The sequence below is a fragment of the Ruditapes philippinarum genome, unplaced genomic scaffold, assembly GCF_026571515.1.
Source record: "Ruditapes philippinarum isolate M1 unplaced genomic scaffold, ASM2657151v2 ctg4114_1_1_1_1, whole genome shotgun sequence".
In the NCBI taxonomy this organism is placed as follows: domain Eukaryota; kingdom Metazoa; phylum Mollusca; class Bivalvia; order Venerida; family Veneridae; genus Ruditapes; species Ruditapes philippinarum.
The window spans coordinates 1-71,702 of record NW_026863690.1 but is presented as its reverse complement, the minus strand read 5'-3'; the positions used below and the strand labels follow the sequence as shown (position 1 = coordinate 71,702).

Here is a 71,702-nt window from a genome sequence, read left to right as displayed (position 1 = left end):
TAGAGATGAACAATGACAATTTAGGTTGCATCGATTTGATCAAATTTTTATCTTGAAAGCCTTGTCAAGTGTGTTACGTGTACACTGGGGTTTGCAAGCACTTCTTTTATGTTTCTCATAATAGGGACTACCTGCACATGTCTAACAACGGTACCCAACTTTAGATTTTTAATATATTACTTGAAAATAATGATAATCATTATGATAATAGTAAAAAAGTTTAAAGGAGCAAAATAGTGAGACCAGACTTTCTTTTGTCCTACATTAAAATATACATTCATGTATATACAGTTACAAACAAAACATTTATATAAACAAAACAATACTCCATGTATACAACATAGACACGTATAGTTATTAAAATGCTTGAAGAAAAAGAATATAAACAATTAATGTATAAATTGTAAATTTTATGAGACAGGCTATAACTTTGTTGTTCAAGAATGAATTAACTTCATATTAAAACACAACATTATGTAGGTCAGGACCGTAATGTTTAATTTACGAACTCAAATTGACTCATGTATGGCATTGATCTTGATGGTAAAATGATTTATTTTTCACTGAAAATTGCTTCAATCAGGTGTTATTTGGTAAATAGTCAATGGATTATTTTCATAATTGGACAAACAAACTGTTTGACAAGACATTTTGAAAGGTTGACCTGACCTTGACCTTGAGCTTAAATGACCATGACTGTCAATGTCAAATTATTGAATTTTGGTTTAGTTTTCATAATTTTGTTATTTATCTACGGTTTGATGTATAAGGGGACAAAACAACACTTGTGACTAAAAAGAAATGTTGAATTATTTAGATATGACCTTGGCCTTAAGACATGATCGTCAATGTTTGAATTTGGATTTACTTTCCCATTTATTCATGGAAAGTATTCATACTCGGACAAAACAACAAGTGAGACTAGACAAACCTATTAAAAATGAAAAACCAGAAAAAGGAAAGAAATTCTTTTTTTTTTTGAAATATTTGTTCAAACGTTTATTTGTTTGCTTTTAGAAAATAGTAAAAAAACAAATAGTAGACCGTTGATACAGCTCTTGTTTTTGTTAGCTCACCTGAGCATATGCTCAGGGTGAGCTATTAGGATCACTCTTCGTCCGTCGTCCGTCGTTAATAAAAGCACTGGGGTCAAAATTGGCCCGACCCCAGGGGGCATTGATTTTCCCTATATGAATATAGTAAAAACTTAAAAAATCTTCTTTTAAAGAACTCAAAGAGCTTGAGTTAAGATCTTTAGCATGAAACATGTTCTAATGGGTGTCTACCAAGTTTTGTTCAAATAAAAGCCCTTGGGTTAAAATTCGTCCTTCCGGGGGCGGAAGCTGAGAGGAGTAGATCGTTGTTTTTCATTATATGTGTGTAGTAAAAACTTAAAATCGTGAAACATCTTCTAATGGGTGTCTTCCAAGTTTGTTCAAATAAAAGCCCTGGGGTTTAAACTGGCCCTGCTCCGGATGCCTTTATACAGGTGAGCGACCTCAGGGCCATTATGGCCCTCTTGTTTTCTACTAGCACGCAAATCAAGTGTGGTTTCTTCTTCCCTTGAGGAAGGAAAGTGTACATTTATAGCCAAAATGTATCAGGGAAGGAAATAATATTTTAAGGCTTAATTTTAGAATTTCTCAAGGTCGAGTGGATCTTAGATCTGTTTTTATCATAAAACATGTTTGTGTAATAATGATGTAACTTGCTGTCGTTTAATGGATAACATAATTCCGACTGATATTAATTTCCAATGATCGTCATTAATCTTCTGCTAGCATAATTGTGTCTGCTTTTATTCCTTGTCCTAAAGATTTTGATTCACCTGACAACAGGATTAAGAAATTAATTAGTTAAACTATTAAGTTATACTATTATGAAAATTAAGAAATAAATCTTTTATTAGAAGTTCCAAGTCTTTTCTTTTTTCTGGCATTCCCCACCATGGGTATTGTGCAAAACGGATGGTGGTTTACAGCTTAATCTTGAAGAAAGAATTATATCATAAACACTATTGCACACTTAAAGTAATTAGTGTGGGAACGATGCATATTGTCTAGAAGCTAGAAATTTCATGCATATTGAAATGTTTAGTTTGCATGTAAGTTGAAATCTTTATTATAAGAATCGTCAAATTGTTCGTGTATCTGTTGAATTTTGGTGACTGTCATTATGTCTTTCCTTTAGAGATATGGTTTCTCAGGAAAGGCTAGTAGGTAATGGCCAGTATTAAAAGTGATTTGCTCCGGAGGTTATAAAGAAGCCTGTTAATGGGATTGTTTTATTGTATTTATTTGTGCTACAGTTATAAATTTGCTTTACAGCTGTTTTAATGTATTTTAATTAGTCGCCGGTAGAAACCGGCGACTATATTTGTAATAGTTTAATATTATACCTATGGTAGGAGAAGGCATTAATTTCTGTAAATAAAAGCATAACAATTACTGAACATTTAAAGACTACAATTGTTTTTAGTAATCTCAAAAATTCAAACATACAATAATGTTGCTAAATGAAATGAAATATTCAAATACTGACATCGTAAAAAGCAACATTACAATATTTATAAAATGAATTAATGACGTATCCCTATGGACCAGTCATTAAATTTAGGGATGCTTTTACTTTTTTTAAAGTGTCAAGCGTTGCTATTTTATGATAAATGAAACACACGATTTATCAACTTATGTTTCATAAAGTTAAAAGATATAATAAAAATCAATTTATGAAAACTACACACAGAATTTGTCCGCGATTCGAACTTGCGCCTTCTACATGTAGGTTACAACTTCGTCATACTAACCACTAGGCCATCGAGCAGTATTAATTTTTATAATTATACATGTAATTATACTTACAATAAAATCGTTAACATTAATCATAATAAGTTATGTAAGCAAACGAAACAGCTCCCGAAAATGATTGAGTCTCGGGTAAATATTGCCAAACAATACTTGCTTATTTAATAATGATAACAGTTTCTTGACAAAATTATAAGCAAGTTTGATTCAAATATGATGTTTTATAATAACATAGATAAATTTTTTGCATAAAACTCTCATCAAGGAAGATATAATTGTGGCAAGTAAATGAAAACGTGTTTATGAATAAACATTACTCAACTTATTGTTCCTCTTTTCTTTATACTCGAACCATTTAACTGATATTTTCTTTTATTTATGATAATACAATTATATTTCTATCCGGCGACTTGATGCTTTAGCATCAAAATCTCTACTTGTGTTTACATGGTAGACTTATTAGATGATTTATACGCTTAAGATTTTTGCCTGAGACACACAGTTTCACACGAAAGACTCATTCTTGCAAGCTGATACTGACCTGTCTTGCTGGTTATGCTACTAATGAGGTATTAAGGACGCCTCTTACAATATTTGTATGTTTTTGATACTTGTATTTGTTAAAAGTTTTATTTGTGATTCATGGCCATGGGTTTGGAGTAGGTTGTGCGTGATGGTGAATTTGAACACTTTTATGTTTATTTTGCTAACATATGGATAGATAAAATTATTTTCATTGTATTTGTTTATGAATCAAACTGTCATATTTGTACTGAATGAATTTGATCTCTGGTAAACATAATATTATTCTTTCAATAACTCAAATTACTCTAGTGCTTTCAAATATATATATTTTTTAATTTGAACTACAAATAATTTAATTATAGGGTTGAATGAAGTTGACATTTGTAAATCTTTTTTGATAAGTTGATTTTAGTTCATGATTTACGTACGTAGGCCATTAACATCTTTCTATTGGTTGTCTGTATCTTTTGCGATAGACATTTTAGTCTTTTCCTCCACTGAATTTTAGTCCATTCTGTATTTGATTGACACATAGATCATACTTCTTATTTATAGACATTTTATTTCACAGAATTGTTCAACATTTGCTGAGAATATTTTATTTTACAGTCAGGGGTGTAACTTAAAGCAGTTATCATTTTTATAACTGAATTAAGTTACATATCTAAGATCTACAGGTTGCTTCCCTTTGTCTATCTCGATAATTGGTTATCTCTTTTAGATTATTCTAAAAATAGGTTACAAGGGCACAAAATCACGCTTCATTTGATTGATCTTATGTCCTAATAAGCTCCCTTTAATTTTGAAAAGAAGTTCAGAGAACAAAGCTAGGGTTCTTAATACATGTAATAATATTTGATGTCACAAACATATTAGGGGCGGCAGGGCATGCCCCTTCAGAAAATTTTGAAATACTGCACTGCATTTCTTGAATTTGAGCGCTGGCTGTACAGATCAGCATGTACTGTGCAATTGATGAAATAGCTGTAATGATTAAAGCCTGGATTAATTCATTGTTATATTCTGCTCAGGGTATATTCGTGTCAAAACTGCTAGCACATTTGACACCTCCCTAGGACCAGATTAATGTTCGATTCTGATTATAAAGAACTCAAACTTCCTATTATGTATTGGATTCCTAAATTACATAAAAAACCTTACAAAGCCAGATTTATTGCTAACTCTACATCTTGCACTACAAGTAAACTTTCTATTTTATTGACGTCTTGTTTGACTGCCATTAAAACACATGTAATTAGATATTGTGATAAAGTCTATGAAAACACTGGCAAACATTTCTTTTGGTCAATTAAAAATTCTGGTGAAATATTGGATAAATTCAAAATTAATAACTTTCAAGCTTCAACTGTCAGTACATACGATTTTTCTACACTTTATACAACTTTGCCACATAAATTAATCAATGATAAACTAATTTCCCTAATTCAGAAAACTTTTGCACGGGAAAAAGTTACCTTTCTAGCATGTAATTCTAACAAAGCTTTTTTTACTAACGGTATTGTTAAACATTATACTATGTGGACCTGTGACGAAGTTTGTAGAGCACTCTCTTTTCTTTTAGACAACATTTATGTCAGGTTTGGTAATACCCTATTTAAACAGATCATAGGAATTCCTATGGGAACTAATTGTGCACCCCTGGTCGCCGATTTGTTTTTGTACTGCTATGAAAGAGACTTCATGTTGAGTCTCTCTGAAGAGAAACAACAAGATGTTATAGTCGCATTTAATAATACTTCCAGATACCTAGATGATATTTTTAATTTAGATAATCCTTATTTTGATCAAATGGTGTCTGACATTTATCCGCATGAACTACAACTTAATAAAACGAACTCTTAAAATTTGAGTACATCATTTTTGGATCTTCATATTACTATCAATAACAATTCTATTCACACGAAAATTTATGATAAAAGAGATGACTTTGACTTTTGTATAGTTAATTATCCACATTTGGATGGAGACGTACCCCATGCAACATCCTACGGGGTTTATGTTTCTCAGTTAATTAGATTCGCTAGAGCTTGTAACAACGTAAAGGATTTCAACGAGCGGAATATTTTTATTACCAGCAAGCTTCTAAAACAAGGCTACCGCTATCATAAATTACGGAAATATTTTACTAAATTTTACAATCGTAACTTTGATTTAATTTCTAAATTCAATAGTGATTTAAAAACTCTTCTGCGACAAGGGATTAGCCAGCCTGGTTTTTATGGCGATGTGGTTTACAAACTTCGTAAGATTTTGGGTCATGGTAATTTTTCTGCTGTTTTTACTAAAATCATTAAACGTTTTATTAAAAGAGGTTATGACCCTACTATTTTAAGACATACTGCATGTTTAGTGTTCAACCCTTTACAGTTGGACACTACGCTTTCCTCTTTTGATTGCATCTGACGGACCAAGTGGGAGACTCTATGATGGATAGTTCGTAAAGCCCTTTGGGACTGAATTGTCTTAATGTTCGTCTTCTGCCTTGCTTCGTCGGGCCCTTGTAGGTGATTTTCTTGTTGCTCTGTCTTCCTTTAGGACATTGAGTACTTTTGTTATGGTCATTGGGTTTTACTTTTATATGTTTCTACATGATCATTTTAGTGTTTTACTTATTTAACCTTTTGTAACCATGACAACTGTTAGAATTTCACTTGGCGGGGATTCATTTTATTTACACTGTCTCGTTTATAGGAACATGGTGGGGCTAAGAGCGAGGTTTGGTGCACCATTAACCGGTTTAAACTCCCAGCAGTCATTATTATGCTGCTGACCGTTCCAAGGCGGCGCCCCACTGTGTTCCTCAGATGTATGTCTATGTTGTTTCATACTGTTTTGGTGACACTTTTGCTTGTGTCCCTTGTTTTGTTTTCTCGTCTACGGTAAGTATCTTCCCCATTGCCTCTAGTTTTTATTTCTTTGATTAACCCCCCCCCCCCTTCCCCCGGTCTCCTGTCCCCTTCCCCTTTGTGGGCCTATTATTATTTTCTTTGAATTCCTAATCAGTTACAAATTATTTATCATTTGATGATTAACGTGTCGTTGCCCTGTCCTTTTTATGTTTGGGGTCCACCTGGGCTCCTTGCCGTTGGTTCTTGTTGCTGGGTCATATGGGGGTTGCGTTCATTGACCGCTGCCTTCCCTTGTTGATCTTGTTTTTCATATTTTCAAATAACTGCTGTTTGGACATTAGTTAATGAACGAAACATGCCGATTTGATGTAAATCACCAGATGAAAGACGCCTTGCAGAATCTTAGGTCAATTTCAGGTCATTCATGTTTTATTTTGTCGGGGCAGAAAGCTGTGTACTGATAAGCCCCTAGAACAAGTTTAAGGAGAAATTATTTCACAATAATCATATATTAATAGTTAAAGTAAGCAGAAGTTATTAGCAAAATACATCTATCATGTTATTTATATTTGTGAATTATTTTGTCGTTGGTGTTGCGTGTGGTTAATTTGTTGTTCCAGTTTATTTAGTTCCGCCCATTGTTTTCTCGTTTAGGGCACACGTTTTTTATCACTTGGGGGCCATACGCCGCTTTTCATGGAATGGCACGGAAGTGTCACATTGAAGGATCCATGATAACCGCCGTATGAACACATCTGCGGATGTTTCTAAATTCAAAAATTTACTACTTCATGTTTAAATGTTGAATTCTGCTTAAGCCGGTGCTAGGGGGCGTGGACGGTAACTTGCACTTTCCAGTACCGTCCATGAACAGGCTCAATCAAACCGAGCAGCCTGCAACATTTTCAATTTTGCCGTGTTGATCTATCTTTAGGGATTCTGTATTTATCTATTTTATGATCACATCCGTGTTATTTGTGCCGCGTGGCGGCTGTAAAATGTCTCTGCGTACATTTAATCAATGATGTTATATTTCCGATCCTTGAAGATCGTTCAGCACGACATTATTGTTGTGCTTGTGGTATTTTTAGTTTCAACTTTTCGGCATTTTCTAGTTGGGTGGTTCCAATATTCCTACTTGAATATTGTTGAAACACCCTAAGGATATATTGCCTGCTTTTTAAATTTGTCTTTTGACGTTTTATCTGTGATACGCAGGCTTCATATCCGCTGATCCCCTTTCAAAATTCCATTTTATTAAGTTCCGCCCATTGTTTTCTCGTTTAGGGCACACGCATTTTCTTACTTGGGGACCATATGCCGCTTTTCATGGAATGGCACTAAGTGTCACATTGAAGGTTCCATGCAAACTGCCATATGAACACGTCTGCGGATGTTTCTAAATTCAAAATTGTATCAATTCATTTTTAATGTTGAATCATGCTTTAGCCGGTGCTAGGGGGCGTGGACGGTAGTTTGCACTTTACAGTATCGTCCATGAACAGGCTCTATCAAACCGAGCCTGCAACATTTTCAATTATGTTGTGTTGGACTTTCTTTAGAGATTCTTGCTTTCTCTATTTTATCGCCATATCAGCGTTGTTTGTGCCGTGTGGAGGCTGTTAAAAGTCGGCCGTACATTCAATCAGAGATGTTATATTTCCGATCCTTAAAGATCGTTCAGCACGACATATTTGTTGTGATTATGGTGATTTAGTTATTTCTATTTGGCCTTTTTCTTGTTGGGTAATTCCAGTATTCCTCACTTGAATACTGTTGAATCACCAGTATATGTGGCCTGCGTTTTAAATTTGTCTTTTGACGTATTATCTGTGATATGCAGGCTTCATAACTTCTGATCCCCTTTCAAAATTCCATTTTATTTAGTACCGCCCATTGTTTTCTCGTTTAGGGCACACGCATTTTTTTACTTGGGGACCATATGCCGCTTTTCATGGAATGGCACTTAGTGTCACATTGACGGTTCCATGATAACCGCTATATGAACACGTCTGCGGATAATTCTTAATTCAAAATTGTACCAATTCATTTTAAATGTTGAATTCTGCTTAAGTAGGTGCTTGGGGACGTGGACGGTAGTTTGCAATTTACAGTATCGTCCATGAACAGGCTCAATCAAACCGAGCCTGCAACATTTTCAATTATGTGGTGTTGGACTTTCTTTAGATATTCTTGCTTTCTCTATTTAATTGTTGTTTTTTTTTAATTTCCCGCGGTATATCTTTTCACATGTTATGATAAAATAAAGTAGAATTTGATCATTCTTGTTCCATTTCATCATTATCTAGCAATAAATGCAGCAAAAGAATTTAATTCATAATATCAAAGTCAAGCATTGGACATATAAAAAAGCACTATTGAACAAGACAAACGATGTCTGAAGTTTGTCCGCGAAAATTACGTCACATCTTGGTGCATCATTGGTAATATTACCATGGTTAAATTTTCAATTTTTCGTGGTGGTTAATTTGTTTATACAAATGGAATAACCGCGTGGTTACCTAACCACAATATATACCGCGGTCATTAACTTACCGAGGTATATTTTAAACATCGTTTATACAATTGGCTGCAGGTGTCAAGTGCTGTGTGGCAGCTGTTTAAAGTTGCCCCGTACTTCACTTCAGTGTTGTTATATTTTCTGGTCCTTCGGGATCATTGATGCCAGCACTATAAAGTGTTCAGAATTGAGTACCGCTCAAGCCGGTGCTAGGGGGCGTGAGGGATGTTGCACTTATTCATTATCCCTTATGTACAGACTCAATCAAACCGAGTCTGCAATTCTTATGTTATTTTGTTGTGATTAATGCTTCCGAGGGATCACTTTGTTTCCAGAATTTTGTTATATTTTTCTGGTCCTTCGGGATCATTGATGCCAGAACTATTGAGTGTTGAGAATTGAGTACCGCTCAAGCCATTGCTAGGGGACGTGAGGGATGTTGCACTTATTCATTGTCCCTCATGTACAGACTCAATCAAACCGAGTCTGCAATTCTCTTGTAATTTTGTTGTGATTGATGCTTCCGAGGGATCACTTTGTTTCCAGATTTTTGTACACTGGCGTTTGCTTGCCACTACTTTTGTGTTTCTCATAACATCTAAGTACGCTACCCAACCTTAGATTTTTATTATCTCATTTGAAAATAATAATAATTATTATGATAATAGTAAAAAAGTTTAAGGTTGGCCTACATTAAAATATACATTCATGTATATACAGCTACAAACAAAACATTTGTGGACATAAGGCATATCCAAATGTTTAGGGTATTATTGTTTTTATACAAATTTATTTTAGTTCCATCGGGTTGGAAGCTATAAGCTTATTGAAACACTCTCGAATCTGTTCCTGGAATCAACCAGTACTAAGCAATGAATGTAAAGTTTCTTGCTCAAGGAAACAACGGCTTGCCCCTGATAGTGTTTGAACCCACGCGGTCAGCAATCCTTAGATTACTAGTCCGACGCGTTAACCACTCGGCCACGCCGCCACCTTAGGGTATTATTGAATAGGTATATCGCTTATTTACACCATATGTATCTTCTACAATGCTATCCATCATGCGTACATCTAGAAAGGTGAAATACGCTATTAAAGTGACATTTGGTGCACCATTAACCGGTTTAAACTCCCCAGCAGTCATTATTATGTTGCTGACCGTTCCAAGACGGCGCCCCTCTGTGTTCCTCAGATGTATGTCTATGTTGTTTCTTACTTTTTTGGTGACACTTTTACTTGTGTCCCTTGTTGTTTTTTCGTCCACGGTAAGTCGGTAAGTATCTTCCCCATTGCCTCTAGTTTTTATTTCTTTGATTAACTCCCCCCTGTCTCCTGTCCCCTTCCCCTTTGTGGGCATATTATTCTTTTCTTTAAATTCCTAATCAGTTACAAATTATTTATCATTTAATGATTAACCTGTCTGTGCTCTGTCTTTGCCCTGTCCTGTTTTTGTTTGGGGTCCGCCTGGGCTCCTTGCCACTGGTTCTTGTTGCTGGGTCATATGGGGGTTGCGTTCATTGAACGCCGCCTTTCCTTGATGATCTTGTTTATCATATTTTATGCTCATATAAAGGAAAAAGTGAGTAAACATGTAAGAGTCAAAATAAATTTTCATTTTGTGATAATTTCTTTTGATTTAATAATTTACTTCGCATAAACAATACATAACCACCGGATTCAAACAAAATTTCAGTAAATATCATTCAGAATTTACCTGTAAAATATGAAAAACAAGATCAACAAGGAAAGGCGGCGTTCAATGAACGCAACCCCCATATGACCCAGCAACAAGAACCAACGGCAAGGAGCCCAGGCGGACCCCAAACATAAAAAGAACGTTCAATTTATAAAAAAGGGACAATTTTTCTATATTTAAGGCAGATATTAAATTGTATCATAAACATTTTCCAATATAATCTATTGGTCAAACATCATTTAAACAGTCAATATTTTGAAATATAGTCAATTCAGCGCCATTTGACAATGAAAATATGAGCACTGTGTCACTTTAATAAGTTAATAAAATATCTTTTTTTGGCATTTTGTACATATACCGGGCTCCAACTGTTGTCGGTTTGTTAACGGGAACAGGATATGCCCCGCTTTTAATGATATAATGTATAGGTATGTCATTTATCAACTCCGATATGTACTTTCTAGTATTCTATCACAATCATTAATGTGACAATACTCGTACAGGTAAAATGCGTCTTTAAAGGGCTAAATGCACTTGGCCGGACACGGGGCTCGAACGTTTGTTCACTGTTAACGACACATGGCATACCCCGCTCTTGAGGATAGATGTTGTCGGTACATCCTTAACATACATGCAAATGTATCGTATACATTTAATATGCCATGCTAAATTAAGACTAAAGTGACCGGTCCTTAGCTTATGGTAGAAACGGGGCTCGATGTTTTATCCCTCCCTTAGTGGTCATAATGCTTACTCAATTGTTCCTTTAATGGACATAAGGCTTACCCAATTGTTAAGGGTATCATTGAGTAGGTGTATCACTTAGTTAAACAACTATAAAGATTATCGTATGCTATTACCATCATGCGTGCACCTAGAAATGTTATGTGCGGTGTTAATAGGGCTAAGAATTTTGGACAGACACTTGGCTCCAAGTGTTGTCGCTCTGTTAACGGGAACAATGCATACCGTGCTTTTAATGATATGACAGTAAATGTATGTCCTTTATCTCAAAAAATGTATTCATTGTCTAGCTCGTTAGGATACAATTTTGTAGGTATCAGAGCTCCAGATAATTTTTTTGGCCAAGGGGTTTTTACCCCTCAAAATTTAGAGTGAGGGGTAAAATGCAAATTCTGAAAAACTTAAGGGGTAAAATCTGTCAAAAAAGCATTTTGCATATTTTATAAACAAATTAAACTTATTGTTGTGTTTGTTTGTTTGTTTATTTTCTTTTTTTAGAAAAACCTTTACAAATTAAATACTGATTTAATGTGAAACAATACAAAACATGCCATGTAAAGTCAGACTTCCAGAGTATACTGGAACTCAAGTTTAGGATACACAGCAAAATTATCAGGGCTTCCATTTTCAAAATTTGGAAGTCAAAGACTTCAAAATCTCTGATATTGGAAGTCACATTATATAGGTAAAGAAGGAAAGTATTGATTTTCGGAAGTCACAGGCCAAATGAAGGAGTAAATGACTCCCAAACTTCCACTAGTGGAAGCCCTCAAGTTATTTTATTTTCTAGGAGTCAATATTTTTCTTTCTTTATTTTTGTTGGCATGTACCTTATCATGTACTCCAGTTTGAACAATTATAGTTGAAATTAGAAACATAAACAAGATTTTTTTATATTTCCTTAAAAAAAGTATTGGTCTGAGAGAAAATTGTCCGTAACTGTAGACTGGGTACGAAAATATTAAGTACAAAACTGCAGGTGAAATTAACGTTATTTTGTTCTAACAACAAAAGTTAAAGAAATTAAAATATATTTTTGTTTATGTTGAGGCATAAGTATGACAATAGATGCCTAAACAAACTTAATACTGTGTTAACTCCTACGATGATTATCTGGCACAAATTTCATCAATAATTTCACAGGTTGATAGATCTACGGGAGTTACCTCCCTTCTGTATTTCCTGCTACTTTCGTTTTTAACATGCGTTGTTGACAACAGAATTTTTAGTTTTCAATGCAATAAAATGGAAATATGTTGTATTTTTATGCTCAAAACATTTTCTTTCTACATATCAAATGTTTACACTTCTAGATCTATTCTTTTACGCATAAATTTTGACATACGAGCGTATTTTCATTTTGTTGTGCGTAACTGTGACGCACGAATTTTGAAAGTGATGCGTATTTTAGATTTTCTATGCGTATTTTACGCTTATACGCACGCTATCTGGAGCTCTGGACCGTATTAACCTTACCTACGCCAGTATACTATCATTGTTTAGGGGTGGCAAGAAAAGCAAACTGCTCGGTAAATAAGCTACGAGCTTATGGCAGAAACAAGGCACGATTTTTTGTCCCTCCACGCTTTTTTATTACGGGAACAATGCATACCTTGCTTTTAATGATATGTTTGTATATTTATTTCCCTTATCTATTCGAATATGTTTTAACAAGTATCTTGATGAAAGGGCTTAATCAGATACTTTTGAATGTTAGATAGGTAGAATTCATAAAGATGTCTCTTTATACGAAGTTAAGTTATAATATGTTATTTTGTATTGGAATGAGTGACAGACACAAGTCCTAAACAGGAATATATTACTGAAGAACTCTCTTGGGTGTGGGCGAATTCAAATTCATGGGGCATGATTACTTGATTTGTACAAGTTCTCAAAAAAATAAAATAAAGATCAACAAGGCAAAGGCAACGTTCACAAGACGCGGCCCCCGACACATTAAAAAAACCTAGAGCGGACATAAAGTCTCGTAAATCCTGGTCAAAATTTACCGGGAGAGACCGGAAGCGACCGGACCGGAGAATAGTATAGCCCAGTAAATACATACACTAAATACCGGAAAGGATAAAATGACAGAAAAAAAGGAAAAAGAACTAGATGTACACTTATGTTAATTAACCAAACGAAAACTTACTACAGAGCGCTAAATCAAAAGACAGTGTAAATATGATTTATTGAAAAGAATTCATGAAAACAAACATTTTAATCATCATTTAAATTGATATCTTTGCGCTCAAAGCAATACTTTTTTAAAAATGGCTTGAAAATTGAAGGTTTTTTGACGCTATGTAAGATCAAATTTGAATGGCTAAATAATTTTGGATTCCAGCCCAGCCAAGCTTCGATTAAATTTTTGGATGGATTCGGAGTTTAAGGTTGTTTCTGAGTAAAATCCTAACGTTATACCGGCGACAGGGACAGATATTCAATATATATATCCTTTAATGGGCATAACACACACCCAAATGTTTAGTATATTATTAGGTAGATATATCACATTGCTCTAAAAATATGTTGAATTTAGTATACAATGTATATGCTATCACCATTATGCGCTAATTTTGTACGGACTCTTATTGGGAACGAGGCACATCCGTTTTAAAATGTGCGGTAAGAGAATTTCACAAATTTTTTAGATTATTATACATTTGTATTTTATTCCCCTTCGAAATCGTTCCAAAAGTAACACTATTTTGCATTCACAATTTAGATAAAAAATGTGTACATCGGATGCTTTACTCCTTTATAAATTATTACTGTTTCTAATTTATGGGTTTTATAGAAATTAAATGGCGGAGAAATCAGTATAAATATGCATGCATGAACGTTTCCTATACGATCAGTGTACAATTAAATGTTTTCTGTCTCGTAAAAGCATACTTTTTTTATACATTTTCCGTTACCCCTACCCCCTTTTTTAAAAACCTTTTTTTTAATTATATCAAGCGTTTGCCCACCCAAAAAAAAAGCATTTTTAATACCAAAAAGAATGATGTTACTAGCAATATATTTTTGATACGGGAAAAAAATGTAAGCGTTACGGGGGATTAATGGGGGGGTCGCTAAATTTTCGATTTTCGTCCGCCGTGTTATATTTTAAAAAATAATAACGGACCCAGTTTTGATAATAGATAAACGAATTTTTACTGGTAATATGTCATATTAAGTGTAAGCTAATTTCTATTGTCAAGATAAAAAATAGTATATTATTAACAAGATTCATGGTTTTATGTCAAATGCTTTAAGACAAATGACAACCATGTCAAATTCTAAAATTTCGCCTTCCCTTCATCGTCGGGAATATTCTAAATGTCCGAGAAGAATTGTTAGTTTCATTCTGAAACAAGGGAAAACAAATAATAAAATTCCTTTCTAAACCTTGAAACATGCGAAAAGAGCGTATATCCAATCTAAAGACAAGCTGGTTAGGTTAACTCGCCGTTACATGACTGGAATACTGTTGAGAAACGTTTACGGCGCTTATCCAAAGCTAAACAAAAAAAAAAGAAACACGGAAAATCACACCAATAAATTTGATACGTTAAGAATAAACATGTGCCAACCATAAAATATTTCCCTCAAAATCCCTCAGGTAATTGGCTAGTGTAACAAGCCAATCGAAGAACTGCAATAAAAAAAATGAAACATAGAAATGAGGGTTAGTGTGGCAGACTGCCAATCACGTAGGCTATTAGTGGTCTTCAAGTCGTTATAAAATGAATCTGGTCAATAATCCAGCCATTAAATGAACAGATGTGATGATAGGTTAAATTACTGTTACCTGCTCGATCATAATATGTTTGGTATCCAAATATCTAGAAATCTGAAATGAAACTGGCTTAAAAATGTTGTTATTATATCATCTTACAATCAATTTAAAGGACTTTTTGGCTATTCTATAAAAGAGGAAAGATATATAAGATGAGGAAGATTCAGGTTAACATAATACCTGATTACGATTCAATTTGATGGATGGTCGAAATCAGTTTCTATCTCATACAACTAAGAATAGACAATACAGTATTTGAGATCACAAACAACTTCAAATTTGCATTTACCAAATAAAATATGATGTTGACAATAAAATAATACAAATACATTTATTGAACTTCAGCTAAGCGTTTGAGTGATGTTTAGGTCCGGACTTACATTCACCTGAGAACCTCCATAATTATGAAACAATTTAAATGAGTGGTGCGCACGAGATGCTTTGTCGTGGCCTCGAGCACAGGTGCTCGTCCAGTCTTGGTACCCATATAAAAAATGAAGTTTAAAAAAAAATTGAAAAAAAAAAAAAAAAAAAAAATTGAAAAATTACTATTTTGGGTTGAGTGTAAGAAAAAAAAAAGATTTTTTTTCTTTTCCTATATACTATTACTACGAAAAGGTCACCTAGTCGCCGTAACGCTACGGAGCTTTACCAGGACACACTGTGGAACAATCACAATGTCTGTTCTGTAACAATAAAAGCTATTTTGCTACTCTTTACACATTGTGCATTTAGAAAATTGTTAACATTCTTATTGTACCTTACATACAATCTTAAATAACTTACATTTAAACTCGGACACTCCAATTTGTTAAAATTTTGCAAAACAGTGATTGTCGGCCATTTTGCCGAAATCGAAAGTACAAAACATACACCGTACTGTTTCGCTGTTCTGGTCCCCTACGACTACGTTCGCTGAACAATAGACAACAGTAACCAATAAATTGATTGTAACCGTTGTCTACTGTTCCTCGCATGTAGTCGTAGGAGAGCGGAACAGTACGATGTATGTTGTGTACTTTCGTTTTTGACAAAACGGCCGACCATCAACGGAATTTTGCAAGATTTTAATAAAATTGGTAAAAATAACGCTGAGAAAATACAAATTCGAGTGTAAGATAACTTGTTGCCGTTACTTGATGAAATGCAAAACAAATAACAACATCTTTAAACTGTTTGTTTATTTGTATACGATATAAAATTTAAATATTTTATTAACACTTCAAATAAACATCTGTCTTCTAACTTTGACACCGGAAAACAACGCTATGCAGTTACAAATTAGAGTGTAATATAACTTGTTTCCGCTACTTCATGCAATGGAACTGATTCCTCGTGTGTATCAACTATACACATTTTAACAAATACAATCAAATAAAGATCAATTCTCCCTCAAAAATGAATGACTCATATAATACCGAAGGGATATATTTGTTTGTGAAATAATAAATGAAGACAAATCTTGTTGTAAGAAAATAACTTGGTCACGTTATTTTGGCGATAAATGAAAACGATGAACGGTATTTTGGACACAGTCCTATGTTGAAATTGTTTAATAAACATTGGATTGTTGAAAACTAGTAAAACATAATATAATCACGAAAAACAAGTATCTTATTAGTACTTAAAATAAACATTCGTCTTCTTATTTTTTCAATTAGATTTTTGACACGGAAAATAACGCCGAGAAGTTATAAATTCGAGACAGTGTAATATAACTTGTTTTCGTTACTTAATGCAATGGAAATGATTCCTCGTGTGTATAAAACATATTTATTATAACAAATGCAATCAAATAAAAATATCATTAAGTCCCAATCAAACATTAATAATACCATATCATAGGGATGCCTTTATATATGTTTGTGAGATAATATACAAACTACAAAGACAAATCAAGTTGTAAGAAAATAACTCGGTCACGTCATTTTTGGCCAAACATGAAAACGATGAGCCGTATTTTGGACACTGACAAAATCCTTTATTTAAATATTTTAAAGAAACATTGGATTATTGAAGACTAGTAAAACCTATTACGTAAATATCTAATTAGCACTTAAAAATGAACATGTGTCTTCTTTATTTTGCATTAGATCTTTAACAGCAAAAATAACGTTGAGAAGTTACAAATTCGAGTATACGATTACTTGTTGCCGTTATTTAATAAAATGCAAAACATTAACAATTTATGTTTATTTGTATACGATATAACACTTTATATATAATTTATACTTTAAATGAACACTTTGTCTTTTAATTTTTACAATTAGATATTTGACAGCGGAAAATAACGCCGAGAAGTTACCAATATAACTTGTAATATAACTTGTTTTCGTTACATAGTGCAATTGAAATGATTCCTCGTGTGTATGAATTGCACTAATTATAAAAAATGCGATGAAATAAAAATGTTATCAAGTCCAAATCAAATATGAATGATATCAAACTGAAGGGAAGCCTTTCAATATATTTTTTGAGATAATATATGAAGACGAAAACAACTTGAACACGTTTTTTAGGCGAAAAATTGAAACGATGAGCGGTGTTTTTGACACTGACAAAATTCTGTGTTTAAATATTTTAATAAACATTGGATTTTTGAAGACTAGAAAAACATATCACGTTTGTATCTTATAAGTACTTTGAATGAACACTTGTCTTCCTTTTTTGCAATTAATGTTTGGCAGAGGAAAATAACACTGATAAGTTATAGAATTTGAGTTTAAGATACATTATTGCCGTTACGTAATACAATAGAAATGACTCGTCCTATGTATAAGAGACGCTCATTATAACAAAATGCAATCAAATAAAATATCATCAATTCTCCATCAAAAATGAATGATACAAAATGGAAGGGATGCCTTTGAATATTTTTGTGAGATAATAGATGAAGACAAATTTAGTTTTAAGAAAATAACATAGTCACGTTATTTTTGGTGAAAGAAAAATGAAACGATGAACGACACTATGGCCATTTCTATGTTAAAACATTCTAATTAACATCAGATATTTGTAGACTGGTATACATATCACATAAAGTTATTTTGTGAATACTTTTTCTATGAAAATGCTGAACTTCTTTTACCTAAAACTCGATTAATTGTCTTTTGCAGCGTATAATAACGTATTGCCGTTGTCGTCGATTATTTGCAGGACTTTTACTTTTGTTTTTCTTGTCGGTATGCTGCGTCTTTTATGTAGACCACGCAGCCCAAGTGTGATAATTTTAAAATGCAAATTATTACTTATCATTTATAAAATGTTTTTTTGTGTGTATACGATACAAAACTTTCAATATCTAATAAACACTTTAGATGCAAAAAGCATATGTCTCCTAATTTTTACAATTAGATCTTTAGAGGAAAATAACGCTGAGAAGTTACGCAATCGAGTGTTAGAGAACTTGTTTCCGCTACTTAATGAAATAGAAATGATTTTTCCTAATTATAACAAATTTGGTCACGACATGTTTCAGGAAAAATAGAATCTTTGAAAAGAAAGACAGTATTTTGGACACTGTTCAAATATTTTAATCATTTTTAGATATGTGTCGACTGGTATAACATATAAGGTTAAAATAACCATATACACTTCTTTCCATGAAGTACCTTTCTGAAAAGAACAACGCATTTAACGGTAAAAAATATAGTTAAAATATTTTTCATTTTTAATTTCAGGGCCATAGAAATATGATCAAAGACAATTTTTCGAACAAAAGTAACTAAGAAAATGTTTGTTTTGCTATTTTTTATTGTAGAACATTTTACCCAGTGACGTACGCTATGAATTTATTGGTATTTAAACAGTTTAAACTAGCAATGTAGAACAATGTTTGTAAGCACAAATATCCTAGTTTGAATTCTTTAAATAATTTATTTTCCCTTACAGTGTTGGCCCCTACACAAAGAAAATGATTTTGACACTCAAACATTAAATATACATTGATTTTAACAAAAGTTACAATGTACTAATATATTGGAATGCAGTCAGTAAGATAACCTGTTTCCGTTAATTTCTAGATGGCGTGACTCTTCATTGGCTTCACTCAGCCAGCCCGCATAGCTCAGTCGGTTAGAATGCGAGACTTGTAAACTCGAAATTGTGGGTTCGATTCCCGGGCTGGTCAACTAAAATTACTAATCAGTCTTTCGGATGAGGCTTTAAATCGAAGTCCCGTACATGACCCGTTACAATATTTTGCACCCTGTATAATTAAAGACATTCAAACAGTTTTCAAACAATTTTATCAACATTAGATATTTGTCGTATGATACGAGTATAATACATCGTGTAAAATGTTTGAGTACTCGTTCTGTAAATATTTGTTTCCTCAATAGAACAATTGCCTTTGCAGAGTATGATAACTTATACGCGTTAAACATAGAGGGCCAATATTACGTGCTGCCGTTGGCTGTCATTTGCTAATTTAGTACATGTAGTAGAGAAAAATCTTCACACACTGGACGGAGACGTGTCGCAAATGTGTTAATCTATCAATTTGGACGTTGATTTTTTTTAAAACTTTTTTATGCGTAAATTATGCCCGGGTGGTACAATGCCATAAATTTGAAGCTCTAATGGATTTAATAAATTTAGTTAATTGCATATACATTCGCAACTACATTAAAATATGGAGTAAATATTTATTCAAACATGTTATAATAAATAACATGCAGCGAGAGATTTTTTCCACGGACGCTGCTTTTACCTACGTTTAAATTACTTATGTTTGTGAGAAAAATAAATAGCATGATATTATTCATAACTTTATCAATCTAGAAATGTTGATGCCGTTATTGGTGAAACGGATACACTAGTCATTTACTGCCGTCTAGAAATAAAAGATAAAAATACTTCTAGAAAATAAGTTTTTAATACGGTTTTTAGACACATTACTTTGTTTTAAAATAAACTTTTAAAAAGTCATGTCTACAAACTTACACGAAAACAATGTATTTAACATTATATAAGCTGTATATGAAATTTTAATATTGATTTCAGTATCGTTTAACTCACTATAAACTCACAATTTATAGTTAAATTGCAGACAAGAATTTTATTATGTTTAGTAGTATGAATGGTAGATAATCGGGAATAAAGCCTGATAGGCAAGCAAGCGTTATTTTTCTTGCTTCCCCTACTTTCAGGAAATAACGCAAAAGAGTTAGAAATGATTTTGTACTTCAATTTTTCAAATGCCATGCGCACCGACTTAACAGCTTTGCGCACCAAGTCACAGACAGACATGTGGAAGCATATTGCTTATACTTTCATAAAAAAATTATCAGAACAATAGGAAAATTTTAAGATTCGCACAACAGCGATCTCAAAAATGGAAAAATTGGTCAATTTTGAGCTAAAAATAGCACATATTTCAAGGTAATTAGACCTTGACCTGATAATGAGATGCATTAACATGTTTATTTATCGGTACTCTACAAAATACGTATACTTACAGTCACTTTTCAATGTTAACGGAGAACATACACTAATAAAATAAACATTTACAAAGTTGATCCTGTTAGTAAACGGATAAAATTGTATAACGGCTATGGGTTATAAAAATGATAACATGTTTAAGTTACACCCCTGACTGTTTTATGGACAGGTGTATTCATCAGTAGTCTAACTACACAAACCTAGAGTAGCTTTCTAAATTTAATTATCGGGTTTTTTGAGTGTGTTTTTTTTTTCGTTGCATACGAACATATTCAAGTCTATAATATCCTGCTGTTACGAGTTTAAGGAGAAGGAAAAATTGCCTCAGATAGTCAAGAGGTTCAATTATAAACCATGTAAACTGTTGATTGACGAATTCGGAGATGAAGAGCAAGAATCTATACGAACGGAAGAGCATGTATTTATATGTGATACATGTGAAATATAGTATAACTCATTTTTTATAATTCTAAATAAAATTTCACTTCGTTTTTTTTAACATGATTTTCTATGATTTTATTTTTAGCATTCATAAGATTAAACTTTTATCCGTTACCATATCTTACCATGATTACCTTTAAAATTAAAAACATCGACACGTTTTTCTCGTATTCCCTTTCGTCAAAAATGTTTACCATATCTGAAAAAGTTCTAAAGACATTCTATATTCTCGCAGTGTGCACTCGTTGTTAAAACATCGCACATACACAACAAAGAATTCATCATTGATGACGATTTCAACGACGAAATATTCGTTTTAGAAACAAACACAAGCTTGCTGTTTTTAACAACCATTCTGAAAAAAGTATGGCCACCAGTAATCAAATTCCGGGCAATCGTTACTGCTGAAGGTATACATTAATATTATTGTATATAACAGTAAATGTTTCAATTTCATTTTAATTGAAATTAAACATGACAACCTTGCAGTTTTGATAACTTATAACACTTTTTGCAAGGTTTATTTTTTCATTTTTTATAATTTATTTTTTTTATCTTGTTTATACATTACAAAATTCTACAAGTCTTATGGCATATTTTTAAATCTAGAAATAAGGTGTAAAATGTGAGGCATGCTACCGATTTGGCCTTTTCAAGTACCATATTGCATTTCTAGAGTTAGCATAGATGCTTAAAAAAACGTCATTTCTACACCTTTTGTAAATTGTGTTTAGTATGTTAGATTTGCTACATCTTATTGAATGCGTTTTTTTGCAAAGCATGACTTCATTAAGCCGTTATGAACCCAGTTGAGCAAAAATGTGTTCTATAAATAATAATTAATTTTTGTTACGTCTTTTCGAACTATAATGTTTGTTTCCTATTTGTGTATCTACCAAATAAAATTTGGCGGGTTTGCCCGTTTTAAGTCATTTAGTCATAAATTGCTTATGTTAGATCTGATGAAAATTGTTGTTTTTCAAAATAATTTTACATATTGTACAAAAACGAAAACCTTACAAATATTACATGTTTACCGATTTTCTTGTGTTCAATCTATTAGTGACAATAACCTTTCTTAAAACTCGTTGCGCTCAAGATACAATTCTAACTAGTGTTATGTTCTATTATAATACATTTAATTATACACAGTTTATCATGCAAATGTAATAGTTCCAAAATGTTTTATTTTTTATATTGTCATAAGACTACATAGCATACATATTTCCTTTAGAAACCCCAGCCTGCCTTTCAATCGATTCTCTCAGACAATCTATAAGAACTAAAAGACGGATAGAAATTTGCAATGAGCCAACCATGATCCTTACGTCTCTTTCGGCTTTGAATCTTTGTCAACATTGTGAAGAAGTGTTCATAATTCGAGCCGGGGAACATCAAAGCATTGATTTAACCTTCATATATATTGAACCATTTTGTTCAGATGTAAAAGGTAAGTGTATATTCAAATCTTTAACAACTTCAGATAATTTTTTATTCTAGAAATAATAAACTCGAGCTTATATAATGTTATTGGACGGATTCCTTGTGGTATGTAGTGTAATGTAATGAATGATACTGTTTACTTTTAATAATAACCACCTGACAATCATACGTGCCGGATATGTTTTTGACTGGGCACTTTCATTATCCACCGCGTGCACGTAGATATGATTTCGCCGATTCAGCAGTGGAGAAATTTTATTCTTACTTTGGTTATTTCTTTTGTAACAAAATTACAATGTTTTCAGATTCTCTTATAATAGCTTTTCTGATGTTTAATATGTCACCGAGCTTTAAAGAATTGAAATACACGTTTAACTTAAGTTAGATAGTGCCATATTTGAATACTATATTAGTTTTTTTTTATCGTTTTTATAAACCTGATAAATTACATGAGCCAGTCTAATTTCTAAAGACGAGCCATATTTAGACAGGGAACCAAAGCTAAGGGCACAATTGATCGCAATGTCTTTAATTATCGTAAGGCATTTTCAATCGACTGTTGCCCACTCATATTTAAGAGTCATTGAAGATAGAACATCTACATTGCACAAACATATAAGTATCAAACTCAAATTTTATAAGTAAAAAGGGATTGGTTCAACGATTTTTAATTCCGTGTACAAACGTCTAATTATGCCTCAGTCGGAGGCATTTCTTGACACTATAGGTTAGGTGGATTTTGGTATTTTTATTGCGATTTCCACTGCGAAAAAAACATATGGATAAACGGAAGTGTACGGAATTCCGTATACAATAATCCGTTCAGTCGTAATATACGGGAACTTTGATGTGCGAAGTCCGTATTTTACTTCTATACGGAATTTTTATAACAAGTCCGTATATAGCTTAAATTCGAAATTCCGTATTCTTGCAAAAACGAATTCTGTATATATAAATAACGAATGAAGATTAACTCCTGAATTGCCTATTTCCTATAAGAGGAAAGAAAAGGCTAATCCAACACAAGTCAGACATTTGACGAAATAACATAAAAAAAGGAAAGTTTTACTAAATGTTCTATTTCACGGATGTATTAATACGTCAATTGCAAATTAATGGTCAGTGCACAAAGCATGTAAAACATCCATATATCTACATAGTCTGTAGCATGTAGACAAAAACCGAAACGTTATATTCAAATATATTTTTTTTTGATACAATGCAACGCGGTATTCTAGCACAATACCTCTCGATTTGCATTTTAGCCCATATTTGATCTGTTTTACACTCATGTATTTACAATTACAATTTCATCATATACAATGTTTTTAGTTGCTTTCATTGAACGCCGTCTTTTCTTGTTGATCTTGTTTGTCATATTTAAGTTAATTCTACTATAAATTTGGCTATACAGCGATGAATTAACATTTGCGGTTGACGATTGGAAAGTACATGTACTCTCTCCTGTTTTGCGTATACATTGAATCATGTTATTTGTTTTATATCTTTATAATATTTTAAATGATAAGCCAAATAAGAGACATTAATAAAGTTCAAATCGTGATATCTAAATGAATTAATGAAATTGAAATCGTGAATCTGTGAAGGTGAAATAGTGAAATCGTAAAAGTTAGAAATGTGAAATCACGAAGATGAAATCGGGAACTCGTGAGGTTGATATGGCCCAATACAAAAGTTATTTGTCGTTGTTTCGTCATTCGCAGATTAAAGAAATGCTGTCAAAGTTACTTAAATATCACTATAAACTGCAAGCTAAAACCTTTATTATATTGTTTTCCATTTAAGCCAACGCACACCTTATTTTTATTAGCATTCTTGCAAAATATTTTTGCCATTTTTGTAAAAATTTCTGAGTAATCTGTCCCGTGTAACAAAGCATCTGTTAATACATATTTGCAGATTATTCATTAAACCTCGCCATCACGGATGTTGATAATATGATCCAAATTAATTGTGATAATGAAGAGAATTACAAGAAATACAAATCAAAATGGACTGAGATTGGTATTCAAATGCAAAATAATAGGATCTCTTACGGATTTAGGATACATTATAAAATGTCGAACCATTCTCTTCAAAGATATTCTACATACTCGTACACTTTTGTGGGTGAGGATAATTATCTCAATAGAATATCAGGTATGTAAGATAAATTAAATATACATGCCTATAGATTGTTTGTTTATCTATACAAATCATGCTTATTTATCAGTTATTAACCGGAATCTTCTTACTTTTTTGACGACAGATAGATATGTACATGGCAAATATCTGATGTGAAGGAATTTCATTTTTTCGCTGTTGAAAGAATAGTTAAAATTTAAAATTGATCAAAATGATTAAAACATTTATTTAAAAACAATTCTACCCCACATGTCGTTCTAATAGTAATTTTTTCATATTTCTTTACAAAACGGTGTCATTCGTATAACAATGAAGAGAAAAAAACTGCTATTAAATATTGCATAAAAGTTCAATTAAATTATTGTTTAATTGAACATGATTTTTTTCTTCAAATTTAAGCTTGTTCAATGGTTTTCCGAAAATGCTACTCAGTATTCGATGGAGGGAAAACTTGGGATGGTGCAAACCATCATTGTCATAATGACAATGAACATCTTGTGACAATTGCATCAAGAAAAGAAATGAATTATGTCCAATACTTACTTCGAAGTTTAGCGTTTCGGACACGCTATTTTGAAATAAATAACGCTGATGATCCATATTGGAATGGAGCACATATTGGTAACTTTTTCACTTAGAACGTGCTGTTATCATGTTATTATCTATTTGTTTTCCTTTTCTACTCTAAGTGTGTGTACGGAACAATTGTGTGTATGCGCGCGTGTGTTTGCGCGTGAGTTATATTCAATTAAAATATCTTTTAAATATCTTGTATTTTATTTACAAATTTTGCAATGTTCTGGTGTATTGTTTTCAAAAGCATTATGTCAGCACAGGTGGACTGTGACATAAATGCTGTCTTAGTTTCATAACACATTTACTATTGTTGAAGTGAAAACTAAAAAAAATGGTTGAACTAAAAATTATATGTCTGTCTCAATTTAAAGCAACATCAATAGATGTTCTTTGTTAAATATAATTTGCAGGTTTTGTTGATCCTCACTGTCAGAACTTTGATCTCATGTATATGACTATATGATTACATCAAACAAATTTAAATGATGTTAGATATCTTGAAATATTTAAAGCCTCTACACGTTTTTATGGTACTAGGTGAATTACACAAAATACGAAAATGGTAGCCAATGGTATTATGACAAACGAAAATGATAAAATACTTGACTGTATTTTATTTATAAAATATAAAAATCATTGGAAAATACCATTCCAATAATGACTACTAATTAGCGGGCGGAAAAATAATACATCCCGCATTCTTATAGACTCGAAAATCAATAAAATCTTACCCTCTAATTATTTAAGCCTCTCATCTTACTTACCGTAAGGGTTCGCGGTCAAATTAATATAATATTACGCAAAGCATGGAACGCATACTCGAAATCAGGGGCTAATGAATCAACATGGTGTTTGTTTTTGGTGTCCATTCACAATAACCTTTCGATATTGAAGGAAAGTAACTTCATAAAAACGTTTCTTGGCTTTAAATCAAAGATATGGTATTTTCATATCTGTAAAAATACGGTTTTACCTTTTTTTAAGGTTTACGGCGTGTAGAGAACAGACAAATGAGAATGAATTTCATATGGATGAATAACAAAAACGTAACTTACAGCGCTTGGTAATATTTTGTCATAGTTAAAACAAGTTTTGAACCCAATACTTTTATGTCTCCAACTGTTTATACTCTGAACATTAGAAGTTAATTACTGGCAATTCGTGCGACTTCATTTATGTACTTGTTAGGTGAACACTGGTTGCATATATACATGGCAAACAAAATGTTAATTGTGTAATTTTGGTTTCGTGCCGTATTCTTAAGTTTTATCTTAAGTTAAAACATAAGTTGAAAAAACTGTTAGCTAAGATTTTTTTATCTTAAGTTGAGTCATATTCGGAAACTGACGTAAGTAAAACTATATATATACCTTATACTATATACTATATATTTAACTTAAATTTTTTAAGTCGCTTGGTAATGAAAGTGTTTTTTCCGTTACTAAAAATAGTAACGGAAGTGCTCTTCAATGTTTAAAATTAAAGCCGGTGTTTATACGCTGTCAAATCGAGATGAAAACATGTCAAAGTACCATATAAAAATTAAAGGTTCAGATAATGTGGAAGGGATGGCAACATGATTTATAAAATGAAAATCTATATCTTAGAAAACTATATTAAGTTTTATAGTCTAAAAAGGGGAAATGGATTCGTTATTTATGTTTCTTGTCATGGTCATGGCCTATGTATTGGCAGAAAACTAATAGCACATATAAATTGATTGAACTTGAGGGAGTAGGCTAGCCATTACATCACGTGAATCTTAATGGATAACAAATTAAATAATGGAGGGGGATGGGGTGCAGAAGAGGCCTCAGTGAAATGACTTGCAAAGATCATGGACTTAAATTTGTATAAATAAATGTATGAAGCCAACGGTTAAGGTAAAACTAGTAAATGCATAGACATTTGAACATAGGACAGACATATAGTTAAAATTCCATTATTTTCATTGAAATGTTGCAATAAAATTTATTTTAAAATAATACAAAAAGAAGGCAATTAAATAACATTTCACGATTTTTGGCTTGTGTGATTCTAAATCCTTTAGTTTGTAAACAAGTCATAAGTTTTTTATTTTGTTTTTTATTTATACAGAAAATATCATTCAAATGATCACAAATTCTAAACAATTTTTATTAATGGTTAAAAGATAGCAAAAAAAGTAAGATCGAGCTGTCAGAGGAGCAGTGCACTCCACTTTCTCAGTACTTATCTAGATAGTAAACCACATATTTTCTACAAAAATATATAATTTGAATAGAAGTCATATAGACCTTTACCCGTGACTTAGCAGGGTGTGCCCACATTTCATAACTGCGCAGTTTTTGACATTATAAATTTAATAGAAATATTAACAAAGGTCATTGTGACCCATCACCTTGACCTTTTGACCCAAAATCAGTACTTATCATGTTGATATCTTTTTTCTCCATACTACTGTCAGTCTGGATGACTACAACATCCGAGGTTTATGAATAGTGTGATATCATCTGAAAATAAAAAAATGTTAAAAAATTGTAGGTACAGTACATGAATAAAACAATGCCGTTTTAGTTTTAAGTTTTAACTCAAAATCATTCTGAATATCATTCAAACAAATAAATTGAGCATAATTATATTGTCACTTAGTGAGGTAAATATAAAATATAAAAAAATGTGTTTCATTGGTAATAAAATTATTCACACCATAACAAAAACCCCATTTTTAAATGGGAATTCGCATCACAAATGTGAAAATTCACCTTAACTAAATATGATATTACAGAAGGATATTGTTATGATTGGTTGAGTGTCAAACCATGAACAACACTGCACAACACAAATTTGTGTTCAATAACTTAGAACAGACAATATGATAATAATAATGGTGTCTATATTTGGCAATACTTTGAACTGCATGTATGAAATATTCATAGGTTTGAACTATCTACTTTAAGAAAATTGGGGCTTATTCGGTAAAAATTCATGCTAGAGTTATGGGCCTTTGATAGTGATCTCCAGTTATAATCCCGAATATTAAGTGAATACCTGCAGTAGTTTTAAGATTAGTGTAGCATGAAAAACTTAAACCAGGAATTTCTAGTTCATAAAGGGCTATAATTCTGGCAAAATTAATGCCAGAGTTATGAGCCTTGGATAATGACCACCAATTTAATTATGATCCAAAATGTGTATTAAGTTCCAATTGAATACCACAAGTAGTTTGTAATGTTGATGGTCCATGGAAAACTTAAACCAAACTGTTAAGCTGATGCTTCAGAGTCAGCAACTGTAAGCTTTCAATGTCTGATTTTTTAAAAACCTTTCATAAATAGACTATTGAGATTTGACATACATAGAAATAGTCATTGAGCTTTTTCATCCCATCATAATTCTATTTTTCTTTGAAATCCCTGTGTTAGATTGGGACGCCTTTTGAAAAATAACTGCTACTTTACAATGCAATAATTTAAACTGTATATCTTAATGGGATTGTTTATATAATTTATAAAAGCGACTTTGAACAAAATATTATGAAACACTTAGTCAAAGTGTATAAGTGTGCATATCATTTTCCTTTAAATTAAAAGAACCGTTTTGTTTAGGGTTTTTTCCTTATTACTCTCACTAATAAAATATAATCTAAATCTTTTAATATAGAAATTAAATTTGAATATTTTCTGTCTTTTTATCAAAAGGTAAAGTAACCTTACTAGTATTTGAACTAAAAATACTAAGGTCGTTCAACATTATTATTCATCTCGATAAAATTATTTTTTTGTTACTTGATAATAAAAAAGTAAATTTTGTAAGCTCAATATTTTGATGACAAGACACTCGGACAGATTTTACAAACTTGTTTTACATAGATGTCGGTGATCATTGTTTATAAAACGAACCATGGTGCACAATATGTTGGGCTATAGTGATTTATAAAAAAAAATCAACATGTTTCGTGAATGTAGGTGTATAATACTATATAACCTTGCTGTTGGATTAACCTTTTATCCCTTTGTTATCAAGAAGTTAAGTGGTCAAATCCCGAAGAGTGCCTGAGTAGTTTGGTAAAGAATTGCCCCACTTTTGTGACGATTCGTCCCAGCTTATATTTCAATTTTCATCAACATGTTTTAATTCATTTTGATAGAAAAAACAGGGTTTGGGTATTTTCTGCATTAATTTAGCATACTTTTTATAGATTACATTTTATTTAGAGATAGAATGGAAAAATATCAGTTTGATAGAACTTACAATTACTAATATCATTTTTATATTTATTTTACTTTCAGAGTTAAAATTAATGAATTAAATAATTGTTATTGATAAATGATAATTGTTTAATTTACACATAATTATTCGCTTCTTAAAGCAGATTGATTGTTATACATGGTTGTTAATTGTACTTTCTTGTATTTTTATGCTAACATACACCTTTTAGAACGAAAATAATTAAGAACATGGTGCACTGATGATTATTGAAGTGAGGCGAATCGTTATCAGTTGTAATATTGATAACTTAACAATTAAAATGATCAATTTCTGTTCTTAGAGTTAGATACAAGGCAGTGGCTAGTCGTATTGACCCGTACTGCTAGCCAAATGTTCTAGCCGCATGTGAGCCACTAACGACTAGCCTATACCCACTGTTTAGGCTACTCGTACATTTTTATAAAATAATAACCTAAAAGTAAAACTATAATGAATACGCAAATTTGTGTTTCTAAAAGAAGATTTTATTAAATAACGTGCAAACTTTATCAATTACTGGGGGTAATATTACTTTTAAGCCTTCAATGATTGGAAATTGTTTTTTTTTCTGAAAATCAAGGACGTTAATAACTAAAGTCAGAATAAAAATATGAAAAAGAATAAACTTTAACATTATTTTATATCATTTGTATGGAAAATATCTATAATAGATTTTTAATAAAATGTAATACAAATTTCATCTGAAACACTTTTACCAGGCATTGAAAATGACAAGCTGGTTGTCACCTCAACATTACAATATGCAGCGCACCTGTTTTTTACGTCTGCACATGAATGCTACTGTATAAATGACATTAAATTCTTCAGATCCACCGGTAGTTAGATCATAACAAAGTATTTTTATAATAAAATAATATTTTACAGAATTTCCATTGGCTAACAAAAACTCTTCAATTAAAAGTGAATTTATTTTTGATAGATTTATCCGATATCTTGTCATAATATAAATGGCCGAACATCATCGGTAATAGTATTAAGAAAAATAAGTGTTCATTCATTGCAAAAAATGTAATAAGACCTGCAAATTACAGACTTCATCATTGCATTTATCTGCTATTGAACAATACAGTACGGCTAGCCACAACAGTGAGTATAGGCTAAACGTATGTGACTCTTGTACAGCTAGAACATTTGACACGCTGTACGGGCCCGTATGGATACCCATCTGCTTGATACAAAGAACATTTCATTTCACAAATTAACGGTTATCATTTAATCTTTTCATTTCTAAATTTTGATAACCTAAAGCACGTTTAAAATGATTGATCTAAAGGGGTCAAACCGTCGCTAATCTGAAGCGAATCATCACTGAAGTCGGGCAAAACGTTATGGGGCGAATCATCAGTGGAGCAAATCATTATCAATTCAGTATTTTTTAGGTTTTCAATAAACACAAAGGAAACAAAGGAACATTCTCAATTTGTATATGTACATTGTTCAATTAAAATAGGCCCCTGGGCATTGCAATTATTAGCTAAGAAATAATGTCATTTAAGTGATTCTCGAGAAAACAAGTGACATTCCAAATGAACACTCATACGCGTTTAGCAGTTATGTTTTTCTTTAAGAACAACACAAAAACCTACATTTGCATTTTCCTATGCACAAATGTTTTGTTTACAAGTACTTACCAGCAAGAAACTGACGGTTTTTCTCCGGTTTGTGAATGACTGTCTCCTTTGTGCCTTCAATTCTTGCCGATTTAACTTCCTTGTTTTTACTCACATATATCGTGTGTATAAATTTCTTTGAACGAAATCATTATTGCTGTAATAATTGGCGTTGATTACCTCAATGAAATATCTTATGGCAGTTAAAAACACAAGTTTTCAATTGAATCGACGATTTACCGTCCGCAATGTTTTAAGATAATCTACGGCCAAGTTGAGAAATTTCTTAACTTTAGGATAGGGTAGTAGCTGACTTAAATTTAAGACAAATGTTGTCAATCTTAAGACAAAACTTAAGATAAAAATAGTTGTGAATACCACTTAAGTAAATTGCAGATTTTTATCTTAAATCTAAGAAAATTTCTCAAAATATAAGAAAAATCTTATATTTAAGTCAAACAAAAACTTAAGATAGGTTGTGAATACGGCCCCTGATGTTTATAGTTTTAAGAAACTATCTCTTCAACATCGGTTGACTTCGGCCAATGTCAAAGACAGAGAACAATGTAACTTATTTCAAGTGCTAAGCAGTATAAAGTAATATTAAATTTGTAATCAATGAATTATCATAATAAAAATAATTTGGTTGGTTTCAAGATGAAGCAGGTGGTGCAATGTTACCTAAACCTAGTAATGTAGAGAATAAAAAATTGGTAATTGAAAGCTGAGTTCTGTTTTCCTTGTCATTTATGGGCAATAATTTTATCACAATTTATAAAACCTTCACCTCATATATTATATACTTTTAGATAAAACCATAAGATGATGAAAAAACGCATGCTTGAATCTTAAATGGTATATTTCGCCAGTAAAAGACTACACATTAAATTCTTAATGCGAACTTTTTTATACAAACATTTTAAGATCGCAACCTTATTTATTTCAGTATAATATGTATAATATGTATGATTATTTGTAATGATATGGTTAACTGCTATGAAGCAATAAAATGACAGGAAAAAAAGTGAACCTTCATTTGGAGATTGTGCACGTACCTCATTCATGTACTTTAACACCGAAGAGCTTTGGGAGACTGAAGATTGTTATAAACAATTTGTCATGTTTTTCATCTGTGAAAGACCGTTTTCATCGAACTACAGAAATGACAGTATGTGGCATATATTTCTTTCAATTATTCCATTTATTCATCTGTAGGGATTAAAAAAATAACTGTATTATAAAATTGTATTAGTTAAAGCGAAAACTATGCCTATACGTCATTGTTGTAATGTTTGCAAATACGTGTGTCCGTCTTGCAAGATTTTAATAGCAATATGATTGATTTGTCTAGTTAGAAAACTCAACTAGAATTCATAGACAAATTAAAATCATATTTTGTATTGAATATAAAATCTATTTGTGAATCAATATGCTTTCTAGGAAATTTCATGAAGAAAGATGTGTGTAATAATTATGAAGACAAAGACCTGAAGACATTACCATACTCTGGTAGAAATTGTCAGAATTGGTTTAATCTATCTGACAATGCTAAACGTGATTTTGATACCAGCTTTTCCGCCTTAAGGGACACTTTGTGTAGAGATCCCTCTGAACAAGATATTCCATGGTGCTATGTCGGTAACTCTGAGAAATTAATGCGGGAGCCGTGCTTTTTGCAATGCAAGTTATATTCATATACTTAATATAATGTTTCAATCATGTTTCAAATAAATGCAGTTTATATAGCAATAGTTGACTAATAGGTTAGTAGCCGTCCGGTTAGCTGAATAAGTAAAGTGTTGGACTGTGAATCGGGCGACCCGGGTTCGATTTTCGGACGGCGCAGGTAACTTTCGTTGTGATTGATCATGAAATCCTTTCTACGGTCATTCGCACTATATTTCTGCTCTAGTATGTACATAAGTTTCAGTTCCTTGCAAAAATGAAGGCAACTAGTACTGGTAAACTGATTGACAGCCTACCCAGGAACGATGCGGTGGTGAATTCAAAGTGGCTTACTGCCGTGATCCGGAGTGTCAAACTACCAACACACACAAATAGGTGATATGACACACTGGATAGTTTATCTGTTGGTTATAGTTGTATATAGGGGCGTCCGTGGCCGAGTGGTTAAGGTCGTTGACTTCAAACCACTTGCCCCTCACGGCTGTGGGTTCGAATCCCGAAAGGGACATAGGATTCTTTCATGTGAGGAAGCTATCCAGCTTACGGAACGTCGGTGGTTCTACTCAGGTGCCCGTTCGTGCCTGAAATAATGCACGGAAGGACACCTGAGGTCTTCCTCCACCAGTAAAAGCTGGAATGTCGCGATATGACCTATTCTGTGTCGATGTGACGTAAAACCCAAAACAAACAAACAAATAGTTGTAAATACTATAACTTACCAATATGAATGCAGGAATAGACATCTGGATTACATTATTGCTCAAGCCTTTGGTGTAAGTTGCAATTATCCTGTTATAATTACTGTAAATACAATTTAAACTGTCATGCCCTATGTTATATGTGTGCAACATCAATTTTACCAATTTTACACTACACAGTACACGTATTGAATTGATGTTATATAAAATCTATGTCAAGTCAAACAGCAACATCATTTCTGTTTATTTTTATATAATTATTCAAAACGATTGATATGCATAAATCAGTTTAAATGATTTTAATTTTCATTTACACGTCAGTTGAAAGTAACCTCCCTATGCCTAAAATGAAGGTGCCCGAGATGAAGTGCGTCGTTGGCTCTTCAATACCGAAAATGAATTGGTGTGATAGGACATTTGACTGCTTAGACTTTACGGATGAATTGTCATGTCAGAACAAAATTAAAGGTTTGCATTTGTTTTCATTATATTACTCATGATATTGTTGTTCTTAAGTTAAGTTTCCATGGCGTGTATGAGAATTTTTGACAAGAAAGAAAACTTCAACAAAGTCTTATTAAAAACCTAATTGTATTAAATGCTAAATATGAGATCCATATCACTTTTATATAATACGTCAACGCTTTGGTTTTAATTTAAAAGTTATGTATATCGTCTCCCAATAAATCGTGCGCTACTTGTACTTCAGTGCATGTTTTGAGACTGACCATCGTGTTTATTTGCCGCTTCTTTAAAAAACCAAAGTCCCAAACTTTTACTTTGCCATCCGCATCTCAGACGATTTAAAGTTGATGCGACGATGCTTGTCTTAAAAAAGAAAGTGTTTTTTCTAATCAGATGAGTGGCTAGATGCAGTGTCCTGATGGAATGTCATGGCCTTTTTTCCTTGGGAAACACACTTGGAAACATCTGTCTTCCTTTCTCAAAAAGGCCTTTGTTATCACTTTGTTGAAATATTACTCAGAATTCACCTTTATTCCTTTATCGATATTTCGAATCTCCGTTTTGCTCTAGAGGACACACCAGTCTATACCATGAAGCAGTGGCCAGAACATTGTGTTTGACAAACTGCAGTGAGTCCCTTACCTAATTAAGCATAAATTTCTTTGTCAATAACTATCGTCTAAATAATAGGTAGCTTCACCTGAAGTGATAATTTTCATTATAACTGTAAGCATTTGGAGTAATAGAAAAAGCTTATAATATATTGCCTTGCGCTTATTAACTAGGTTTACAACGAAAACCGGGTAGTTGTAATGCCGAAGTCAGCGGACGGGCGTCAACTTTGGTTTTCGCTCAATAACTTGAGCTTGCTTTGACCTTTTGACGCCAAAAGTGGTGTGTATGTAGATTAAAGCAAGATACAGCTTTGAAATGCTACCCAGGTATCTGTGGCTAAGCTCAAGGTAACTATTGCTAAAAATAGAAATTTAGTTTCCATCAATAAATTGAGTTTGCTTAAGCTTATTGAAATCAAACTTGGTGTATAGGTGGCTTTTATCAAGTGGCAACTTACGATTGCTACACAGATGTCTGTGATTAAGATCAAGGTCACTGTTACTAAAAGAAGAAAATCAGTTTCTGCTCAATTAACTAGTTTGCTTATATCTATTGAGACCAAACTCGGTGTATCGGTAGTTTCTATCAAGACGCAGCTTGGAATTTTAACTCAGGTGTCTGTGACCAAGGTCAAGGTCACTGTTGTTAAAAATAGAAATTCAGTTTTCGCTCAATAACGTTAGTAAGCTTCGGCCAATTGATACCAAACTTTGTGTATGGGTAGATTATAACACGTCAAAGCTTGGTATCGCTACCCAGGTGCCTGTGATAAATTTCAAGGTCACTGTGACTTAAAAAGAAGTTCATTTTCCGCTCAATAACTTTAGTTTGCTTAGGCATTTTTATACCAATCTTGGTGTATGGTTAGCTTATAAAAAGATGCAGCTTGGGATTGCTATCCAGGTATGTGTGATCAAGGTCAAGGTCACTGTTGCTAAAACTATAAATTCTGTTTCCGCTCAATAACTTTAGTTTACTCAGGCATTATGCCACCAAACCTGTTTTTGGGCAGCTTATATCAAGAGACAGCTTAGGATTGCTACCAAGATATCTGTTATCAAGGTCAATGTCGCTGTTGCTAAAAATAGAAATTTAGTTTCCGCTCAATAACTTTAGTTTGCTTAGGCATTTTGACACCTTACCTGGTGTATCCGGGGTAGCATATATCAAAAGGAAGCTTGGGATTGCTACCAAGGTGTTTGTGATCAAGGTCAAGGTCACTGTGTCAAAAATAGAAATTTAGGTTTCCTCTAAAAAACTTTAGTTTACGCAGGCCTTATGCCACTAAACCTTATGTATGCGCAGCTTATATCAAGAGGCAGCTTAGGATTGCTACCCAGATATATGTGATCAAGGTCACTGTTGCTAAAAATAGAAATTTAGTTTCCGCTCAATAACTTGAGTTTGCTTAGGCCTTTTGACACCTAACATGGTGTATCTGGGGTAGCATTTATCAAGAGGCAGCTCGGAATTGCTACTTAGGTGTGTGTGATCAAGGTCAAAGACACTGTTTCTAAAAATAGAAATTAAGTTTTCGCTCAATAACTTTAGTTTGCTAAGGTCTATTAACACCAAACTTGGAGTATAGGTAGCTTATATCAAGAGACAGTCTGGGATTGCTACCCAGATGTGTTTGATCAAAGTCACTTTTGCTTATGTTATTAATTAAGTTTCAACTCAATTAACTTAAGTTTGCTTTGACCTATTTACACAAAACTAAGAATGTGGAATCAACTAAGAATCAAGTTGATCAAGACACTACTTGGGCGAGCGGGCGTCAACTGTTGCTAAAACGAGAAATTATGTCTTAAAATAATAAGTTGAGTTTGCTAGGACATATCGACACCAAATTAAGTATGTGGGTAGCTTATATCAAGAGGCAACATGAGATTGCTACCCAGGTTTCTGCGAGCTACTTCACGGTCACTGTTGCTTAAAAATAAAATTTTGTTTCCACGTAATAACTATAGTTTGCTGTGACCTATTGACACCAAACATGATGTTTGGGCATCTTATATTAAGATGCAGCTTGGGATTGCTACTAAGATATATTTGAGCAAGGTAAAGGTTACTTGTTTACAATAGAATTTTCAGCTTCTACTCAATAACTTCAGTACGCTTTGACCTTTGATACTTAACTTAGCATTGGTGTAGCTTACATGAAAATGCAGCCTGGCATTGATACTCAGGTATCTGTTATATTTTTATTTTGAACAAGGGAAACCACTTTATTGTGTTTGTTCAAAAACAACATCATTTTCTCTTCACTGCCATATTTCAATCCTTATTCCTGTCACATCAATACTTGGTGGTTGAAAACCTGATTTTGTCGCATTTTAATTGGATAAGCTGATGTACTTGACACTTCTTTCATAATTTTGCTTTCAGAATTTTTTCAGATAATGTTGTATTTAGTTCCCTTCAACACTTAAATTTTGAAACCATTTTCTTTCAATAGGCTAGTTCACTTTGGCAATCAATCTTTCGTATGCCGTCAGTTGTAGTTGTCTGAATATACTCTCTGTTTATCGACGACAGTTTGGTAGCAAATAAATCTTATAGAGCCCAGAGAAATGCTTTTTTATGACACAACAACTAGAACAATAATTTGTATGAAGATAAATAAGCTAAAAAGAGGTTAAATATACATTTTCAAACTCGATTATAAGCACGTTTACACATGGGCAAAATTGGACCAGCACTATCTTTTTTCGTTTACAATTTATTTATTTTTCGTTTGCAATATATTTAAAACATTTAACATTACATTTTATTGTTTGATATATGAAGCACTAGTGATAAACATTGTTTACCTTATTTTTTAAACAGATATTTGCATGCAACATCGGATTAATTGCGACAACTCAAAATATAGCATGATTGTAAAATTCGCCCCACCACGGCGTCAAGGGATTTCCTTAATATTTATATCTAAACACACATATATATATATACAAACATCGGCTCTCATCCCGCTCAAGCTAGAGCTTAGATATTTTGTTCGAAACAATTTCTGTAGACCAAGTGTGCTCACTCCATATAGCGTTTTGGTAACATTTGACCATGCGTCAGAAGATTCATTTTTTTTCAATAAAAATTGCATATGTCATGTAGAGAAAACTTGATAATCTTCACCTCTGAACCCGAAAATACTTGTTCTTAGATGTTTGGTATGAAATATCGTCAAATGGATCTGTATAAACTTGTTGAAACTTTGGCCCTTGAGTATATATTTTTCTCTGCTTGAAGGTAATGATTTTCGCTATTTTTAAAGATAAAAACTTGATTTACGTTGCTTTCATAGAAGAAACTGACCTTTCTGAAGAAACATTATCAACATAACCGTTGATTTTCTACGGCAATTATTGACTTCTGTAGTAACAAGATTATTTCTATCACAACCATTGAATTTTAGATAAGCATTGACTACCCATTGCAGCCAGGGAGTTTGGCAGTGACTGTTCACTTTTCTAAGTTAACAAACAACTTGTGACCTTCCTTTGCATCTAGCGACGTAACTGACTTACAAATAACTTCCGTAGCTACAATTGTCATTTCAAATTCAGTACCAACAATTGCTTTTTAACAATCAGTTTTCATACATTACATGTATTATAGAGCCGAAAAAGTCAGGTGAGTGATATTTGGGGTATCATGAATCGGAAATTGATTTTCATGATTTTTTGTTTAAAGATCACAATCTCACGATTATTGGCAAACCAATGATGCAATCTCATTTACCTAAACGACTAATTCGCGAGGCATATTTCACCTGTGAACATAGCAAAGAGTGGATATCTACATTCGCTAAATGTGATAACGTCATAGATTGTCTCGATGCTTCAGACGAAGTCCATTGTTCTCACGATAAAATTGGTATTTTGTCTTCTGAATTTACACTTTTCCATTATATTTCCCATTTACATTCTGAATTTTGCAAACGAATAATTTGTTTATGCCATGTTACTTTTACGCACATACTTGAAATAAAGGAATACTAGTAATTATGTTTTGAAACAAATAATCGGTAGGTGTTTTGTCGTTAAGCGGTTGTGTTGAACGCTATCTATTAAACAGAGTTAACGATTTAATTTCTTTCGACATAAACTTTGAATTGTTTGAATTTGTTTGACTTTAGGGAGCTTCTTACTTTTCAGTATTTAAGCAGTGACTTGGTGTTTATTTATTTATTTACACTACATCTGCTTTGTAAGGAATATGAAATGATTATGAAGTTAAACATGTCCGCTTTTCAAGAGAAGAGCAATGCTATCATAGGATGACATGTTTATTCGTACATTTATTTATTCTTATTATGAATTATGATGTACTATAACTTTATTTTTAATTTATACTATATATTTATTAGGATGTGATGACAACGAATTCTCTTGTGATGGCGGACATTGTATAAAATTAAGTCACGTGTGCGATTTTATATCCGACTGTGTGGACGGTACAGATGAAAAATGTGGTAAATAGTAAAAATAGAATTCAGATAAATGAAATTTTAAAAGATTTTTCTGACTTGGCGTCCGATCCTAAAGACGTTCATTTTACATTTTTATTTAAACATTCAAGCAAGCATATAACGAATTTCTAGAGACACAGTAAATGGTTATATATACGAAATACTTGTGAATATAATGTATATTATTAGGGAAATTGATATTATTGTTTTAAATACAAATGCTTTATGATGAATATCATGATAACTTACGATAAGTGCTTTCAATAATAATGATTTTGGTGATACGTTGAAAACTTACATTTCCTAGAGGCGTACGTCAACAATGATAATTTTATGAAACAAATTGTGAAAGCATAAACTCTCCGAAAAAAACGTTGTGAAATATTATTTGATGTTAATATTAAAAACCACAATTTATTGTGTAACTAACTTACGAGTACATGCCAAGTTCAGAATTTAAAGCTTTATTTGATTTTGCATGTTTTACTTTAATTTCATATTGATCGTTTTACAAACATTTGTAGAATACCAAACCTGTGATAAAAATGAAATTCCTTGTGATAATAAACAGTGCATTCCATCAGAAAAACACTGTAATGCTATACCTGACTGTTTGGATAATAGCGATGAAGATAACTGTGGTTGGTTTACGATGTTATATAACTATAATAATTAATTAAAAGATACACTTGACTCATCTTTGAATAAACTATTTTTTATTGCAGAGATTTATTGAAATTTATAAAATTCCTACACAAGCTGTTTTATTAAAATAAAAGAAACGTATCAACTATGTATTGGAATCTCCATTCGTTACTAGAAATAACCCTGGTTCTTTAAAAAAAAACTGCCAGATTTTAAATGTCACTATATTGTTCTAGTGTGTCCACTTACAGTGTGTGTGACTTACACCGTAAAATATCTACTTTGTGTGAAGCCAAAACAGGTTTTTTATTATCATCAACAAATAATAAAGAAATCTCGCTTTATTCCTCTAAAGATGATGCTTGCTGTATCATAAATTCGTTATAAATATTTCTAATAGGGCATATGGCCGTATATAAACGGTTGTTTACAATATAACCCTCTCCTAGTGGCTCGATTTGTATTTTCAAACAACCGTTTATATAGGGCTATATTACCTGTGAAAAATCTTTATAACTAATAATATTTTTGTCATAGTCAAAATACAATAACATGTTTCATTAAAAAACATGTATATTATTATAAGTTCCGGAATACGATTATTACAATACTGTGACTATTTTGTTAAATCAAGGTTCATAAACACATGTTTTCTTACCATTAAAGAGTCCTGCAGAAATTCATTTCTTTGTTCTGGTGATAACAAATGCATTCCTCTTCGTCTGATATGTGATCTATACCCTGACTGTACGGACAGCAGTGATGAATTGGCTTGCGATTTAGAAATGCCAAAATCTGCTGATTTTGGCGATGGATATCTTTCTCTGACATATTGGAAAGGTGAGCAAATTTCTTATGCAAGTAATTGCATTCTCAAAGTTTTGAGTTATTTTGAGAATCTGTTTAAAGCAAAGATGACAATAGCATGAGCTACGAATGTCCTTTTGATAACTTAACTTCCTTTCTGTCCCTTTTCTACATAACGTATTGTATGGCTTGTGTATTGTTAATCATCCTTCTGTAGATTGACCTTTCTTCTAATAGCTATCAAACTGAAAATTGTTTTTATTCGGTTGCGAAGCAATCGATTCTTAAATTATTTCGAATAAGACGCATGATTTACTGAAGAATACACAATTTATTTTGTAACTAAAAACAAAAGTAAATGAAAACATTCACGTACATATTAAGCTTAACACTTCGTGACCAATTTCAATTTATTGCTTTATTCTAAAATATCTTAATTTACAATTTCTTTGAATAGACTTTCTTATCTCTGTATACAAATAAGGGACAACATAATTGCCTGATTTCATGTAATTGGGTAGTTTACCGGGACAAAATATCATGGAATCAGGTTTAAATTAGCTTGTGCCTCCATCTAAATGGGCACTGTTTTGCATCAATTTCAACTAAGAGCATCGATGTAAGTGTTCTTGCACTGCATTTTCATGAAATGCCTTTAGTGAAATTAATTATCTACTTTAGAAACTAGAAAAAGTTCGTTTTGGGAAAAAATCTTATTTCAAAGTTTCTTTAATAGCAACTTTTATATATTGTTGATAAGGCATGAACGTCGATAAACCTGTTACAAATCCAACGAAAATAAAAGGCACACGTGTAACCTCGTTACACTTGACCAATATATAAACCATGTATATTTATGGATTAATAAATAATTATTAAATGATAATAAAGCAAACTACTTTGCCTGTTTCCCTGCATACAGCATAAAACCACATTTTAACCACCACTACTCTTTAAAACTTAAGGAATTATGCATGCAAACTTTTGACTTTTAAGAGTGTTGTAATGTTCATTTATTATAAACAATAATTAATAGAAATTAAACTAAGTGCGTGGATACAATGAAGTAAGATAAAACACGACTAGTGTTCAGCACAAGATATAAATTTATTCTGTAAACCCTTAACATGTGATCTTAGATATTTTACTAGAAAATACAGAGCATGCGCAAACAAGCATTATACATAGGTCAGCTCAAGTTCATCATGTACGATGATACTACAAAGAGTATGTTTGTTTTTTTTTAAAATGAAAAAAGAAAATAACTCAAACTGAGACCTTTTGTCTAAGATTCCTAGCAAAATTTTCGGTAATTTTCCTTTCGGCAATGACTTAAGCCGTCCTATCGCAGTATCAAATGAGTATTAGTGCGGTCGTTATGGAATCGTCCTGACGTTGAATTTCCCTTTCAACGCGGGAAATCGTCAAAGAAACATTTTATTCGGCCCTTATCAAGGTATGAATTACATAGATATGTTGTTGTGTTTCACCATTCCTTTTCAGCATTCTCGTTATTGCGTTAACCTAACTAGCTCTTTGTCAGTTGTAGCGCTAAATTGTGTTCTTTCTAAACATGTCAGGCGCTTAATTGTGTTCATTTTTTTTCATTTAGTCTAATTAAAAGATAGTTTATAAATAAATGAGCAGTTTTATATTTCAAACATTTCTTGTTTAGTCTATTTCATTCCAATGATTTTCTTGAATTCACACATGGGACTATAAAGTAATATTAGTGAATAACTTTCTGATCAATATTATTTCTACTCACACAATAAAATGTCAATAAATATAAACATTTCATTGTTTGTATTAAAAACCCTCATTCTGAAGTACATATAATATCTTTAAATTGACTAGGGTTCACATTCATTGTAAATATCCTTAATTTTTTCCTTATAATAGATATGTTCCAGCAGGCAAAACATATCCCACAAAGATCCTCATGAATAATTTAACTGTTATGCTCTCTCCCTCGATTATATAGTTTACAAAGCATTTTAAAGAGACAATTTGCATTTTATTGACATTTTCAGTTCTTATAATGTTTTCATTCATGCAATCTCATATACACTAACACTACAGATTTAATCCTTGTCAGTTAATAAATAGTCTGACAAAACGGTACCAATTCGTAAGCAGCGTAATTACATCATCCTTAGTATACAACTCATTCGTAAACGCGCAACAAAGACGCCATGTCAAACATACGAGAATAATAGATTTGGCACTGATGTAAACAAAACGCAATCCAGTCTAAGGCGTAAGTTTTTATTGTTGAAATCTTGATAAAATAACTTTTTTTCTTATTATTTCTTTTGTTTAATATTTTCTATATCTTAGCTACATCAGGGTGCGAAATCGAACAGCATTATACGAAAATCGGCACCGGAAGTATTTTTTACGCTTTAAAAATATCGTTAGTGATCTTCCTTTTTTCTCTTGTAAGTATCGAAATAATATCGGTATTAGCGGTGTTTATCGGCCGGTTTTGTCGTTTTGATGCGAACAAATTAACCACTCAGGCCTACTTATTGTATTGTAAACATTATTATAATGATTTGTAAGTTATTCTTTTTAAGTCATCAAGGTTGGCTTTGGAGATTACAATTTGCTCGACGTCCATCATCTGTCAATGCATCCGTGCGTCCACTGTCAACATTTTTTTTACAAACGACTTCTTCTCAGAAACCGCTGGGCCAAATCTGTATAAAAATGCTTGAATGTTTCTAGCATAAATCTCTAGTTATATTGTGCAAATGGTTTTGCTCGTAAGAAGGTTTAAAAATTGTGAAATAAAATCTAAAATAAAACCTCTTCTCTGAGAGAGCATGGCCTAGAGCTTAGATATATTGTATGTAGCAACATGTAATGAAATAGTACAAAAATACTAATTAGAGGTCTGGAATTAAAATTGTCTCGGACCCATGTGTCAATGATTTGCCTTACACGAATAAAGTAAAAACTTTAAACTCATCTTATCTGAATTGACAAAGGGGATAGAAGTTAGAAAATTGGCATGACATATTTTGTAGTGGACCACTCCTCAGACTGTTCAAAATTGGCAGTCTTCATTTGGTGTTTCGTGTCGCTATAAATAAAGATTGTTCATCAGTTATCAGTTTTGGATGAAATATCATGTAAAATTCACATTGAATTTAACATGATATTTCATCCAAAATTATTACAATGATATGCTGCTAGAGCAAATGTCTATGCAGAGACCTTCAAATAATGATACAAAAAATTGACAAAATCTTGTCAACACCGCTATTAATAATGTTTGTTGGAATACTGTTAATTATTTCTACTATCGGATATCTTGAATACTCGTCTATTGCAACAAGTAAATAGTTCCAATTCACGAGCAGTTCGCTAATGTCAGCCAATGGATCGAAAGCTATTCACTCATACTCAAATTTTAGCGCTGTCATGGTTTATTTGAAATTAAGTGACATGTTAAACACTCTGAATCTGTCACGAGGAGGGTAATAAACCGGCATGTATAATTTTATTTTGTGTGTACGCATGTCTTATGTTTTGTGTTGTTATATATCCCCTGTTCTTTTTTCAATTCGTTTAAGCATATTATGTACATATTCTTTATCATATTCTCGTCCTATTCATTTTCTAATATTTTTTCAATGTAATGCTACACTTGACTGTTTTGATAATGGCATGCTAGAAATTAGATTTGTTTCCACAGGAACTTGAAATTCTATCAAATTGAGATTAACGATAAAATCCAAAATATACATGCAATTATATAAGTGCAATAAGCTGTTTGAATATTTTTAATTTTTCATATTTTATTTCCTGCATAATTCTCCAGTTCGTTATTTATAACAATATGGCGACACGAATGACCGTTTCGTTAAACTAAAACTACTTCTATAATTAGATTTTCGGACTTTCACAATGTTAAGGTCATAATTCTAGTTATAGGTACAACATTACACAATAACCCACTGTGTGTACTACAAAATGATTAATATTAATAAAAATCCCGAAGAGCGCGATTAATTGACGGATAAGCTAATTTCATTTGAATAAGTTTGCATTGCAAAATTCTCCAGTTCGCTATTCATTTTTCGCGACATTTCATTTATGATAATCAAACACCATCATACCTATCGGAATGATCGGCTATTATGATCGACGAAAGGGCCCGAGCAGTTGCTGTCGCCCTTTCACAAAATCTGATTTCATTCCATAAGGGGCGTCGCGCTTCGGCACGGACGCCAAGATATACGGTGTAGTAATAACCAAAATTTTCAATTATCAATTTGAGCAAAGTACATATTCAGGCAGTACGATATTTATTTTATAATATATACCAACATAATTACAGAATCAAGCAGATTTATTTAGAACGCTTACCTGACTTAATTTCAATTAAGCTAAAGAACTTTGAAACTTTCATCACTTAAAAATGTTCAAAAATATTGAGAAAAGAAATATGGCATCTAACATCATATTCAGGATGATGAAAAAAAATGAGATAACGCCAACACAATATAAAATAAATTTGAAAATATTCACAAAACCATTTTCTTAATAAATCATTCATGCAAATCATACGTATGTCAATCGCTATTTGTACTGGTTTGTTTATAAAAAAAAGGTTAGAATTGTTTAGAATTATATGATCCGTTTTTGTGGAGGAAGAGCTCAGGTGCCCTTCATTGCATTATTCAAGACACGAACAAGCACCTGAGTGAACCATCGACGTTCCGTAAGCTAGCTAGAAAGCTTAGCATATGAAATAATCCAAAGTTTCTGTCGGGATGATTCGAACCCATAGCGGTGAGTGGCAAAAAGCGTTGTTGCAAAATTAAAATTGAAGATGCAGGAATCGCCATGTTATACTTATGTTTCATAGTCAAATTACATTATAACCCTTCATACAAATACGAACACGTGAATATACAATGTAAACTTAAATCAAGGTCTAGAAACACAATTTATTTTACATTTAAAGAGACCTGCGCAAATACTTTTTCTTTTCTTTTTGTACTGGTGATTTCAAATGTATTACTTTTAATTCCGCCAATATTTAACTTGTCACAATGTTAAGAACCCGAAGATGAATATCTTTCTCTGAAAGCTTTTGAAGGTGTGAAAAATATTCTATCAAGTTATTGCATAGTTACTCAAAATCAGCCTTTCGGTTTTTCTTTTCCTTTTTAGAAAGTGTTCAGAACATTGATATCCAAGACATGAGGGAACTAAACGCGCTTATATTATCTTTTCAATTTTTTTGAAAACTTACTTTTTGTCTTCTCTTGTGTGCATAAATGTCAATTATTTTAATGTATTCAATGTTTGTCTTATAGATGAATGTTGTGGACAAAAATAACGTTTTAAATAAATGCAAATTAGAGACGAATATCCCTGTAAAGAACATTTCACAACGACTCTTAACTCGACTCTTCACTGGCCCATGTTGGTAGCCAAATTTCACAGTGTTTTAAACTATTGAGTCTGTCCAAGACTCAAACTCTAGGCCCTACTGAAGCTCTACGGGTTGAGGCATAAGGTCTTTCACACATTTTTTTTCTCCTTAAAATATCGTTTTATTTAATATATCAGTAGTTTATAAATAATTGTAAAGTCTTTCAAAGTCGAAAATATGAATTAAAAAGAAAAAAAATAGAAATACTGAAATCAGCAAAGTTGAACACTATATTAAGTTATCTTAAATGATTTCGAATTCAACACATAATTTACTTAGGAATGACGTAATTTATTTTGTAAATTTTAGTCCTGAATATAAAAAACAAGTAAATAAAAAGCATGCACATTCATCAAGTTTTTGGCAAAAATAAACCAACGGCTATTATAATAATTGGTCAAATATACAGTAAGATATTTTAGTTGGTCGTTTTAAATCATATACTTTTGTACAAAACAATTTTAAGCAATTATTTATATCTCAATCTTGAAACAAAGTGACCCCTCGGAAGCATAAATAACAACATAATTTCATGAATATTGTAGACTCGATTTGATTGAGTCTGTACATAAGGGATAATGAAAAAGTGTAACATCCCTTACGCCCCCTAGCACCGGCTTGAGCAGTACTCAATTCTCAACACTTAATAGTGCTGGCATCAATGATCCAGAAGGACAAGGACAATATACCAACACTAAATTTAAGTACGGGGCAACCTTTTATAGCTGCAAACGGCACTTGATACTTATTGTTGTGAAGCATAAAAATCTGGAAACAAAGTTTTACCCTCGGAAACAATAATCACAACAAAATTACATGAAAATTGCAGACTCGGTTTGATTGAGTATGTTCATGAGGGATAATGAAAAAGTGCAACATCCCTCAACCGTCTTAGCACCGGCTTGAGCGGTACTCAATTCTGAACACTTAATAGTGCTGGCATTAATGATCCCGAAGGGCAAGAAAATAATACAAACTGAAGTTAAATACGGGTCACCACTTTTCAACACTTAAAATCAAATTTCTTTCAAAAATGTCTTTTTTGACATATGTGATATATCTACTTATAAACTAAATATAACACAAAAGTTCTAAATGAACCTCAAAACATTTCGATATAGAATAGAAAAACTGTTTTTATAGCACCATTCAGTATGCTTTGAAACGTAGTAACCACCTTTTTCACTTGCCTTTGAACTATTATTGTAGTATCGGACTTCATTTATTCCTTTCCTTTAATGAGAGAAACAATTTTCCTAGCCTATTGAGAAGATTTGTTATATTTGTAGCCGAAAATGATTCCAAAAAGTAAAAAATAATGAGCTGAAGTAAGCAGGTGGTATGCACAATATTTTTATCTAAATGAACTTTAACAACTGATTGCATTTAACATTTAACGTTTTAAAGGTCAGTTAGATATAGAGAAACAGAGCATGTGTTAGACAGAGGAGTTTGGCATATCATAACTGACAGGAACATACTACTTGGGCTGGTTAGTAGTTGGAATTAGTAAAATATATCCATCAGTTTTAACGAAGGAGAAAACATACCCGAGTACAAAATAATATTTAGAAATATAATTTCTTCTTTCAGGATTGGGTTTGAGTTTTCACCTTCAACCAATAGGAAAGGAATTGGGAAGAATAGTTGTTTCAGTTGGTACATCTGTACGGAAGTATTCTTTACTTCATTATTACTGGAGGAGTATGAAGCGCTTTCTATGGAGGGGTTATTCATGTTTTATTCGGGTAAGTTGAAGTTGGCATGAACTATCGATCTCCATATTATCCCCGGAACTGTGGTTTTGAAATAAGACGATTGCATAATTGATATGACTTTCAACAGGGACGAATCAATTCAATTTTGCAGGTAACCATTGAGTATTTGAATACTGTTAAGGTCTGATCCTCGTCTATGCATTTGGAACTGAACATATTTGTACAATCGTTTGCTTTTATTTATACCAAATATCAACGTTATAAAAATAAGTATCAGACAATACACCAGAATTATAATCACTATCTTAGTCTCTAATCACACAATAAATAATATCGAATTAATTGATATCGTGTTTGACATAAACTCATGGCCTACTGCAAACAATCAAAATACTCATACAAAGACTTGTTTACTATTTTGACAAGCTTGGATTGTAATTTGTTTGTCCAATATAACATCATTCTTCTCCATTTTTACTGCATTCATTGGAGATATCATCAAAACACTTGCTCTATAACTTTTTTTCTGCAAGTTCTACCCTCAGTTTTTTCGCATCTGACAGATTATTTACCGCAATATATCTGTATTAGTTTTACACAGAATAATTAGATACGCAAATATGGCAAATGAACGAGCCACTAATATAGTGTTGTTAATCCCTGTATTGAGTTTGTATTATGAGGTTGTGTTGATATAAATATAAACAAATTTTGATTGAGCTCGAGTAAACTCATGTTACCTATTGTTATCCGTTTCTGTCCGTCGCCGTGCGCTATGCGTTAACATTTTAACATTCTTCTATGAAGCCACTGAATTAATTTAAACAAATTTTGGAATAAAGCATTTAGGATAAAGGGGAACAAAAAATGTGAAATTCAAGAGTCCTGTCATCTGGGCTCTGATGTTTGGAGCTTAAATCATAAAAGATATGCAGTCTTTAAAAGTGTTCATTACTGCTGGGCATCATTCAGTCAAACTGTTGAAATGATTGTAATACACATTGAGCCTTCTAGAAAACTTTTGAAATTCATGATTGAGACTTCTAGAAAACTTTGAAATTCATGACCCCAGGGTTAGGGATCCTGGTGGCCCTCTTGAACATACAGTGAAAGTTAATTACTTCTTTAAAATTAAATTAAAGAAACTCTTCTTCTCTGCTCCTGGTTAATTAGGAAACACAGTAAATGCATATTTAATCATGAGACAGATTTTTTTTTAAAAAATTGTGAATTCCACGGCCCCAGGGTTTCGAGGTTCTGAAGTTTATTGTTGTTGATTTTTTTGTTTGCTCTTGTTGTTTTGTTACTGGAGTCTCTAAAGATTATGTAGTAAATTCTTTGAAAATCTTCTCATCTGCTTCTAAATATGAGTAAATAGTTGTATGAGGATGAGTTCCTCTTTCAAAACTGTGAAATCTATGGCCCCTTGGTTCAGGTCACAGGATGGGGCTAGCTTGGGTGTATATTGTAAAAAAATATTTAAAGAAAATGTGTTCTTTCATAACTACCTAACATTAAGGCAGTTAAGCCGTTTGCATATTTTTTACCCCACAAAGAAAACATAAGGGGAATATAGGAATCAGCTTTATAGGTCCATTAGTCGGTAGATCGGTCTCTTTCATGGTTTCCGGACGATAACTAAAATTTGGAATGTGACATTGTTATCAAACCGTCTGTAAAGCAACCTTATGTAGAAACCCCGGTTGATATTGCTTTTTGGCTCCCCTGAGCATAAGGTCAAGGTCACTGTTACTTATAATAGAAAAATGGTTTCCGGACAATGACTTTTGTTAGGAATGAGATATTGTAACCAACTTTAGTATTTAGCAATCTTATATGTAGATCTTCGTGGTATGCATTGTATTCCGAGGGATCAAGATCAAGGTCACCGTTTTTGAGGATAGAAAAATTGTTGCCGGACTATTACAAGATTCAAAAATGAGATTTTGTAATCAAACTTGGTATTCATTAAGCTCAAATAAAGGCCTGAATTGGTTGTGCATTTAGACCCCCTGCGTTGAAGGTCAAGGTCACCATTTCTGAAAAAAGAATAATAGTTTAAGTGCAGTAACTAGATTTTAAGCATTAATTATTGTAATCAAACTTGGCATTTAGCAGGTCGATATAAAGACCTATTTTGTTATTGCATTTGAATCCTTCAGGGGTCAAGGTCATGATGACTGTAACTAAAATTAGTGAAATAGTTTCTGGACAGAATAATAGATGCACAATATAATATTATACATTATATCATATAAAGACAATGTATTGAAATTAAAATATTTAAGTGATGTCTGATTTTAGATAAATCTATTTAAGTTATTTACGTAAGAAAAAGAAAACAAACAATTAATTCACATAAGCTTTGGTATCAATTCAAAGTGACCTTTAAGGTCCATGGACTTCTTGTTCAAATAAGGTCCATGGACTTCTTGTTCAAATAGTAGCACATTTTTTGTTACTTTTATCTCTCCTGAAAGCAATTATGTCTTCACTTTTATATGCTTTATGAATTCAATATGTGTATAAATAAGGACTGTTTATGAGCAGTACATTATATGTGGCATGGGGTATCTTTTATAAACAATAAAACTTCCTCTTAGAATGGCTATTGATGTTGTTTTTATATATTTGATTATCTTTTTTTTTTCTCCAAAAACTATTTGTAAGATGTAATAAAAATTCGGTATGCGCATTGCGTGCTTATTCTTACATTAATAAAATATTATTCCTATCACAACTGAATTGATGAAAATAAAAAAAAAACATGTAAGAAATAGTTGAAATATGAATTAAAGTAATATGTTTGTTTCAGGAAAAAACGTATTGTCAACTTAAATTCCGTGAAGCAGCTGTTGTTGACAATTTTAATGGTAACTTTGCATATCCGTTTTGTAACTGCACAGAAGAAAAATCCGGGTAAGTGTTTAAAGAATTTACCCAAAATTTTGTTTTATTAAAATTAAATCAAATATGTGTATTATAAAAATGTTTTCGTCTCTTAATTTGATAGAATCAACAGTTTTTGTCAAAACAGAAATACATTTTATAGTCTTTAAATTTGACAAATATGTCTCTTTGATATTGAAAATAATATGGTTACAAAGTTAAAGATATACAAAGCTCATAGTTAACTGTAATTGTTTTATTTTATTGAAATTTTGGAACTTCATATTTAATGAGTGTAATTCGATTAAAATCTTTATCTATATAAAAACTATTTCTTGGGATTTACATTCCCAATTACTCTTCAAGTTGATCTGGTCCCTCCTTTCAAAGACTGACAGTATACATTCATCTAATGTTTATATGAAGTTCATAGAATCAATGTAAAGATTTCTTGGCCAACAAAAACACAACATAAAACGTATGATTTATTTAGAATGATATTGTAACAATCAAAATTCCTTATATAGATTTGTTAAGGGGACAATATGCGATGGAACTGAAATTGACTGGAACGTAAACATATATATAGCACAAGGGTATGATAACAGTTATGTGCTTAACAAGCAATTGCGCTCGCGTCATTTCGAGACAATACCCTTAATGACGCAAACAGATACTTTTTATTGCACATACGGTATGGAAGCTAAAAATAGAAGCATGTTTTACAGACTTATAATTTATAATTCTTATTCAATTAAAGACATTCCATAACTTAATATATTTTGTTCCAGAATAAAATGCAAACATTATTACAAGCCTACAAAAAGCTGTATCATCAATGACCAGAATTCATTCGATTATTAGATTATATTTTGTTCAATTGTTAACAAACAAACTTTCTGAAGTATCGTATTTTATTTTTTATAATATGCAAATAAAATTCTTTAAACATCTGTGTCACAATTGTTTCTATATTATGTTGTTTTTAAAATTCATGTTTATAATCTGTTAAGAATATTTTTTTAAAGAATACAATGTGACCGAATATGGTGAGTTCTTTCATTGTAAAAGAGACGACAAAGCCATACCAATGTCGATGATGTGTATATATGCCGTAGATGTCAGCGGTTACATGACTGGATGCAGATCTGGAGATCATTTACAACATTGCGGTAAAGAACAAACTTATCTAAGTTATTAGTTTATTTTGTGTTACTATACATGTAAAATATATTAAATGTTTTCCAGCAGATTTATCGATTATTTCTTACTATTTGACAAGTAATATTATATCAATTTGAACACATTCCTTTTATTAGACAAGAAAATTATCAAGGCTAATCAGCTATGTTTTATTGTATCCAAATTGTAAAAGAATGATGATAAAACTATATCATAACGAAGAATGTTTGTCCAAAAAAAAAACAACAAAAAAAAAAAAAAAACAGAAAAACTTTCCTTAGTGCTTAGTGACTCATGAATGCATTAGTATGCGAACCACATATTTGCATGCACATGTTGAAATGATAAAAGATACAAAAACTGTAGGATTTTTTTGTGCATACACCATCTTGCAGACAATTTTGCATTTTTCTTCTCCATAAACCTTAACTTCGCCAGATTACAAGACCCGCTTAGAAAATTCAACATATACATGTTTGTAATCTATAATCGTTCTTCTTTTTTCCATTTGAAAATAAAGAAAAAAAACTTTTTTTATAATTTTGCTGTTACTTTCACAACTGCGCAGATCAAAACAGGTGTAGTCATTTCAGCCCTTCTCTCGATATATTGTACATAGCTGTGTTGTTACTTCTTTCTTTTAAAGATAATTACCTTACTTGTAAATACTGAACCTAAATTAAATATATATAAGCGCTTCACAATAAAAAAGTAGGAAGGATAGTAAGCAAATGAACAGTTTTACAGCCAGTACATTTTCCTACAGTCTGTCAGTATGGTAATTGTTTTACTAGTTTACAGAAACATGCCACCAGGAGATCATAGAAGTTTACTCATATTTCAAAATCGCTGTTTAAAAGAGAAGAACAGTTGAAGGAAATCGAAATATCGCTTAAGGTCGACCACCCCTTATGCAAAATCTCCACTTTGAAAAGTATTCAAATAGGCTATAATCACTGTCAACTGCATTGAAATTGAGGTTTTCAAGCCTCATAAATGGCACTTAGTTCTTTCTATTTCTTTTTAACATTATGTATCTCTCAGATTCCTTATGGAAAGTAAAAGTGTTTGAATTTTATTATATGATTATTGTAGGTATTTATTTGCTAAGTAATGCCCAATATAATAACAAATGAGATACCAGGTATTTTCAAAGTCTACTAAAATAACAACTACACGGTGAAAGTATTTTATATTTTACAAGATCAACCATTAAACGTTTGAAGATCAAGGCAAATTTTTAAATTACTCCCTCATTGTGGTAAATTTTAAGGATATTTTGAATTAGGCTTTTTACATATGGAATTAGTCAAATAAAATGCTTAAAGTGGGTTAAGGATGTGTATTATTTTTCTACAATGATGCAATCATTTTGCTCATGTCATTTTTATCTAAATGGTATTCATTATTTCTTAACAATAAGCAATAGTAAAACATATTTCTTAATGTTTATATTATAGATTAGTTAAAGTTTCCTTATTTCAAAAAAGAGCCCTTTCTAATTGCAAAGTTTAAGTTCAAATTAATGTACATTACTCATAAACCACAAGGAAAATTTTGTTTAGATTTTGAATGCATAAATAAAAAAACTTTAAGGCATATAACTGTCCTATTTTTTTTCTCACTTTTATGATTCTTTATAGGTCGTTTTCCTTAAAAGCATGCATATTTAAATATTTTTGCTTTGAAAAAATATACAATTTAGAAAAACATACTAGGAAATCTTTCATCTAGGCTATTTATAGTATAACGCAACAGTATGATAAAAATATCCACATCCGGGATCGTATCATATATAATATATGATTGTTATACATTATTAAGTTCTATTGGACGAGTACACAGCTTTGAAAATTATATTGGACGGGCACTAGCCGAGTCTGATATAGGTTTTGCAGTACAAGTCCAATTGAAACAATATTGATCTCTACAATATATAATACATTATTATTTCATACCATCATTTTTTAACATTTTAACAAATTTTTGTTTCTTCAACTGCAATAAGGATTTTATATGATTTGTTTTCACTCTAAAATGATATCTTTGCTAGATGAAGAGTATGTTTTGAACTCTAAGATTTAAACGAGGCTACATGAGTATGATATGCATTTAGATTTAATACAGTCTGTTTCGACTCTTGAAATTAAGAAATTTAAATGAGATTCAGTTGATAAAATTAGATAAAAGAAAGATTGATATTATAATATCACATGGTGCTGACAGTTCATTGGTTACATTTTATGAGGTGTAATATAAATGATTTTATTACAACATGAAATTAAATTGATTTAAAGATAGGTTGAAAATGATCAGAGATAAACCAGCATTCACATCAACTATCTCTGATTCCAGGCGTTCCGGAACCCGGTATTTTTCCATCACTTGTGTGACAATTAATTATCTTCAAAATCTCTATACTTAATACATACTTCATATTACAATTTTTTAATATGTGTTAACACAATTTTACATGAAACAAAGCAATTCTTACCTTGGACTGTTGGAAACTATTATAATATCAAAAAACACTAAATGAAATCATTAGAAAATTTACTCATCTTGTTTCAATTTAAATTCAACATTGATATCTGCCAGAGTACGCCTTTATGAAGTATCATCCGTAAAATAGTCCATTCCATAGCCAGACCAGCCCTGGTCCGAACCTACAACTTCTAAATAAAATCGCTTTAAGGTGTGACAACTAGACACCTGTTCCAGATGACCGAGACTACCTAGCACCACGACCATGCAAATGCTAATGATCTTCTTATACGTAAACGTTCCTTCTTGAATTAAGTGGTCAGTAACGATATAATTTCACTTTAACATAACTGATACTATATTTTTCATTCTAACATCTGGGAGTATGGTGGATTAAAGAAAAGTTGCTTTTAAAAAATGAATGGAAAAGGACGCAAAACAAATTACACAATTGGTGTATAAGTAAATCAAACTCAATTTAACGAGATATTTAATCTCTATTGAAAGAAAACATATTGATCGGTTTTATCGGTTTTACGGTATAGCTGTCAATGCTTACAAGAAACAAATCTGTGTTTTTGCATCTGTTTTAATGTTGTTTCGTTTTTAATTTTATATTCCATGTAATGATGTTCATAATAAACACCATAATATTTCAATAAATTTTCAACTTTGTGTTGATGATGTCAGATTATTATTTGCTGGAAATAAAAAAAAAAAACGCTTGTAAATGGATAATATTTATTAAGTTCTAATCTCTTTTTCCTTAATCTAATAATGAAAATTGAACAACGATTATGTTTTGATTCAAACCAAGAATATTAATGAATTATTCATTTGAAATAAACTATATGATACTGTAAAACATAAGAGGCTATAACTATTTAAACAATGAACATACATGCTACAAGATTGCATTACTTGTACTGGTACTTCTGTACGTACTGCAGTGATTTTGCAAGTACTGGTACTGATACTGCATTACTGTCTTAAAATGTGGTATTATAAAAAATGCCATCACTTTTTTCTGTTTGAGTTTACTATTAAAGAAAGAGCAAGATTAACACTTATTGTTGCTTCTATTCTAAAAAATCCCAGTTCAAGTGATATTGTTATTACTATACAAGTTGTTATTTACTTTGTAATAAACTGTACAGAGGTGAGAAAGTGTGAAAGGCAACAAAAGACTGTTGTGTTTTAAATGAAAGAGGATTGTATTGCTTTACAGTTGGCTGGTTTTAAAACAATAAGATATGGCAGGAATATATGATGTGGGAAAAGTATGTTAAACCATTAAAGTTGTAAAATATGCCTTTTTTATTTGAAGTGCACACATGTGAAATGAAAATACTTGTTTAAAAAAAATGTATAACTACAATATGTAAATATACATAATATGTTATTTTGTTTGATAGTGTGAATGTATTTATTCAAAATATGATGAATATATTAAAGTGCTGCTAGTGATTTTTAAACTTCCTTAAAACTGCAGTACCGAGCAAAAATCTAGTGCTGGTACTTAATGGTACTGCAATCTTGGCAAGTACTGATACTTAAGTACTAAACCGTAAGTACTGGTACAGCTATGCATGCTACATGCCTTATGTCTCGAATTCTTTATTGTTTTATTCTACTTGAAGAACGTAGAACAGAGTGACACCTAAAATACTTCTCAGTCTTTTACCACTGAAGGATATGATATAAATTTTAATAATTCACAATTAATTGCTCAATAGTGTCCGAATCATTGAAAAAGCATTTGATTTTCAGAAAATTTCACTTGTCCGGAAAATACAGTCAAATGTCCAGGAAGTTATTGTATTGAACAACGATTTCTTTGTGACGGACATCATGAATGTCCTGGAGGGGAAGATGAACAAGACTGTAGTAAGTTATTCAAATCTTTAATTTGTTAAACTCGTTTTTTTGATTTTTTTTCTTTTTAATGAATGTCAGTTTAACAGTATTCTAGTCGTGGATTGTTATGGTTATAAACGGACAATTATATACAGATTAGTTTTACATTATATCAGTATGAATGTCGCTTACAGAGACTGCCCGGATGTTGAATACAACATAATCAGCTCCAGTAAATGTTGCACTAAACATGTAAATAGTCCATTGCCATACCTACATTTTAGTCCATTGCCATACCTACAGATTAGTCCATTGTCATACATACAGATTATCCAATTGTCAAACCTACATATTATCCCATTGTCATATCTACAGATTATTCCATTGTCATATCTACAGATTATCCCATTGTCATATCTACAGATTATCCCATTGTCATATTTACAGATTATCCCGTTGTCATATCTACAAATTATCCCATTGCCATAAATTCAGATTATCCCATTGTCATATCTACAGATTATCCCATTGTCATATCTACTGATTATCCCAGTGTCATACATACAGACTATGCCATTGTCACATATATAGATTAATCCATTGTCATATCTAAAGATTATCCCATTGTCATATCTACAGATTATCCCATTGTCATATCTACAGATTATCCCATTGTCATATCTACAGATTATCCCATTGTCATATTTACAGATTATCCCGTTGTCATATCTACAAATTATCCCATTGCCATAAATTCAGATTATCCCATTGCCATATATAAAGATTATCCCATTGTCATACCTACATATTATCCCAGTGTCATACATACAGACTATGCCATTGTCACATATATAGATTAATCCATTGTCATATCTAAAGATTATCCCATTGTCATATCTACAGATTATCCCATTGTTATATTTACAGATTATCCCATTGTCATACATACATATTTTCTCATTGTCATCTCTACAGATTTTCTTATTGTCATATATAGAGATTATCTCAATGTCATATATACAGATTATCCCATTGTAATATCAACAGATTATTTGGTAGGGTGACGATTACGAAAAAACTGGCCTATTTAAAGGGGCTACCCGGATCCATTTTTAACAAGACATGTCATATACCAAAATTTTCCCAAATGTTTATAGTTTCCAAATCTGCCCGCATAAATTGGCATAAATGGTGGCGAACAGAGAAATCTAAGATGGCGTCCAAGATGGCCGCCAAAATTATGAAAGTACCACTTAGTCACTATTGCTTAACTTTTAACAGTTAAATCAGATGCTTTTGTCCTTTTATTGTATTTTGTAGCAAATTAATGTCAGGAATTAAGTTGTATTACCTACTTTTTATGTAAAATTGTTATTTATGGTAAAAAGCAGATAACATGTGACAAAAAAAGTACAAAAATGATCATATTTAAAGATTTCCTGTTCATTTTCCCATGTTTTTCGTGCAGTTCACATATACAAAATATAAATTGTTTTATTATGTCTTATATAACAGGAAACAAACTTCTTATATCAGAAAAATGCCACTGAGTGTCTTCATTATATAGTAATTTTTGAGAACAATGTGTATTACGGAGTGGGTTGGGTAAAATAACAAATTTGTCATTTAAATAACTTTATATTAAACTATTTTAGTAAACAGCTTTATTAGCTTTATTATTTTTGTAAAGAATAAAGTAATTTTGGAATAGAATAGGCAAACATTTTGAAGAGAAAATTGTTTGAATTAAAGAAAACACCTATATTTTAGCTCGGCAATTCGCAGAATATTCGAGCTAATGCAGACTCGGCGTCCCATGTGGTTAGATTTTACGTGGAAGCTGGTATCTCCATAAACTCTGAAGTGAATGGATTGAAATTTCATACACTTGTTCTCTTTTGTGTGATAATCTAACATGATTAGCACAAGTCCCATAACTCTGATTTGCTTTTTTGCATATTTATGCCCCCTTTTCGTCTTGGAAATGCTAAATGCTTGTTTAAGTTTTTTGCGTGTGAGCTGGTATCTCCAAAACTACTTAAGGGAATAGATTGAAACTTCACACACTTGTTCTCTGTGACTTTCTAACGTGATTGACATTCACAATAATCAATCAGTGATTTACTCGATCAAACATCTAAATAACAAGTCTTTGTACATTTTGGACAATTTTGTGTATTCATATAGGTAAGCAATAGTACACTCAACGAAACAACCTTGTGACAACTTTTTCGATTGTGGAGCATCCTGTCCTCCGTTAGATAATCTATTTGCACTTTTTTTACTGACTTTTAACATAAACATGAACACTTGTGTACTTTTTGTATATCCTACCAGTAAACATACAACTTCATCAAAAAGATTGTGGCATTTCTTATGATGTTTCCTACAGTGATTGTACAATTTACCATGTGCATGTGAGTGGGTTGGGAATAATGTATTTACTGTTTACAATGTTGTAAAATTAAAGGATTTAGATATGACATAAATAACAAGCTGATATCGTTATTTTTTGCGTCATCGAATCAAATACTTTTATGACGAGCGTTTCACTGACATTTCGTAAGTTTTGCGTATTTTTTACGTATAATTGGACTTACGCAGAACGTAAATTTACGTTAGTTACGTTTTACTAAACAAAACGTGTAATTTACACCAGTAATATGTGAGCGTAACTTTACTTTTAAACTTACGCAAATGCGTAGCTAATAAAGTTTAATGAAATGCAAATATGTAAGTTCTGCTTACGCAAATAGTTACGTTCAAACTCGAGTAACGATAACTTAAGTACGTTAGTGAAACGCATCCCAGATCTTTACGTAAGTTACAAAAGTTTTTCGTGGTCAAAATAGGAATTCAAAGCATAGTAAAATATGGTGGGATTTAACACTTAAAATCTTAAATACGCTATAAACACCGTAAATTGATTTTGCGCAGTTGAATAGTAACAACCAATTTTAATTTTTTAAATTCACAATTCAGAGATCCAATGCAGTTCACTTTCAATGTAGAAAGTGGTCAAATTAAATTTACGTAAACACAAAAATAACGCTAATTAAAAATTACTTACTATTCTTGAATTTCGGTAAATTTTAGTATCTTGTCTTCTAAAATATAAATGAATCATTATCGTTTTCACAGATTAAAAATTTTATATAAAAAAATGTTCATATGTAGACTACTACATTTATATTTTTAATTTATATGTCAAGTGTAAACTTTTAAAAACCTCATACTTTCAATAACTTAATGTAAGATAAAACACGACACGTTACAAACGTTTGGAGAAGTGTCTTCAAAATTATCATGAAAAGTTGACAATATCTCAAATAAGATTCTGTTATATTCCAATAGTTTCAGCCATTTTTTACAACATGACATCAAAGTTGACCATCAAAGCCTGTTTTCGAATATAGCGTTGCTGCGTATCCTTGGCAACAGTACTGCAATGCTACCGACTGACAAAATATCTTTAATTTTTTATACGATTCGACAAAAAAACTGAACATACAATATTCTTGATTACAGATGGATTAAAGTTTAATTTTACATTAAATTGCAATGTATCCTCATTACTCAATTTAAACAGTCGCCATACATAAGTAGTTACGCCGAATCTGTGCAATATACTGGTCTTTACAAACAAAATAGTAAGTAAAACAACAAATTATAATGAAAGAAATGAAAAACTGTATAAGGCTGCTAAGGCATTTTAAATGTATTTATTGAATCCACAATAACAATATTCCCTGGAAAGTGTTAAGAATGACAACCTACCTAAACTAAAGGCTAATTCTCGACGCTTATAATTGGTGTTATTACAATTCAATATTGCTTTTAATTGTAGGTAAAATTGAAACATTCCAATCTGTAGGTATCATATAAGACTCGAGGCATTTTTTATGAAGTGACATGTGCTGTCTAGGTGCTTTGTTCATAAAAATGGCATTACCTATTAGAAAGCGGCTCAAACATATGATGTCTGCTTATTTCTAATTATATAATATGAGAAGTTTAGAAAATAGCTCGGTTATAGCGAAAATAAAATATAAAAAAAAACAGTAATCTAAAACATGTATCTGTTTTACTGTAATTATAATCATTGTTGAATTCCATAAGATAGCCAGGCTGTAATTCTCACGTCAATGATCTTGAAAAGCAAATGTTTTACTGAATTTTTTTATGTCTGCTAATTAATTTTATAAAATATGATAACTATAAAATATGAGCTATTTTCTCATTCCTGCTTTTCAGATATACATATAGACACATAGATGTCAATTGGGTCCAAACAATGAATTCAGTTAACCAGATAGCAAATTTAATTTCTAAGTACATTTTAACGACAATTTCCAGATTACTACCTATACATTGGTCACACGGTTTTGGACTGTTGACATAAAACTGGATATTTGGCTCTCTTTCAATCTCTCTTCTATCTTTATATATGTATCCTGTGCATTGGCGTAATGTCCCTTTTGCTTCATAAATAAGTTATTTCTCTCTTTAGGTTATTAAACTTTTTTTCTATTATTTTTCAAGGTTTTCGCGTTTTCTTCAAACGGGACCTTCATAGAAACCACTTGGCTAATGTTGACGGCGTATATTTTTGCATAAAACCCTTTGTACCTGATTTAGTTAGTGACACCACCTAGTTCATTACTACCAACATTGTTTATTGTCAGTTAATCACATTGTGGGGTTTTCCATTTCATTATGCTTATTAAATTATTAAAAACAGTGCTTTGAAACATGGAAGTTCAAGACCTTCATATTAAGTCTAACCGTTTAACCCAAATACCGCAACTGCTCAGTCAAACTTTTCTATACATTCATGTGAATTGCAGGTTTGTTGGTTTTGTTTCTTTATTAGTAAAGCAAAACATCTTAAAATTAAAATTTTATTGATAAACACACAATCCAAAATTAATATTGTAGATTTTTGACAGTTTGATGGCATTAAAGACGACAATAACTAGTGGGGTTTTTTTATTATTAAATCCCATTTTAAATAAAGCAATCTATTCCATATCACTAAGACCTTAGATATTAACGATATCGCATAACAAACTTGGATCTTTATCAAATTTAGTTTTTGATCGTGCCTTTTCCTGTCCCATTATTTCCAATTTTAAGATGAAATCACCAAACACCAAAAGTTACAGATAATAACATGGTGTGCTAGTCTACAATGACCCACTTTTCACCTATTTCAGGAAATTTACTTTAATGAAATGTGCCTTTATTGTATTCAAATTCAAAAACTTTGGTGAAAAGTGATTATATTAATTATATTTATTATTTGGTTTTTACTCTTACCTGAAATTATATCAAAATGAGTTACATGAAAGATCGGGAAATATATGTAGGAAATCACCAAAGAAAGCGTAGTACTACACGTTTGAATAAGTTTTCATATTTACATATGGAACATACAAGAAATTCATTAAATGATTTTTTAAACCTAGATAAACGAAAGAAAAATGCAAGTAAATTATTTAAGCATAAACTTATAAGGTTGAATTTAAACACTATTTTTCAACTTATAGTGCTTAATTTCCTATAAAACTATTGACAATCTTGAAAACTCTATCTAAAAGTTACTGAACTTTGTTATAAATTATAGATTTAAGTCTTTCAAGTAGTTTATATAAAATACTTGTATCATAGTTTGGAGACCTTTCTGTTGAAAATGTGTCAGGGTTAAATCGTATACATATACATGCACAGTGCGTTAACTGGAGTGCGGGTATTAGTTACCCGCACTCCAGAGCATGCCCATTGATTGGCTCATTTTTACTGGGGTTTACATATTGTGACGGCAGAGAAAGGGAAAGCGACAAAAATGTCATATTCAGATGTTCGTTCATTTGTTCATTTTTGCCGGGGTTTCATATTGTGACAACAGGGAACGTGTTTTTATGTTTGACTATGATACAAAAGAGAAAGAACACCAAAACACTCGGCAATCTGATTAATACTCGGGGGCTACGCCCCCTCGTACAAATCAGATAGCCTCGTGTTTCGGTGCTCTTTCTATTACTAACAATTTAAATAAATAAAAGTTATGTTTCTTACAATAAATGTGAGATTTTGATTAAATTTTTATTTACCCCACCCACTTTAAAATATACACATTTTCTCAAAAAATACAATTATGTAATAGAAAGAGCACCGAAATACGAGGCTATCTGATTTGTACGAGGGGGCGTAGCCCCCGAGTATAAATCAGATTGCCGAGTGTTTTGGTGTTCTTTCTCTTTTGTATCATAGTCAAACATAAAAACACGTTCCCTGTTGTCACAATTTTAAACCCCGGGAAAAAGTAACCAATGATCGAGCATCTGAATATGATATTTCTGCCGCTTTCCCTTTCTCTGCCGTCACAATATGTAAACCCCAACAAAAATGAGCCAATCAACGGGCATGATCTGGAGTGCGGGTAACTGATACCTGCACTCCAGTTACTGCACTGTGCATGTATATGTATACGATTTAACTCTGACACTTTTTCAACAGAAAGGTCCCCAAACTATGATACAAATAAAATAAATAGCACATTTCTTAGGGAGAGGATGGTTTCCTGTAATATAAACCATGGTAAATCAACTAATTTGTAAATTGCATTATTACATGGAAATATGTTCGGACATCTTAAAATATTAGCAATTTTTATTATTTTTCGCCACAATTTTCAGCCTGTGTCTTTTTAAAGATATTTTTACATTAAAATATATACAAATTTTGTATGTGTGACATGTTTTTGGTACACAAATGTATGAAAAGAACAAACTCAGCTGTTTTAACTGATTAAAATCAAGTAAAAGTAATTAAGTTGCTATTTCCATATTTTTGGATTTTTCTGTTCGCTACCATTAATGCCAATTTATGCCGGCAGTTTTGTAAACTACGAATATTGGAACATTTTGGTATATGACACCCCTTGTTAAAAAATGGGTCCGGGTTCAAGTTTCTGAATGGCTTGATTGTCACCCTACCAATTCCATTGTCATTTCTACAGATTATCTCATTGCCATATCTACAGATTATTCCATTGTAAATATCTACAGATTATTCCATTGTAAATATCTACAGATTATCCCATTGTCATATCTAAAGATTATCCCATTGTCATATCTACAGATTATCTCCTTGCCTTATCTACATATTATTTCATTGTTATACCTACAGTTTATCCCATTGACATATATACAGATTATCCCATTGTCATATCTACAGTTTATCCCATTGACATATATACAGATTATCCCATTGTCATATCTACAGGTAAGCACATAGTCATATCTTCGGTTTATCCCATTGTCATATCTACAGATTATCTCATTGTCATAACTACATATTATTCCATTGTCATAACTACATAATATCCAATTTATATATCTGACATTTATCATGCCAACAGATTAGCCCTTTGCCATGCAATTGTTCACCTACACATTAGACCATTGTCATACCTGCTGAAAAAAAACACATTAATTTCATGTTTGGCAATGATATCGTTTAAATTTGTTAAGACTTTTTCATTAGTTGTATATTTTTTTTTTAGTGGGCATATAATGTAGAAAAATTTATTTAAATTTTAAATTTTTTTCATGATAATAAAAAAATACACAAATTTAAAGAGGTAGATTTAAAATAAAATTTTTTGAACTTTTTAAATAAAACTTCATATGCGACCCCTGGCGAGATATAACTTTTTATTCAAGGAGTTCCATAAATTTCCTATTTAATCTCCACGAATTTGATATTATATTTATCACATAACCAAAATAAGATTGGTTTGTAGTTAAAATTTGTAATTTGGCATGGACACGCCTATAATTGAACGCTCACTAACTCTATGTTTACATTCAACGCAAAGGGCGTCACATAGAATTGTTATTACACAAGAGTTACATCGTTTTGAAAACTACATGGCTTTATTAATCTCCTACGTTGTGGTTTATGTGACAATTTAATTTATTTTGTTGGGATCTAAGTACTTTGTCTTCTTAAATTGAAAACAATGTTGAAACAAGTAGTTAAGTTATACAGGCAAATTATATCATTTAAAAATTCCAGACATTTTTTATTAACGTTGGTATTCCACCTCTATATCTACGGATAAGTGTTAGTAAAAATGTTTCTGTTTTTTTTTTTCAATAATTATATAAAGAAACTTCGCCCCGCGACCCCGCCACGCGAAAAGTCGTGATTGATAAGTTCAAATGGTTGGGATGCAGAGCGAAAACACGCTAATAGCGAGATCACTGGACACAGTTTTATTTATTTAATATAATATTAAATTCTGAAATCTTGCTCCGCGCCCCGCGGGGCGAAGTTTTATTTTGTTAACTCCGCCCCGCGTCCGAACTTATAAGCATGTTTTCGACCGCATTTTTAACTTGCTAGTTTTAGACTTTTTGCTTGGCGGGGTCGCGGGGCAAAAACACGAATGGCACCAATCAGCCAACATATCAACGTCCTAATCCAATCAGATCCTTTAGTTATGACTGAAAAATCGGGACCGCAGAAATATATCGAAGCCCCATAACTTTAAGCTACGTGAAATGATCGAAAAAAACATACTGTCAATTAGTGTTTTCCTTCAGTAATAATTAGAGTTAAATATAGAAATTACATCGTAAAGTGCTTTAAGTACTTGATTCTATAATACTTACAGATTGAATATTATTAAACCATTTACATAATTTAGGGTTTCTTTGACTTAAAATGGAACGTTTTATCTTACACAGCAGTGATTTTGCACTTTATCCAACAGATGTATGTAAAAGGCCTCTTCCCAATCGAAATTTTCTCTAAAATAATATAGTTACCAATTTTACAATTTTATCAATATTTTTTACCCAAATTGAAGAAGCTTAGGCTCTTTTCCAATTAAGTGAGAAATACCACTGCACAGAAAGCGTCATCAAAGCAGTCAGACAAACCGCTATATTCACTAAATGCCATGTTTGATAAAGTACCAATGGATATCTCTAAAATGATCTAATTGTTTGATGCTATGGTATTACCAATCTAAGATTTTGACATTTGATGAGTTCACACATCTCCAGATTTATACATACATAATAAGTTTTGAAAGCAAACATAGCATATCCGACATTACACTGTAAATCCGATTGCCTATAGTGAGCTAAGATGATTTTCTTTGAAAAATTAAAAAAAAATGTGAAATTACTGAAGATTTATCATAATTTTTAATTAGATGTTTTTTTTTATTGTTATGTTAATGGTATAACCTATAAATAGATGGTCTTTGGAAGTTAAAGAAATACTATGATCTTGGCAAGCATATGATCCGTATTGATTTTTGGGTTACGGGTTTACTGGTCAAAGGTAATCTGGATATTTTACAACAAAACATTTTACCGACAATAGAACAACAGCCTTTGAATCCATTTACCTCAAACTTCTAAGGTACATGGATCTTTGAAGTCAGAATAAATTATAATTTTATTTCAATTGATCAAATGTCGAGGTCACATTCACCTAGTCTATAAATACGGTTAGATCGAAAAAACTCAAAACCCTTTTGAAAATTCCCCCCCTAAAATTTTTAAACGGTGAATTGTTTGGATATTCTTTAAACCCAATTGGGAGGAGTCATAGGATAAAAGGGTTCAAGGCATTCTTTCTTGTATGAAAAAAACTTTATTTAAAAAAAAAACTCGAAAACCTTTTGGGCCCCCTTTTGGCCTTAAAGCCAAAAGTTTCTTAAAAAATTAAAATGCCCCCAATTGATTATGGAGTCAAAGGTTGAAGGTAAAAGTCACAATGACTTTTAATATCATAACATTTTTCCGACCAATAACTCAACAACTCAAGCAAATACTTCTTTCATGACTATCTTAACTCTTTAAACATTAATTTGCTGCTCTATCTTAAAATATGGCATAAGTTCGTTTTCATTAATCAGCAGGCGCTTTATTGCCTACCCTTTTCAGAGATTGTTAAAAGATTCATTATATTTGCGAAAAGAGAGACAAAATAAACCTAAATTTTCAGTCTACAATATGAAATGATTAAAACAAATCGATTGGCTTGTTTTTATTGTGTTGATATATATGCAGAGGGCAACAACTTATTTAATAATTAAGTCAGGACATATCGTACGATTTACTACACACAACTACATACATCATGTGCATGCATGTTTTATAATGTTGACAAGGTATTTTTAGAAAGTACGCGTTAAAACACTTGGATCTATTGAAACAAGAAATAGAAAAATTCGAAGCTTGTTATAAGGGTCAAATTTAGCAAAAATTAGTCAGAAGTACAAAAAATGAAGTTTGTAATGAATTGTCTAGCCGGGTGTAACAACTGACCCAGTTTTTCGTGAATCTGTGTTAATTTCAAATGCATTCAGAAAGATAATAGAATATGCGATCTCAATACGTATTATTGTTCACTATATGCATATCAAATGTGACATTTTACGTTTTGGTTTACTTTTATTTCTGTTTCATGAAATCTTCTGTTGACGAGTTAATATCAGAGTTAAATAAGATATTGAAGGTCTTTGATTTTATGCTTCATTTAAACATTGGGTATCAATCGATAAATTGTTGCTTAGATATTAATACTAATTGTAAAAAGAATACCTCTGACTCTTCTGTTCTCAAAATCGTCGTACACAGTATCGGAAAAAAAACCAGCAAATTATTTATTTCAAGTGTATGTGTAACTTGCTCAGAGTCTTTGTTATGATGTTGATATTTAAGCAGACTGAGGGGAAAACTGTTAAGTCAAGATTACAAAAATACATATTTTGTATGACCTAAATACAGTGCATTCTGTCTTTTGATTTTAATTCTAATTTCAGCTTGCGGAGACTCGGATAGAGAAGTAATCTTATTTGTGGAAAATGATGACTCTGAGAGCAGGGAAGCAGCAACGCATTTAGCAAAACAATTTTTCACAAACAATGACAATAACACCGTAAGATTGTTTTATTTTTAAAATTCTGCATAGAGAAATGAAGTTTGACATAGATTACAGGTTATTGGAAATAAACATAGAACGTGTAACCGAGTGAACAGAAAAACTAAGGAAACTGGATGCAAGTTTAAAACAATGGCAAAGAGACTTTCTTAAAAGACTGCAGTTTTCCAAAGCAAGAAAAAAGAGCGTTATTGTACTTGAAAACAGTATTGGAATCATCAGTTGTCGCTAGCCTAGCATTGTCCAATATTTCAGAGCCATTGTTTACAATATATCGGTTGATAAAAGATTTCAGTTCTTCACTTTATAAAGAAAACAGATACAAATATGTAAAGGATATACACATCAGTAAATGGAGTTCTCTATTTTCGATTGGATTCAGACGATTTCCAGAAATATGTACAGGTAACAGCATTGTCAGCTTTACTCGTTTTGCCTACACATATTAGTTAAATTATATAAAATATTACATCGTTTTATATTTTGAAAGGTGTTTTTTTTTTTTCGTTGATTTTAGAGATAAAGAGAATATTTTTTCGTTGGAGTGAAATATGGAATATATTTTCACGAAACATGACAAAATGCCATATTTTTTAAGAGTCGACCATGAGGGAAAATATATACAATATTTCACACAAAAATGAAAAACAAACCTTTTGCTTTATTGTTATTATCAATGAAAAATGGTTACGAATCCCCTTGATTGCTACGCAACTGCAATTGTACAGCGCGCAGTAATATATTGATTGATTTATTCATAAATGCATGATGCGGTTTCAATACACATAAAATATTGTGTGTTTATTTTATATTATATTTTTAAAGAAAAATATAGAGTATTTATGGTGAAATAAATGTGAAATTTATTTAGTTTGCGGCAATTAAAAGCGGTCTTGCTTCGACTGTTCGTGCATGCGCCATGTTTTTTATCAATCATATTTTTCAAACAAAATGGCCAAAGAAGTACCTTAAAATAAATATGAGCTTTGACTAATTTTATATTTCATATTAGCTTTATCAAATGATTACATCGGTAATAACTGACCATATCATAAATCTAACAACTAAGGAAAACCAAAAATATGGGACATAACTATGCTAACAGCGATTAAATGTAAATGTGATGACGATATGTTTTTAAAACTTATGTGTAAAAAATATATTGTCTTTCATTTCAGAGGCTACAAATCGTACCATGTGCTGGGAAGTACAGATTTTGTCTAGTAAGCAATGTATACCATTTTGAACAAGTATGTGATGATGTCATTCATTGCAGAAATGGTGATGATGAACGACTTTTGTAATTCTGTATGTCCAGAGAAATGTATTTGTACGGGAGATGTTAATCAATTGTCATGCAGCCAATATATCAATGTCTGACATTTCATCATTGACTGTACAAGCTAGAAGTCTTGATTTAAGTATAAATCCACAAGTTTAAAGAAATACAGTGAACAAAATTTAAGTTTTCCTTACATGTTACGAACTTAATATTTCATCATGTAGTATTCATTATATTGATGGAAGGGCCTTCTTTTGATTTGAAACATTTGCTATCGTTAGATCTTAGCAACAATAGAATACAGCGATTACCTGATATGGTATTTAGCAAGCTCCGTCATCTGACCTATTTGAATCTTGACAGAAATAAAGAATTAACAATGATTTCATCGACTGCTTTTAAAAGGTTTGAAAGCAGTAAGAAGCTTGAAAATTTCCGGCACAAACCTGAAAAAGATTAGTTCAATTACGTTCTCTGGCTTGCAGTTGGAACAGTATTGATATTTCTTACAATAGAATTGAGGAAATTGAAGATTTTGCCTTCAAATGATACGCTTGTTCATAAAATTAACTTTGAAGGCAATAAAGTTATAAAAAAATTCGGAGAATCTATGTTTAACGGCGTCAGATCACTTCGGGAGCTTCATACACCTGCATTTAAATTCTGCTGTATCCGTCCTTATTATGTACGCGAAGAAGATTGCAAACATTGAAGAATGAATTTTCTTCATGTGAAGACCTTATGAGAACTGTGTACTTCAAGCTGTCCTTTGGATAGTTGGGTAGCTTCATTGTCCGGGAACCTATCGTCAATTATCTACCGTCTTCGTGTACGATCGTGAAAGGCTGAAAATAGGTTATGGCATATTTGTAACAAACCTAGCAGTTGCTGATTTACTGATGGGTGTTTACCTCATCATGATAGCAGTTGCTGATTCACTCTATAGAAACAGGTATTAATATAGGATTAACTCACTATACAAAAAAAGGTATTGATCTCGTATACCACCGTGAAAGGCTAAAATATGTAATGGCATATTTGTAACTAACTTTGTATTTACAGAATTCCTAATAAAGCGTTTACTTCATCATGAAAGCAATTGCTGATTCACTCTATAGCAACAGGTATGATAATGACTGGTTCACTATACAAAAACAGGTACTGATTTATAACTGTTTCCTCAGTAACAACTGAGTAACAAGTGCTAATTTATCGTTCTTGCATATAAGAAAGGATTATCTTCTGCTTACACCGGTGCAGAAAAATCTGTCATACATCCCTTGTTAGCCAACTTGCGTGTCTTATATATAAACGTCATTCCTCATGCACCTTTTATCAATCAATTGCATTCTAAGCATGACGTAATTCTTATTGATATGAATAAGTTTATCTATTGTTTACCACCGGTTACTAGAAAAAATCTGTCATAACATCCCGTCTAAAGTCAACGTGCGTGGGGGTTTTTTAATATGACGTAATTCCATGTCCTATATCAAATCAATTCCGTTCTTAGCATTACCGTCCATTGTCTCTTATATGAAGAAGTTTTATCTATTGTTACACCGGTACTAGAAATATCTGCCATACATCCCGTCTAAGTCAACCTGCGTGTTTAATATGACGTAATTCTCATGCTCCTTATATCAATCAATTCCGTTCTTAGCATGACGTCATTGTGCTTATATGAAGAAGTTTATCTATTAATTACACCAGTGCTAGAAAAATCTGTCATACACCCCATGTCAGACCAACGGCGTGTTTTATATGAACGTCATTCCACGCACTTTTTTTATCAATCAATCAATTGCATTCTTAGCATGACGTTCATTTTGCTGAATATGAATTTTAAGTTTTTAATTAGTACTTTGCTCACTATTAAAAAAACGTGGTCGACCTTGTTAAGGTCGTTGGGACTTTCCAAACCCACTTGCCCCAACTAACTAACTGTGTAGGTTCGAATCCCGAATAGGGACTTTTGAGATTATTTTCATGGGAGGAAGCTAAATCAAAACTAGGCTTTACGGGAACGTCGGTTTTTTCAAACTTAAAGGTGCCTGTTCGTGGCCTGCGAAATTATGCACTGAGGTCTTACTCCCACCAGTAAAGCTGGAACGTCGGCCATATGACCTATACACATCGGTGGGTGACGTAAAAACCCCAAATCAAACAAAACCCACAAAATTAAAAAAAGGCTAAATGGAAAATACTTAGTTTTTTACAATTTCTTTTCGAAAATGTCATTGATTTGTAAAATTGCAAGAAAATGAAGTCAAAACACCGGCTGTCGTTACAAACCCGGAATATCTATTCTCGGTCGTCGAAATTCCAAACAGAGGTCCGCGCTAAGATAGTTCCGGGCATTACATAATGGCAGTTGGTAAAGGGACCCTTCACTTTAAACAGGAAAAAATAATGACTGTTTCACACCGTTCCCCAAAAAAACAATTCTAACTGTTAAAATTAAAAAAAAAGTTATTATTAATTTCTTCTCTTAATAGGAACAGGTTACTCATCCTATTTAAAAAATAATATTAAGCAAAAAGTGCCGACCATATATGTTGCAAGTGAATTAGTTATTAAATCATTATTTATTAAATTTAGATATAATTTCTACAAATACACGAATTAAAAATAACACATAACAAAGGGAAGAGTATTGGTACATGTACACTTTACCCTTTGGTTCATAGTTGTAGCCTGTATACATTTTTAACGAAATTTTATAAAAGCTTATATGTTTGTTTAGTTATTTCGTAACATTAAACTTTTATTCATTAAATCACACAAAGAGTCGAATTAAAGGTAAATAAACTGTTCACCACAAATTTGATCGAAGTATCTTTTTTCAAAGAAGTATTTAAATAAGTAAATTTAAGTAATAATTTTCGTAATTGGGTTTTTTTTACCAAAATGTAATCATTTATTTCTCCACACATCAAAATGGGATTTCACTTTTAATAAATCTGTTTCAATTTACTTGTACATGCCAAAGAAAACGCTGCGGTAAAAAAATAAAAAAAAAAAAATATTTATTTACCAAAATAGCGACGAAACCTATTGGTACAGTAAATTGTAAAATTAAACACAAAAAAAATCATTCTTAAATTAAATTATTTTATTCCCATTTTTTATCAATTTATTTTTGTGGAAACGATCAATGGAAAACATTAATTGGTTGTCATTACCCCGGAGTTTTGTCAACAATTTCATCTGAAGCCAGCTCCTCTTTCTCCTCTGTTTGAATAACATTAAAGATAGACTTTTATAGTGATCAAGTTTCCGTTTGGCACAGTGAGGTTTGGGACCTATGAAAAGCCTATATCTTTGTGGAGTTGTTGCTTGGTTCATTTCCATCATCCTTTATCGGTCATTCCAATTCTTTACACAAGTACTTTCCAAAACGAATTCTACTCTAAGAACAGGAGTTTGTTTGCATTGCCTTTAACCACGAGATTAAAACCCTTCCAGGGGTTGGATTTATTCGGTATCCATTTTCGTCGGCCTGAATTTATGTTACTTTCTTTGTTGCCTAAGGCAAATCTCAAATATTCACAGAAATTTTTCCCGAACGATCCAACATCGGTTATGAAGAAAACCAACTATCCCCAAAAGACGTGACCTGAAAATT

The 71,702-nt window shown here is 31.9% G+C and overlaps 2 protein-coding genes and 1 long non-coding RNA gene across 3 annotated transcripts; all 3 read left to right on the top strand.

Annotated features, from left to right (window-relative positions):
- Positions 1-21,080: 21,080 nt before the first annotated feature.
- Positions 21,081-24,417, top strand: LOC132722996 (uncharacterized). The gene is made up of 3 exons (XR_009624686.1): positions 21,081-21,240; positions 22,065-22,280; positions 24,194-24,417. It is a non-coding gene; the product is annotated as an uncharacterized LOC132722996 (long non-coding RNA).
- A 9,006-nt stretch (positions 24,418-33,423) lies between these two features.
- Positions 33,424-42,188, top strand: LOC132722998 (low-density lipoprotein receptor-related protein 2-like). The gene is made up of 6 exons (XM_060707643.1): positions 33,424-33,707; positions 38,013-38,195; positions 38,689-38,793; positions 39,315-39,431; positions 40,102-40,275; positions 42,145-42,188. Exons 1-6 carry the CDS (start codon positions 33,533-33,535, stop codon positions 42,186-42,188), a joined length of 798 nt encoding a protein of 265 aa, XP_060563626.1. The 5' UTR covers positions 33,424-33,532.
- Positions 42,189-47,303: 5,115 nt separating this feature from the next.
- LOC132722995 (vitellogenin receptor-like) lies at positions 47,304-66,875 on the top strand. The gene is made up of 6 exons (XM_060707642.1): positions 47,304-47,442; positions 50,228-50,331; positions 50,829-50,995; positions 51,330-51,473; positions 55,738-55,854; positions 66,674-66,875. The coding sequence occupies exons 1-6, from the start codon at positions 47,401-47,403 to the stop codon at positions 66,808-66,810; spliced, it is 711 nt and encodes a 236-aa protein (XP_060563625.1). The 5' UTR covers positions 47,304-47,400; the 3' UTR covers positions 66,811-66,875.
- The last annotated feature ends 4,827 nt before the right edge of the window (positions 66,876-71,702 follow it).

What these genes read in the sequence shown, in the direction of transcription:
- LOC132722998 (XM_060707643.1), top strand. Translation starts at nt 33,533, where the DNA reads ATGATTTTAATTTTCATTTACACGTCAGTTGAAAGTAACCTCCCTATG. An exon ending in ATGTCAGAACAAAATTAAAG is followed by an intron (nt 33,708 to 38,012) that starts GTTTGCATTTGT and finishes TTTTGTTTAAAG; the next exon opens with ATCACAATCTCACGATTATT. An exon ending in TAGCGATGAAGATAACTGTG is followed by an intron (nt 39,432 to 40,101) that starts GTTGGTTTACGA and finishes TTACCATTAAAG; the next exon opens with AGTCCTGCAGAAATTCATTT.
- LOC132722995 (XM_060707642.1), top strand. Translation starts at nt 47,401, where the DNA reads ATGAAGCGCTTTCTATGGAGGGGTTATTCATGTTTTATTCGG. An exon ending in TGCACAGAAGAAAAATCCGG is followed by an intron (nt 50,332 to 50,828) that starts GTAAGTGTTTAA and finishes TTCCTTATATAG; the next exon opens with ATTTGTTAAGGGGACAATAT. An exon ending in TACTTTTTATTGCACATACG is followed by an intron (nt 50,996 to 51,329) that starts GTATGGAAGCTA and finishes ATTTTTTTAAAG; the next exon opens with AATACAATGTGACCGAATAT.